The following is a 65,726-nucleotide window of genomic DNA, read 5'->3' on the forward strand; positions in this document are numbered from 1 at the left end:
CGATTATGATTGGGAAAACAGTGTGTTACGATATAACAGTTATCATAATTATGATTGGGAAAAGGCTAGTCTGGAAAACAGTGTGTGGTTATGTGCAAAGTTAAAACAGCTAGATTTGAAAGATATAGAACAGTATACAGTTTGTCAAAAGAAGGAGACTGAACTCGAGTATGTGCTGTCAGACAGAGAAAACATTTAGGCTGGGGCTAGATTGACTATATGTGGGAAGAGCATTCCAGTATCTGATGGTTCTGGGGAAGAATGAATTTGAGTGATTGAAACATACAAACAGGGTGGAAACCATACAAACAGGGTGGAAACATACAATTAGAGCTGAAACATGCAAGGTTGAAGCATTGACACAGGGCTGGAATATACAAACGGAGTTGAAACATACAAACATGATTGAAGCATACAAAATTGAAACATACAAACAGGACTGAAACATGCAAACACGGCTGAAACATTCAAACAAGGTTGATATATACAAACAGGGTTGAAACATACATGTACTAGTATACAAGACTGAAGGCTGTTAACATGATTGAAGCATACACAGTTGAAACATACAAACAGGATTGACACATGCAAACAAGGTTGAAGCATACAAACAGGATTGAAACATACAAAAAGGATTGATACATACAAACAGGGTTGAAACATACATGTATACAGGACTGGAGCCTCTTAACATGAATGAAGCATACAAACAGGATTGAAACATTCAATCAGGGTTGAAACAGTCAAACAGGAATGAAGCATTACAAACAGGATTGAAACATATAAACAGAATTGAGTCATATAAACAGAGCTGAAACATTTAAACAGAGCTGAAACATTTAAACAGAGCTGAAACATTCAAACAGAGCTGAAACATTCAAACAAGAATGGAACATTACAAACAGGTTTGAAACATATAAACAGAACTGAGTCATATAAACAGAGCTGAAACATTCAAACAGAGCTGAAACATTTAAACAGGAATGGAGCATTACAAACAGGATTGAAGTATATAAACAGGATTGAGGCATAAAAAACAGGGTTGAAACATTCAAACAAATTTGAAAAATATAACCAAAGATGGAGCACAAAACTTGCGACTCTGTTTAAATACTTCTCTCTAGGCAATTCCTTTTAATGAATATTTGATGACTTTTAAATAATTTCTATAACGATGTGAATTAATTCATGTCAAGCTATTGTTTAATCTTTTAAAACTACTATAAACTTTGGCTAGTTATTTTAGTGAAATCCTTTTAAATACACGCTAATCATTGTTTCATGCGGAAACCGTGCGGAAGCCTCAAGAGTTCACAAGAACAAGATAGTTAGAAATCATGAAATAGAGAAAAGTGGAAACTTCACAGGTCGCTCAACACGACAAAAACGAAAATGTTGCAGGCTCGGTTTGATTGAGCCTGTTCATGGACGGTAGTGGAAGTGCATGCTACCGTCCACGCCCTCTAGCCCCGGGTTGAGCAGAACTCAACATTTACACATGCTAAAAGTACAAAAAGCAATTTGGAGACATCCGCAGATGTATTCAAACGGCGGTGAACATGGAACCTTCAATGATACACGTGTTGAGGCGTGTAATTCCATGAAGAGCGGCGTTTGGTCCCCAGATAAAGTAAAGGATTTGCCCCAAACGAGAAAACAATGGGCAGAACTAAACAAACTGGAATTTAGGAAGGGGATCTGGGGTTATGGAGCCTGCGTATCACAGAAACTGTCAAAAGACAAAATTAAAAAGCAGGCACCATATCCAAGGGGTGATTAAACAATATCCAAGGCTATGAAAGCGGGAGTATTGGAAGTCTCATTGAAATCCCGAATTTAAATCCTGGTTGGGATACTACAGATAGGACGTCGCAAACAAAATTTGTGTAAATTAGCTATTGTTATATTGTTTTCTAAACTTGTGCGTTTTAAATCATAAAAAGCGCTTCGGAAATTCCTTCTTTTGTGGGCAAATTTGTGACTTTTACTTCTGAAATAAAATTTACAAGTTAATTCAAATAGCTAAAAGCAAGTAAGTACGTACAGTTTCATGCGTAAAAATGTTTTGTTTGTCTTTCTAGGAATGTTGATTGCAATCTACCACTTCTGATCAATATACAAGTTCGGTGGTATATCAAATTGGTTTTCAGCTAACATTGTTATTTCAGCTTTATTGTTAAGCTAAGCTGGACACTTAATTTGCTGTCTCTATAAAAGTAACTGCGTGATGGATACTTTTTAAATATTGAAATAAAAAACGACAACCATGTATCTTCAATTCGTGCTACTATCATTAGTTTCTGTAACTATCATAAGGAGCGAAGTTGTTGATAAACATTTTACAAAGTGCAATTCATTCTTTTACCAACGTACACCACCGCGCGGCTTTAATGATGATCTATCAGCAATATGTCAACGGTATGAGAATAGTTACCACTTTGCTACGCTGTTCAGTTCTAATTTCAGAATACCCATGTATTCAGCGTATACTCTGGACCTTTCCTCATGTCCTCAAAATCAACCAAATAGACAAGTAAATGGTTTATCGAACCTCAGGTAAGTATCAACTCATTTAGATTTGAATATTGAATACTGCTTAAGCCGGTGCTAGGGGGCGTGGGCAGTGTTGCATTTTCCATTACTGCTCATGAACAGACTCAATCAAACCGAGTCTGCAATTTTCACTGTTTGCATTGTTTTCGGAGCTTCCGAGGGATCTACTTTTCAGAATTTATTTACTTCACAACAGCGGGTGTTAAGTGCTGTGTGGCGGCCGTAAAAAGTCGCCCCGACTTCATCTCAGTGTTGTTATATTTTCTGGTCCTTCGGGATCATTGATTTCAACTCATTTAGATTTGAAGATTGAATACTGCTTAAGCCGGTGCTAGGGGGCGTGGGCAGTGTTGCATTTTCCATTACTGCTCATGAACAGACTCAATCAAACCGAGTCTGCAATTTTCACTGTTTGCCTTGTTTTCGGTGCTTCCGAGGGATCTACTTTTCAGATTTTATTTTTTTTTGATATATAAGTAGATTTGCATATTCATTGTTTTGTAAGGTATCTATGTACAATTAAAGCAACTAGAGTCGTTATTATTACTTTCGTTTCATTTCAGTCTGACGTTCCAGCTCGTGACGTTATTATCACTTTCACGGCTTTGTAGCCAGATATTACGTCCAACTTAGCCACGCCTAAAATCCGGCGTAATAATTAGTGATTCCAAGCCAGGTCAAGAATATAAAAACAGAACAAAGTCTTCCAATATGCAGTGGGTGATTTGTTTATCTTGTGAACAAATGCGTGCGTTTCAGGCTGTTTTTTAGTCAGACTACCAGCGTTTTTGACTAATATTTAAAAGTTTAAATTAGGTTATCTTAGAATCATAACCTGCGGCAATACATACAGGTCAGATTTGCTTTCCCGATCAAGAGCTTCTGTTATGAATAATCCACCCTTTGAATTGGTCGGAATCAGAGAATGCTTTGAGTTTATTTTGTTGCTGTCCGAATGCTGGATCTGAGCTAGGGGCAGTACTGAAATAGGCGCCTGTTACTTGTTTCTTCTTACGGCATGCATTTGAGTTTATTGTGTTGTCTGAATGCTGTATCTGAGATAGGGGCAGTACTGAAGTAGGCGCCTGTTACTTGTTTCTTCTTACGGCATGCATTTGAGTTTATTGTGTTGTTATCCGAATGCTGGATCTGAGCTAGGGAATATAACAGAGAGAGGGAATATAACAGAGTGAGTGTTCCTTCAATCATGTGGACAGCCGCTTGCTGTGACTCTTCAAATGCTATGCATATAAATGACAGAAACAAAAGCTTCTCGTTTGGTTACTATGGTGACAATGTACCAGATTCTTATGTCATTCCATATACAGTAGATGCTCTGGAAAGAAAACTTGCCCCGAAATATAGAATTGATACGTTAGACATTTTTGCTGACTCATGTTTTTCTAATTCAGAGACTACTAAAAGTGTACTTGCGGCGCTTGCTGTCCCAGTGGAGCGTAAAATTGCAGAAACACTCGTAAATATGGCAAAGTCCAGCGAGTCGTCCCTACCACCTGCCAAGAAGAGATTCATAGAAACTGTCAATGTAAATGTTCATGAGAATCAAGAGGTGGCAAATAAAAATTGGAGATTTGCTGATGCTGAGTTTGGATTGATTGACAAACGCAGTGACATTCAAGGGACAAGAAATTTGTTGGCCCATTCTGCAATGACAACTTTTCTTACATGCCCAGGTGTTGGAATGGTTGAAGAAACCCAGTCAAACACATTCTTTATGATACCTGATGATTCTTTAAATGACAAATCGTATGAACAGCAAATGTTGATAACAAACATTGAAAGACAACAAGAAGACGTTATAAAAGAAACACCCATCTCAGACACAGAAGCAGCAAATGAAATGAGCGACCAATACATTGTTGTTCCGTCACAGGAATCGACACTCAGTGCAACAGGTTCCCGGTCATTCGTGTGATTACCACGGTAAAAAGTATAAATGGTGTTACACCGACTGGAATGACAACTGGCATTACTGCTGCATCAATGCGTGTGACTTTTGGCAAAGTGAAAGTTACTCTTGGTGCTATACAAGCCGTGCCAAGGACTGGGCTTTTTGTTCACAAAGAAGTTCGATGATCACTATTTCCGGGAAGCCATGCAGAGCTGACCACGAATGCGGAACACATAGCAGAGACAGAAAGTCTTATTACTGGTGTTATACAGACACGGAAAAGAACTGGGACTATTGTTGTCAGCCTTGGCATGAATGTGCAAAACATGGAAGCAGCTACAAATGGTGTTATGTTGGTAACAAGAAGGAAGCAAATTCGAAAAAATGTTATTACTAAGCTAAACAATGTAAGAAATAAATGTAAACATTGTATAATAAAATTTCCAAAATTAGAAAAATAAACATGAATGGAAGTTTTGAAACATATATTTCTTTTGTGCCAATTACAAAATATGTCCTAGTTTGAATTTGAGAAGCATGGCTGAACGCAGAATGGATAATAGATATAAAATTTGAAGCACATAATCTAGAACAATTTGCCTTACCCTGGCAACAAGATATTAACCCTTTAAAACGTTTTTTAAGTATGGGCAAATACGAATGGAGTAAATGTTTTGTATTCCAAGAAGGCGGACATGTTTGAAAAATGATAAGCAAATATATCACTGAAATGGTTTGAAACATGAGACACTATATAATGATATAAACACTTGTGTAAGCAAAACATGCAGCCAATCTGAAAAAGTGGAACATATTGAAACAATGGCGACATGCTAATTGTGTAGAATGACAGGTTCTTTTATAGTTTTCATATATTGTCTCCATTTCAAAAATTACTTCAACTTTTCTCTGGCATTAAGTTGCAATTCTATTGATGCATTTTCTCTTTGAAGTGCTTTCTATACATCTCTAATTTGTCGACATATCAAAATTAAATATGTTTATAGCTCAATATTATAATGCATAAATTCTTATTTTATTTGTAATTATTTACGCCATCGTAATTCTGTTCCAGCCCATGTAGCTTATTTGACTGTACATGTACATAGGTAGGCTTTGGGTATAGCTTGCAGCTTATATTCTTCTCTTATAAATAAGCCGTTTGTCAGCTGCAGGTCATATGACTTCTTAAACGTTCAATATTAAGTACAATCTCCTGTTGGTCACGCTCAAATGAATAAATAACCGGGGATTTGATTCTTAGTAGCAAAACGACAGCCATAATAACGGATCCATTGCGCCAGGCAGTACTCGAATACATTGCAAAATAGCAAAACGATGAACGGTCCTTCTTAAAGGATGACTCCTAAAATGTTCATTGTTGGTTTAATGAAATTTTATGAAAAATTCTTTCGAAGCATAGAACATAAACAAGCAAAATAACAATTGCAGACTTTCTTTGATGAATGGTAATGAATGTCAACAACTCTAACATTCCATAGTAGCCGATTAAACGGATCTCCGTTATATTTGGATATTGGATGGACATTTTTATCCTAAATGAAGAAAACGTAACGACGCTAATCCAATAACACCTTTTAAGACCTGAAACTCTTTAAGTGGTCTTTAACTTTGCAAGTACTCCTTCATTGCAATTTCAGCTTTTGTAAAAGTACGGTCAATTCATCCTGTAGACCAGTCACATATCCATAGAATATTGACTTTCATAATTATGTTGGTAGAATTTGTTGCCACACCCATTTGCTTTTGTTTTGTTGTAATTGTATGTATTTATTTGCATGTATATGTAAGCAATAAAAATTAAAGAATTGAACTAAATACCTCTTGGTAAAAGTATTGCCCTTTTTCAATGTTTTTTTTTTTTTATTATCATTATCTACATGAGATGGCAATACGTTCTACGCCGAATTTCCACGGCGAGGAAAGGCGTAATGCAACGCCATCCAAAACCAGTACAAGTTTTTTTGTTTCTTTCGGGTTTAATGCCGTTTTCAACAGTATTTCAGTTATGTAACGGCGGGAAGTTAACCTAAGCAGTGTTCCTGGATTCTGTACCAGTACAAACCTGTTCTCCGCAAGTAACTGCCAACTTCCCCACATGAATCAGAGGTTGGAGGACGAATGATTTCAGACACAATGTCTTTTATTAAATTGACACGGAGAATATACGCCCCACAACAGGGTCAAACTCTTTATATCAGCGCTCTCACTATTGAACTAAGCGGGCGGGCTCACAAATGAGTTGGCCACACAAAAATTAATGCCGCATCAGGTACAAAATGTCTTGTCACATTTTAATACTGCAGTTTTCGACTCGGGATAAAGAGGTCCATATCCGCCCAACAGTGTTCAATTAAGCGGTAGAATTCCATGCTATAGCTTGATGGGTTTTGATAACGCGAACAGTTGACAAAGGTGCAGTACCAAACGTATGTCAAAAAACCAGTGTTTTGGACATATTTTCGCGAAATGAAGACAGATTTGTCAATAAAAAATCAGTGACTAGCATGGTACTCGCCCATTATTGTTTTCATTGCTTCTAAAGTTGTCCGACGATATTTCATGGAAAACGGAGAACTATATCAAAATGAAACATTCACACATAATTTTGTCGGATAACAACTTGTTACCGTTATTTTATGTATGCTTCATAAGAGACGTCTTTTAAGACAACAATTACACTGTTCAACGACATATATTTTTCGAGGGAGTGATTGCTGCCCGAACCCGGCCGGGCTAGAGAACCAACGTATTCAGAGGGATTCTGCAGATGAACGACACGAATTGAACATGCACTAACGTTGTTCTAACGTAAAACGTGTAAAATCTAGAAATATATATGTTGTCCATCAACGTAATTAGATATCCATGAAATGGGCGAGAGGCAGCGTCGTCTGAATACGCTGACGTCATTTCCTTTTGAATTATTCGCAACGAAGCCGTAATACATGAAACGTGCATATATATAAATAAAGATGTAAACAGCGCGTGTGAGAACATCTCTGTCAAAACACGCTTGCTCATCTGTTACCCACCCCACTGAAAACAACCAAACAATACTGTTTGATACATATTTATGTGAAAGCCGTTATACATGTTGTCGATACTTGTTTTGTATACATTTTTGTGTATTATTAAAGTTTATTCAGATAAAGGTAAGAAATAGGACTGACGTGTGCCGTGCTAACCTTCCAAGCAACTATGTACTACCTCAAGTTGCAGTAACACAGCTTTAGTAACCAATACGTTTCCGCATTATTTAAAACAGTTGCTGAAGTTTTCGCATTTCTAAACAAATATAATATTTAAATAACAAATTAAAGGAAAAAAGAAAAGAGATTTTAGCAGCTTAGTTTTTCATCACATTGGACTGTCCGATATGTTTTCTTGTCCGACTTCTGATCCTTTGGTGCGAAAACAAAGTGGCAAAGTATGGCTGCTGATTCAGCTTCGGAACAGGTTGTATAACACACAAAAACAATACTAGAACTTGTTTGTACATAAATATTGGCCAGAACCCTGTAAAGTATGCCGTAGCTCGAGCGAACTTACACGAAAAAGAATTGTGGTGAATGGAAGGAGGTGCGGGAGAGGGTGGAGAGGGCAGACGAAACATTTGACAGAATTAGTTGTGGATAAATCATACTTTCCGTAAAACCATGTGGAATTCTTTGGGAGATCAATCTCGGATTTTGAGGTTTCCACTTTTTAATATAAATATTTGTGTGAGGCGAACATTTTGTTTTTAAACTTTGTAGTTCTACACCAAATATTAGCTTCGCAGTGTAGTTGCCACTTTAGCGACATCTTTTGTGTAAACGTGAAATAATGGTAATAGAGTGTGGATGTTCACTAACAAAATTGCGTGTGTGAATACCCCATCCCCTATAGATAAAGTTCTGTTCTCCGTTTCACTATGTATCGTAAAAAGACAAAAAAATAAAATAAAAAAAAAAACAATACAACAAAACAAAAACAAGCCAACCCCCGCCCCTTCCCCTAAAACAACAACAACAAAAAACAATGGGTGATTGATATGTTAGCCGTTTATATTGATTCGGTATACATTTTTATTTTTTCATTTCACGAAAATACGTCCAAATTTTACACAGTTTCTTAGACAAACGTGCGGTACTGCTACTGTTCATGCCCTTTTTTGTCAATTGTTCGCGTTTTCTAGAAAACCCAAGCTAAGCGTACAACATAGAACACTACCGGCGAATAATATACTGTTTTGCGGGTACGGTGCTTTTTATCCAGAGTTGGACTGTGCTCCAATAATGATGTTTCCATCACATATACAGTCACCAGAAGCTCATACAACGACCACAGCTCTAAATGACTGTGTAATACATACCTATAATTTTTCAACCGGAAAAGTTATGGCTTTTCAGATGCCAGCAATATCCATTGATTACATCTGTCAGTTCCCGGGTAGATCATTACATGTCGTCGCTCAGAAATACAATTTAAACATTAACGAACAATGACAATGCCGATGTCACGACTAAACAACAATTCAAGAACTTTTACAAATAAAAAAACAACCATGTGCATGCGCATTAAAATCAAAACACCCGGTTAAATAAAAACGCAACTAACGGCGTTGTTAATCCGTCTATAGGCATTCAGATTAGTTGATCCCTCCTCCCGTACCCGAAATCTAATGAAGAAGATGACCTTTTAGATTGTAGTCACTAAAATGTATGAAAAGCCTTGTTTACACCATAAAATTGTATTTTAAACCAAAAATCAAGACACGTGGTCAGAAAATTTGTCTAAATGAATTCTGACTTAAGTATGATGCCGGGTCATGAGGGGTCAAAATCATACTATGAAGTTATGTTATACAGAATACTTTAGAACTACGCTTGGTCCAGTATTGAATATTGTTTATATTTTTGAGAAAAATCACCCTAGTCCAAGGTTGATAAAGTTGATTAAAAATAGTAGACTACTAGATCAAATAACAGCAGAACATCGTTTACAGTTACTCTGAAATGACCATGTTTTCCTTGGGCCTACTTTGCAAATACCTGGCTCTGTGGCTGTGTTTGTTGTTCTCTGTGCTTCCGAGAAATCTACCCTTACATTTCATCTTTCATATCCTTTATTCATGAAACTTATGTTACCTCTTGTTTTTTCTTTTATGATGACCTTCTGAAAGTCAAAAGCTAGGTCGCTAGACCAAAATAAAAATTGATATATTTATAAGCCACATTACATGGATTTATGAACGTTAAAACTATTATGATATTGTATAAACTTGTGTACCATTGGACGAAATACTAGGTCGCTCAGTCAGGTCATTGAATAGCTGAATACCGTAGAGACTATATTTTCGCATGATTTTTCAGTCAGAGCTGTTATATTTCGATCTTTACAGATCGTTCAGCACGACATTTATGTTTTGTTAGAGTATTGTTAAATTTTTCAGCTTGAACATTTCGGCTCGGATAGTTCCAATACTCCGGTTTTAGTAGCTTTGTGTATTGCTGAATTACTCCCAGACTATGTTGTCTGCTTTTTAATTTTGTCGTTTGGCAGTTTCCGTGACATACAGGCTCCATAACCTCAAATCCTCTCTCTAAATTCCAGTTTTTTTAAGTTAGGTCCATTGTGTTCTCGTTTTGGGCAAACCCGTTACTTTAAGTTAGCACCATACGCCGGTTATCATGGAATTGCACTCTGTATATCATTGAATGTTCCATGTTCACCGCAGTATGAATACGCCTGCGGGTGTATCTAAATTTTATTTCTGTACTATAGCGGGCAGGCTGTCCATGAACAGACTCAATCAAACCTACCCTTCAACATTTTCATTTATGTTTTGTTTTGCGACCTGTGGTTTTCCACTTTTAACAAAGCTAAGACAGTTTCAAAATTGAATTCTAATATGCTTGTTTTTGTTAAAACACGATTAAACTAAAATGACGTCACATTAACGGGCGATGGGTAGAAGAACTCTATAAGAAGTGTCTTTCGTTCTAATCCTTTCCATCTACTGTACATGTAATGTTTGTATTTCAATATACAAATTTTACATATTTTTGGGAATAAAATATGTTTCAACCAACGGGCGATGGCGTCAATGTTTTTGTTGCGATAAAAAAGAACGAACATTATGTACTATATTTCATCTTCTGTTTTAGCGTAATGGCATATAAGAACCGAAATAATGTATAGCAAAATTGTGTTTTACTTGAACTAATAAACTCAAAACCACTTAAACTTCGCCAGAATAATTTAATCAGGCTACGCCCACGGGACGCATAACCTCTCAAAAATATATTGCCTCAAACTAGTGATTGTTTTACTGGTCTCAAGTCTTAGTCAAGTATCTAACCCTTAATGCATTAAACCCAATTATTGAAAATATCTGCTTCATGCCTAGTTATATTATGGTAGTCTTAAACTGTGTGTGTGTCTTTTCCAACCAAAGTCTCAAACTAAAAGTTTCAACCAGAAGATAGCTTCGGACTTTAAAAAATAAACATGATAATAGAATAGTCCCCAAACTACTAAGCTTATGATAAATGACAAATGATAATGTAAATGTTTTGAAATGTATGGAATAAATTAATGTTTAATTATTGGTTCGAACTATTTGACTGGTTCAGAATGATTTTATCCTATCCTAGTTGAAGTCGTCTCGTACCATTCAGACCCACCAAGGCAAAAATACTCCTTTCTTGCTTTCGCTACCTGTCTCTGCCCACCCTGAAACTATTTTATTTTTGTTCCAGACGTCATATTGGCGCTGCCTTCCTCAGTTCAGCCTGACAAAATTATGTATCTACCTGACTTGTATGGAACATACGAGTCGGACGACATTTTAGTTTCAGAGAACAACTCAGCGTAGAGCATACGCCACTGTTCCGCTGAAGAAAAAATCCAAAGTCCCAGATGTTTGCATTAGAACTCTTACTTAAATAATTCAGTTATTAATTTCTCTTGTCTGCCGTCTCCTTCAGCTGTTGACGAACTGATTACGCTGAAATGCTATATAATATGACCTAGTCGGACATGCAGCATACTCGGACTGACGTAATGGTCATGCGCGCTACCTCGCGCTACGTCATCTAGACACCATATGACGTTATGTAAAACCATCAAACATTCTCTACAGCAATTTCAGCATGTATTAACCTGGTACGTATTATTACATATTATTGTATTACCGTAATGTTTATACTGTATTAGTTCACAATCAGAAACTGGAATTCAAAAATGCTAATTTCAGTGACACTGATTTGCTTTTTGCACGTCTTTATTGTTTTCTAGAAGGCAATAATCTGATATTTAATCCTCGTACTATCAGTATTTAGATATGTTTTCGAGGAAGATGAGGTTGGGGTAAATTCTTGCGTTTTATCTGACCAAAGCAGGTAAACCTGTCCTTCCGTTAGCTTCTTAATTCACCTTTATTTGGCTATGATAATTACGTTTCAAACGCATGCGCAGTGGTTTGAGGATCAGTACCTGTTTTGGCTTGGCCTAGTAGTTTGATACGAAAGTTGTATATTTATAATAAGAACAATGATTGTTCTCATTGAGAAGTTTGTTACTTGCTATGTAAATAAGCAGGATAGTGATGTAGCAATATTTCATACAATCATAAAAACTTTATGCATGAGCTAACACCCTATTTAACGATGAATATATCTTTCAAAATGTTATTAGATCTTCAAATGCAAACTCTTAACATTATTATTCAAATAATAAAAAATATTATATGAAAACGAAGAATTGATTGATTCATAAACATAATATTCTGTTTTCAAACATGCTATGAAACCTACAATGTTATTAATATTCGAATTGTATGCCCTGGCGGAAATTTCCGTTGAAATTCTAGTGAAGTACACACATCTAAAACAAAACAAGTTAAAATTAGGGCAGACGTTTTCGCAGAAACGAATTCGTGAAACGTCCAGCAGAAATTTGTGCCACGGAGAAATTTGGCAATCGGCATTCATAAAATAAAAATAAGTTTTCGGTAGAAATTGACACTGAAATAAGCTCCTGAAATGTCAAGAAAACGATTATAACGGGAAAGAAGAACAACTTTCATAATTATAAACAATTGTTTTTGGCAAATAATTCTACAAGAAAGAATTTTTTCAGCTAATGAGCTAACTGTGCTGAGTATACATTCAGTTTTGGCCCATCCTACTAAGCTAATTTAAGCGACATAGTTTGTACATTCATTGTTAGTTCATCAAACTGAGTTTACCTTGCTTACTTGCGGACTTGTTTCATGTCTGTAAAAAGATCTTTTGGAAGCATACGCAAGCAAAAGAATAGCAAAGTTAATAAAATGTGCAACCCCATAAACGACACTGAGCACAGTCTTTAGCGGAACTCGTTTATAAAAAAGATAGGATCAAAGATCCTAAAAACCTGAAAATACTAAATTTGGTTTTAAACTGGATCCGTCATTTTATATGTCTACACCTCCAGATATATGTGATTTTTTTTTCATAAGTTAGAAAGTACTTTCTGTAGTTAATAATTGCAATAGAAAAGACATTACATAGGCATTGGAACTAAAAATACAAACTTCCAGCATAGTCACCTAAGCCTAGAATAATGTTTTAGCTGAGTTGTCTCCATTTGTTTCTTAAGTAGTTTACCCAGGATCATTTTTTCAGTTCAAATAACTCATTTTTCATACTTTTCAGACTGTGTACTTTAATGCAGTTTGCTACACATATGTATAAACTATAAAATAGAAGATTTAGCTTTATTTTGTATCATCCACTTGAAAATTTCTATTGAAACAATACTGGTTTACCAATTTGCGACATCTAATTTTAAATGCTCTCTGTTTCAAAATTTTTGAAATTAGAATGTTTTTTCTGGAGGCATGTCCCTTTAAACAACGGCTGGTGTCGTTATGGTTAATTATATTTTAAGTAAGAGAACATAAAACGCAGCCAAGTGTCAGTAAAAGAGACCCGCTTTGATTGATTCTGGTCAAGACAGGTTATTGACGCAAGCCTCCCCTTGCGTAGTGCTCAAGATACACATATTTATATGAAATGTAATTTATTAATTCAAAAGGGACATATAGTTTTACAAAGTTTTTCAAAAGCTATGCATACACAAGGCTTTATTGAAGCCAATACAATATTATCCAAGTATCGTCACATATCAGTGAAACACTAAAAATACTATTCCCAAGTTTCACCCTAAAACATGTCTCAGCAATGACTTTACACTTCTTTATTGAAAGGTTTTCAAAGATATTTACAAATAATAAAAAATCAACAAAAACAGCTGTTTCTTTGTTGTTTTAGTAGGAGCATAGGTTACGTGGCATTTTTTCATGTGAGGTTCGAGCTTTAGCTGCTGACATTAAATCGCAAATGAATTCCATATTCCATATTCGTAGTTGTCTAATGATGTTCTAGTTGATTCTAGTTGATTTTACTTAGATATTTACAACCTCTACTAAGTTGGTATTATAACATAAATATTTTAACATGCACGTCTGTTCTACTAGCTTAAAATGTCCAAAATTTAGCTTTAATAATGATTGAAGCCCTCAATTACTCTAGCAAGTAAGCCAGATTAGTATTAAGTTCTGTACTTCATAGACTCGAAGCGTTATTGTTCAAATCATTTACTATTAATAATTTTTCTGTGAAACATATTTTGTTGCTATTTGATCATGTTGTGGAAATTAATTTGACTTTTTTGAAGGATTTGCATTATCATAAATGTTACGTTTTGCATTTTAAAAGTTACAGACGCATCACAAAATAACTGTATTCTTTTGTATTTCCATGATGGTAATTATACATGCTTTGCATGAAGAAAATGGGAACTAACAAGTATCTAGTTACAATTTGACAGTGACATATGTAAGGCCAAGACAATGTTTTTAATATCTAAATATATTATCAAATTTATATAATAGGAAGCACAGTAATTGATGTATAAGGTGAGTTTAGACCACACTTCTACAGTGTTTCTACAGTGTAAAATAGTTATTATTCTATGTTTATAAAACTATACTGAAAGAGAATGACTGAATAACTTTGCAGATAAAGTTGTAAAAACACATTATTTCGGGGAGGGCCTAAATTGTCAAGCTGTCATCTTGTTGAATAGTTGTATTATACCAGTATTATCAGAATGATTTGCACAAAGTTAATGTGGGAGGAAAAAGTAGATTACTAGGTCGTGGTGGGTATTTAAAGCCCTGCTCTCGTCCTACCTTTTAACCTTGAATTGTCACTGAAAAAGCATGAAAATCCTGACTATGAACAGTGGCACCTGTCAAAATAGAGTCTATTCTATATCAAATTCTATATGAAATACCTGTGGTTATGCATGCTAAAGTGTGGCACGTGGCCGTTAACTGTTTCCTATTGTAATCATGGGTTGCATACACACAAAAGAATTTGAATAGCAGCGGAGCAGGGCTTTAAAGAGGCACCACAAAGTAACTGTATTCTTTTGTGTTTCCAGGATGGTAATTATACATGCTTTGCATGGAGAAAATGAGAAATAACAAGTATCTAGTTAGAAATTGACAGTGACATATATTAGGCCAAGACATTGTGTGTAATATCTTAACATTTTATTGAAAAACTGTAGCAATAAGTACAGAAATCAGTGTATTTAGTGAAATTTCAATTATATTTTGTTTCTACAGTGTAAGATAATTATCCATCTATGTTTTTGAAACTATGCTGAGAAGAGATTAACTGAACTGAAGTTTGCATATGAAGTTGTCAAAACACATTTATTCAGGAATGGCCTAAATTGTCCACCTGAAAACTCGTAGTATAACTGTATATTACCTGTATTTCAAGAATGGTTTTCATGAAGTTTTTGTGAATGAAAAAAAGTAGGTCACTAGGTCGTGGTGGGTATTTAAAGACGCACCACAAAATAACTGTATTTTTTTGTATTTTCACGATGGTAATTATACATGCTTTGCATGAAAAGAAAGAGAAATAACAAGTATCTAATTACAAATTGTCAGTAACATATATAAGGCCAAGACAATGTGTTTAACATGTCTATATAAATATATTATTAACATAATGTAGAAGTATGCCCAGTACTTTATGTATTAAGGTGAATTTAGATCACACTTTGTTTCTACAGTGTGAGATGTTTATTAAACTAAACTGAAAAGAGAATGACTGAATTAGTTTGCAAATGAAAATAATAATAATAATAACAGCCTTATTGTAACAAACAATCATGACCGTACCCCTCCCCTTGAGATCATTTTACCCCTATTGCGAATACCAGTGCTTAAAGCATCTGGTACGCCCAGACGAGCTGCATATAGAGGTTCAATCCCCCGGTTAATAGTGCCATCATATACTAAATATAAGGTTGCATCAAACAAACAGGACGAAAGCATATAAACGCGATTGAAACACAAAAACAGGGGTTAAATCAAGCTAACTGGGTTTTAGCATACAGGGATGACTAAAACATACAAAAGAAATTTAAATCTACAAAAAGGGTTGAAACATACAAAAAGGGTTAAAACATACGAACAGAATTGAAGCGTACAAGTAGGATTTAAACATACAAACAGGATTGAAGCATTCAATACTAGATTGATCCATACAAACGGGGTTAAAACGTAAGGACATGTCTTAAGCCTGTTAACAGGACAGAAGCTTACAAACAGGCATGAAACATACAAACAGGGTGGATTCATTCAGTGTTGAAACATTCAAACAGGATTGAAACACATTAACAGGATTGCAACAAACAAACAGGGTTTAAACATACAAGCAGGAGAGTGTTGGTGAAATATATACAACCAGGAATAAAAGATTCAAACAGAGTTGAAGCATACTATCAGAGTTTAAGCATACATACAGTACGAACACGGCTGAAACATGCAAATAGGACTGACACGTATAAACAGAGTCGACGCATACAAACAAGTTGAAGCAAAACAGAATTGAAACATACAAAGAGGATCAAAACGTACACACATGACTGAAACAAACAAACATGGCTGAAACATAAAATAGGAGCTGAAAATAGAAACAAGGTTGAAGCAATGAAACATGCAAACAAAGTTGAAACATACAGCCAGGGTTGAAGCATTCAAACAAGCCTAAAGCATATAAACAGGATTGAAACATACAAACAAGATGAAGCATACAGATAGGGTTGAAACATTACAAAAATGATTGAAACATGCAAACAGGGTTGTAACATAAAATTAAAGCCGACACATAGAAACAATATTGAAGCAATGTAACAGGACTGACACATATAAACAGGATTGAAACATACAGACCGGACTGAAGTCTGTTAACAGAACTGAAGCATACAAACAGGGTTGAAACATACAAGCAGGATTGAAGCATGCAATCATGGTTGAAACATTCATACAGATTTGAAACATTCAAACAGTGTTGAAACATACAGTATAAACAAGGCTGAAACGGGATTGGCACATATAAATAGGGTCGAACCATGAAAAACAGGATCGAAGTTTACAAACAGGATTGAAGCATACAAATGGGATTCAAACATAAAAAGAGGATCAAAACATATAAACATGACTGAAACAGACGAACAAAGTTAAAACATACAATTAGACCTGAAAAATAGAAACAAGGTTGAAGCAATGAAACAGGCCTGAAGTGATCAAACAACGTTGAAGCATACAAAAAGGACTGAAACATATAAACATGGTTGAAACATGCAGACAGGACTGAAGCAAGCATATAAACAAGACTTAAACTTCTTTTCAGGCAATTGCTTTTAATGAGTATTTCATGATTTTTAAATTATTTCTATAACGATGTGAATAAATTTATGTCGAAGAGTTGTTAAACATTTTAAAATTATGATATACATTGGTCAGTGATTTCAGTGAAATCACTTAGAAATACAATCTAATCATTGTTTCATCCGGAAATCGTGCGGAAGTCACGACATTTCACAATCTCATTTAAATCCTGGTTTGGACACTATAGCTAGGACAAACAAAATTTGTGCAAATTACCTATTGTAGTATTGTTATCTAAAGATAAACGCATACATCAAAATGGATTTTACAAGTAAAACTTTCCATTTCATACGTAGAAATATTTTGTTTGCCTTTATGAAAATGCTGATTGCAATCTTCCGACCACTTCTGATCAATATACAAGTCCGGTTGTATATCAAATCGGTTTTCAGCTAACATTGTCATTTCAGCTTTATTGTTAAGCTAAGCTGGACACTTAATTTGTTGTCTCTTCAGGATAAAAGTAACTGCGCAAAGGATTCATTAAGATATTGAAATATAGAAACGACAATCATGTATCTTCAATTGTTGTTACTATCATTGGTGTCTGTAACTATCATAAGGAGCGAAGTTGTTGATAAACATTTCACAAAGTGCAATTCATTCTTTTACCAACGTACACCACCGCGCGGCTTTGATGATGATCTATCGGCAATATGTCAACGGTATGAGAACAGTTACCACTTTGCTACGCTGTACAGTTCTAATTTCAGAATACCCATGTATTCAGCGTATACTCTGGACCTTTCTTCTTGTCCTCCAAATCAACCAAAAAGACGAAGTAAATGGTTTATTGAACCTCAGGTGAGATGTTTTCATCATAAAAGTAGATTCCAATGACCTTGAGACCATAGGTGGTCACAAATTGAAAATAAAACAATTTAAAACTTGCATATACATGTAGGTTGCTTATTATGGTATATGTCTATTGAACCTGCAGCGATGTATCATCCATACTTTAAACTGATTCCTTTGAGAACTGTTGTTGTTAGTTGTCGAGCCCGGGGTATTTGTTTCTTATTAAGCCATGTTATCTTTAATATTTGAATAGGGAAGGATTCGCCCAAAATTACATGAGTTTGATATGCACAAAGTATTCACATATATGTTTATAAATTCTAAATAAAAATAGTTAGTTTGTAATTCATTTCATTCATAACTTTTAAGCAACTGATAAGGCACTTTGTCCGGAATTATTTATTGGCTTTGTCAACAAAACAAAACCGCACTTAGTACGTTACAGAACATTACTTCTGGGCAGTGCAAATGTATGGGACATAACCCATTCCTGGACTAAATATCTAATCAATAAGATATATATTTGCTTTGAGCATTTTTTTTTAAAGTACCACCTGTTAAATGGATTTATGATATTTTTCTTTTAGCTTTCTGGAAGTGGGCGTCAGAAGGATATGACAACAGAAGGGTCATTGGCTGCCACATATATGCGAGCACAGGCGATAAATATTGATTATCCTAACACCAATTATGATAGAGGTCATCTTAATCCAAACTTCTACCAATGTAATGCTGGACGTACAGCTACATTCACACTCACAAATGCTGTTCCGCAAGACCCTTGCTTTAATCAACAAATATGGAAAGACATGGAAAAGATGTCAAAAGATATTATGACAGCGCGTTGCAATTTTGCTGGAGCTAAAAGGTTATAATATGTTTAAGTACTAGAATATAACATTTATGTAAAATATTAAGATAAAAATAAAAGATATGATGACTCATAAAACATATGGTTTATAGATTCACGACATCTCCTGCATACAGCATGCCAGTTGAGTCGGTTTAAATGGCCATCGTAGCTCTGTTACAAAGAGTACTTTATTTGCAATGAACGAAAAAGAGATAATGCTACAATTATTTGTATTGTGTGCTGGTACCGTTGTCAGTGGAAAGGGTTGGCCATCTTTGCAAATTTTCTTGCATATGTAAGCAGAAACAAGAACATTTGAGATGACTTTGTCTTGCCACAGTTTGTATCACTTCGAATAACTTTTCCTCTGAGATAATTTTAAATTCTCCTTTTAGTTGTAACTCGAAAACTTTGAAATTCACAATCGTATTATTTTGTCTTTGTCTTGCAGATATTTTGTAACAGGCGCTGTCCCATCAAGAAAGAGAATTCCGTCTGAGTTGGATGACAAAGAAGGTGATGAAGTAAGAATTTATAACAGAGTGAGTGTTCCTTCAATCATGTGGACAGCCGCCTGCTGCGACTCTTCAAATGCTGTGCATGTCCAAGACAAAAACAAAGGCTTTTCGTTTGGATATTATGGTGAAAATGTACCAGATTCTTATGTCATTCCGTATACAGTAGATACTCTGGAAAGAACACTTGCCTCAAAATATGGAATTCATACGTTAGACATTTTTGCTGACTCATGTTTTTCTAATTCAGAGACTACTAAAAGTGTACTTGCGGCGCTTGCTGTCCCAGTGGAACGTAAAATTGCAGAAACACTCGTAAATATGGCAAAGTCAAGCGAGTCGTCCCTACCACCTGCCAAGAGGAAATTCATAGAAACTGTCAATGTAAATGTTCATAAGAATGACGCGATGGCATTAAAAAATTGGAGATTTGTTGATGCTGATTTTGGATTGATTGACAAACGCAGTGACATTCAAGGGACAAGAAATTTGTTGGCCCATTCTGCAATGACAACTATTCTTACTTGCCCAGCTGTTGGAAAAGTAAAGGAAATCCAGTCAAATACACTCTTTTGGATACCTGGTGATTCTATACATGGCACGTCGTATGAACAACAAATGTTGAAAACTACTGTTGAAAGACAACAAGTTAACAAAACAGAAGACGTTATAAAAGAAACATCTCTCTCAGACACAGAACTAGCAAATGAGATGAGCGACCAGTACATTGTTGTTCCATCACAGGAATCCACACTCACTGCCACAGGTTCCCGATGCAGGCACGGCCACTCATGTGATTACCATGGTTACAAGTACAAATGGTGTTACACCGACTGGAGTAAGAACTGGGATTACTGCTGTATCGACGCGTGTGGGTTTGGGCAAAGCACAAGTTACTCTTGGTGCTATACAAGCCGTGCCAAACACTGGGCTTATTGTTCACAAAGAAGTTCGATGATCACTATTTCCGGAAAACCATGCAGAGCTGACCACGAATGCGGAACACATAGCAGAGACAGCAGTTCGTATTACTGGTGTTATACAGACACGAACCAGAACTGGGACTACTGCTGTCAGCCTTGGCATGAATGCGCAAAACATGGAAGCAGCTACAAATGGTGTTACGTTGGTAACAAGAAAAAAGCAAACTGGCATAAATGTTATTACTAAGCAAACAATGTAAGAACTAAATGAGGGTATTGTACCAAATATTTCCCAAATAAAAAAACTATGACAGTTTGAAATACATCTCTTTTTTTTCCTTTTACTAGAAATATCTTCTTTGACTTCACTGAAAGTAACGTGTATATTGATAAAATTATATCTGTGATCGCGGCGGTTCTTGAGCAAATGGGCAGTAACTATTATAGGGCTTGGCACATTTTGTTTTTGAGAAGCATGGCTGACTGCAGAATGGATATGTATAAAATTTGACGCACATAACCTAGAACAATTTGCCCCTACCCTGTAAACAAGATATTAACACTTATAAAAGTTAAAGAAAAGAAAACAAGTATGGCCACAATGCGTTTGGAGTAAATAGATTATTTGTATTCCAACAAGGCGGACACGTTTGACAATAATTTGCAATGTAATATTGAAAAGGTTTTTAATTATGAGAGACTGTATACATATAAACACTTATCTGAAATAGAGTTAAATATATTGTCTCCGTTTCAAACATACATCGTTAACTGTTCTGAAGTATTATGTTACATTTTTAGCTAAACTGAACTGAAGGTTCAGAGTGAGCTGTTAGTATAGGTGGATGGTCCGGCGTCCACCGACCGTCGTCCTTTCTTCGTCGTCCATCGTCTACATTTTCACTTAAACATCTTCATCTCTGACACTACTCGTCAGAATAACACCAAATTTGGTCTGTAGCATCCTGGCGAGGTCCTCTATCATGTTTGTATAATGGAGGCACTTCCGCTAGAGCTGAAAATAGCAAAAACTTAAAGGACTTTTTCTCATGAACTGCTTGATGGATTTTCATCAAACTTGGTCTGTAGCATCATTATAAGGTCTTGTCCCATGTTTGTTCAATTGATAATCCCAAATTTGTAGACAAATTTGGCTGTAATTGAAGTATGGTTAATTCGCCCTGTAGAGCAGCCGCATATTAAAAAATTGAACTCATGACCTCTTGGACAAAGTATTGCTCGTTTCAACCGTCTTTTTTTATCCACAGGAGATAGCAACACGCCTTGAGCAGCACTAATCTCTACTGTCGCAGCTGATTGTCAAATTTCTTTTCTTTTCTGGATTAAATGAATGCAAAAAATTATACCAATGACCTTCAGCTTAAAATCAGGGTTACAAATACAATTGCTTTGTCGTATTAGATCTAGTGGACACCATTTACATGGTGGGGAAACGTCTTCGAAAACAAATACAAAAACAACAGATCTAGCATTTAAGTAATATCAAGTGCTACATGTACTGGTCGGGGGCCACCAAATGGACACTTTTAGAAAGTTTTCGCCATTTTCCCTTTCATTTCTTTCATTACAACTGTGAAATTTCACATGAACATAGTTAGGTGCACCCTCAAGAAGAAGACTTAATTTGTTTACCCCTAACGAATGATTAATGCCCTTTCCAGGGCCGAATGTAGGGTCAACTAAACTACTTACTTTCACTGCTTGGCAGTACCATATATCTGGACAGTTTTTTTACAACTTATGGGAACCTCTGTACTGATGACATTTTGCTATGTAATGTGAAAACGAGTCAAAGTATTCATTATTGGTCTGAAAGATATAAATTTTATACAGGTATTTTTGCGTGGAAAACTGCTATATGATAGTAAGAAATGCAGTGCGGATTTCCAAATCCCCCCATGATAGTTTCATGCTTCAGTATGAATGATGAAATCAAAAAATGAAATTTCCTCCTCAATAAGTTATTTTTGTCAGATACAATTCCACATCATTGTTAAAAAAATCAAATGTGTGTTTGACTTATAAAAGATTGCTAAAAATACAGCAAAATTTAGCAGCTACGAAACTGTCCGGTTTGGTGGTCGTCCGGATTTGGTGGTCCTCAACCAGTAGTACTTTATGGAAAATCGCGTACTTTCGAGATAAAAAGCTATTTCTTTTTTACTCAAACGTAACATCATGACGTTCATAACGTAATTTTAAAGCAGCATTGATGTGTGGCGTTTCTGTGGTTATTTATTTATTAGTTCGGCATTGTTAAGCCAATAAGAATAATATATGAGATAGGTTTATGTAACTGTCTATACAAACACGTTTAGTTTAGGTTTGTCGTAAGGTAGCAGGGTACACTTAGAATTTTGGCCCCCGTCAATATTTGTTATAATTAGAACTTCATGAATTTGGATGTCTGTAAATTAAAGTGAGAGATAATGATTGTTAATTCTTAAGAAAATTTAAACAGCTGATTCATGTAAAATTCTGATGTCAGTTGTAAAACTAACTAATGATAGTTTTGTATGAATCGATGAGTCTCCTTGGCTCGGGAAATTCAAATCATTGAAGGATTCCATGCTTGTTGATTGATACTCAGGAACATTTTTGCTATTTTGTGAAAAAACGAGATGGATGGAATAAATTGGACATTGTTCCTGCAACGGGATCATTGCAGGCTGTTAAAAAAGTGCAAAATTGATGATTTAGCATGTTATTTTTAATAGATGGTGTAAAACTTTCGTTTTGATAACTCTGTATTATTGTATGAGAGTCCTGATCTTGTCATTAATTAAAAGCACAAAACATGCACACAATTTATAAAATGGCCACCCTGATTCTGTTCATTAGGGAAGTGCAATATTACGACTCTCTACATGTAAGCCTGGCCTTGCCCAAAATTTTCGAATCTAAGTGTACCCTGCTACCTAAACGCTGTTGTAAATTTTCATATTTCGATTCCGGTTGGACATGCGCAATGCATACTTTATGGTATACTACTTCCTTAAGCCCTGACTGTGGGACAAATGTCTGTTTCAAACCAAAGTCTCAAATCAGACGTTTCACTCTAAAAATTATTTCGGACTATGAAATAATTATGACAATATAATTTTTTTTTTCAAATTACTAAGCTTACGATAAGTGACAAATACTACTGAATGAGTCGAAACGTATGAAATAAATCAATGTTTAATTGATGCTTCGCACTGTTCAATTTGTTCAGAATGACACTATCCAATTCGAGTTCGTTTAATATCACCCTTTGTCTCCTTCTTTGTTTTCATGGTGCCTACCCGTCTCCGCCCACCCTGGAACAATCAAGTAGCCAATGTCCAAGGTATTTCCATTAGAACCTCTAGAATTTCTCTGGTCTGCCATCAACAGTTGATGAACTTACGATGGAAATGATTGTTTTGTTGGTATGTAAGGTTATTTATAGTCGCCTACAGTTACCCATATGAGCGACTCCTCCAGAAGACTGTTAGTAATGTTAGTGTGAGGATAGTGCAAGATACAGAAAACGCTCTAATTCAAGAAACTTGCCATACATGGGACCCTTATCCCAGTGTAGTAAATTTTATTTTATGCTAACTGATGAAATACTGTGTTTTATCAGTGATATATAATTCATATCACTCACTGCATATCACTCACTATAAATGATATAGCTTTGCCGATCGACTTGTAAATTGTGTATAAATTTTAAATCATTTGCTTAAAATAGGATGAAAATTATGGTCGCACTTTGTTCTTTATAGTATATTTCTGGATTCAAATTATTTTACTTTATGAGAATTTCATAACGTTATGCAGCAAGAAATAGAATAATATGGAACTTTATGTTGTGTGCGCCTTTCTAACGCGCTCGTGAAAATATTTTAAACTTTCTCACTTCTCAGTGACATATATTCCATATTCACAAACAAACCAATATCCTCTATTTAGTTGTAGGACTGCGGGCTCGAACTGACGACCCCTGGTGTCGCAGTCAAACAGTGTTACCAATGGATCACTGGGTCCGCTCATTGTATTTTTCAACGCATAAAGGCTGTAGTATATGACCAAGCCGGTCATCATTGGACCTGAGTAATGGTCATGCGTGGACATAGGCACCTAATCATGCTATGTAAAAGCCGTCCGCATAATTATTCCTATCACACATATTAACCTAGTATATATTTTCTGGTAAAATTTAACATGAACTCAAAATATTCGTGATTTTTATAAGGACGTTCTTAATTTCGTCTTAAACATTTTGATGAATAAGCTCATGCCTGAAACGTTCTAAGAATTGACCTTACGACAGAGAATGATTGACAGTTCTGATTAGCCAATCAGATATCTAAACTGATAAGCCTTGTTAAAGCCTTGGAGATAGTAACTTGCATGTAAAACTTTAACCAGAATTTTCTAAGTCCAAAGGGGGCATAATTTGGCTAAAATGCAGGTCAGACTTATGAGACTTGATGCTATCAACTAGTTTTATAACCTCAAAGACACATGTGAAGTTTCAATTCAATATCTGCATTAGTTTTGGAGATAGTAACTTGCATGTAAATTTTTAACCAGAATTTTCTAAGTCCAAAAAGGGACATAATTTGCCCAAAATACATGTCAAAGTTATGGGACTTGACCCAGTGAGGTTGGTAATTGATCTGGAAAAAGAAAAAAATAAGTTTCAAGTCTATATGCCTTTTGGTAATAGCTGTATGTACTTGCACGCAAAACTTTAACCAGAATTTTCTAAGACCAAAAAGGGGCATAATTTGGCCAAAATGCAGGTCAGACTTATGAGACTTGATGCTATCAACTAGTTTTATAACCTCAAAGACACATGTGAAGTTTCAATTCAATATCTGCATTAGTTTTGGAGATAGTAACTTGCATGTAAATGTTTAACCAGTATTTTCTAAGTCCAAAAAGGGACATAATTTGCCCAAAATACATGTCAAAGTTATGGGACTTGACCCAGTGAGGTTGGTAATTGATCTGGAAAAAGAAAAAAATAAGTTTCAAGTCTATATGCCTTTTGGTAATAGCTGTATGTACTTGCACGCAAAACTTTAACCAGAATTTTCTAAGACCAAAAAGGGGCATAATTTGGCCAAAATGCAGGTCAGACTTATGAGACTTGATGCTATCAACTAGTTTTATAACCTCAAAGACACATGTGAAGTTTCAATTCAATATCTGCATTAGTTTTGGAGATAGTAACTTGCATGTAAAACTTTAACCAGAATTTTCTAAGTCCAAAAGGGGGCATAATTTGCTCAAAATACATATGAGTTATGGAACTTGACCCAGTGAGGTTGGTAATTGACCTAGAAAAAGAAAAAATAAGTTTCAAAGCTATATGCCTTTAAATGATAGCTATATGTACTTTCATGCAAAAACTTAACCAAGGTGTGACGCCGACGCCGACGCCAGGGTGAGTAGAATAGCTAGACTATTCTTTAGTCGAGCTAAAAAAGGATGAATTTGGTTATTACACAGGACTTAATAAAGAGCAATTTGCTACCCTGTTTCAATTTCTTGTGCCTATGAAGAAGCCTTTCAAAATGACAAAAAATATAACAAGTTTTGAGCAAGTGTCTATGGAAGACCAGCTGCTGATGGTACTAATGAAATTAAGACAAAACTTTGACTTCAATCACCTCGTAAAACTGTTTGGAATTTCGCAACAGGATGCCAGAACTCTCTTTACAAACTGGATCCAGTTTATGTTTTACAGGTGTGGATGGCCACATCGTGAGCCTGCAACATTTTCGTTTTTGTTGTGTTGAGCGACCTGTGGAGTTTCCATCTTTTCTATTTTATTATTGCTATGATGCCAGATAAATTCCGCCAAGAATTTCCAAACACACTGATAATAATTGATGGAACTAAACTTAAAAAATTCAAAGACCAAGCTCTATGACAAGGCAAAGTCAGTGTTATTCTGATTATAAATCTTGTAACACTTTGAAGGGTCTAGTTGGCATTGACCCACGAGGGTCTATCATTTTTGCATCTATGTTGTTTTCTGGGTCCATCTCAGATAAGGAATTAACACATCAAAGTGGTTTCCTTACCTTGCTGGAAAATCTTAAGGAGTGTGGCAAAATTCAAGAAGGTGATGCTGTTATGGTTGACAAAGGATTTCGAATTAGAGAGGAAATAGAAAATATTGGGCTTTAATCTTAATATCTCACCCTTTGCTTGCACTGGTACACAGATGACCTCGTCAGACATTAGCCTTACCGAAAAATTGATAGGCACAGGGTGCATGTTGAACGTGCAATCGCTCGGGTCAAAAGTTTCAAAATTCTTTCTAATAGAATTGACTTGAGTCTTTTTAGTTGCATAAGCCAGATATTGTTTGTGTGTTGTTTTGTCACAAATTGTATGGGCTTTTTAATTAAATGAAAAAAAAAACTTACATGGTAAGAAAGTGCGCTTCTAATAACTTGCTCACCAATTGATGTTTCAACATGTAATGTATCAGGGGTTGTCTCCTCTGTCAAATAGGAAATTGGACTTGCTGTTAGAGATTTCAGACGAGAAATCTGGTCATTTGTTACCTGTACTTTTCTGCAAACAAGAAAAGTAATGTATATATAACAAAATATTAAAAAGACACGTCTGAAAATGCTTTGTGGATACAGAGCTTTGATCCATACTGGCTGATTTTCTCATGAAGCAGCTCAAATATATTTTTCTACTGATTACGCTACTGTTTATGGAATCAGTCTAGTGCTAAATGGAAATCATTTATAGCAATAATTTAAGAGTATATTTCTAGTAAAATTAACCTGTATATGATCACACAGTTGTTGATACTGTATGATGCAGTAACAAATAAAATATTAAAATATTATGAGACATTGATCTTGCTTATGTGTTTGACACTACCACTATCTATAGCACAACAATGAAATTGAATAATTATTCAAATATCTCCAATTTTTATCACTCAATATATTTGCTTAATTAAGTCTAATTTCTAGTAAAAGAATTACCGGTTGTCTGTGTAATTTGCCATCACAGGTTTCCTTTTCCGGCTTACATTTCCAGGTCTGGAAAAAATCATGTGTTAAACTGGTTCGGACCTAATTCGTGGTCCCCTAGGTTTATCCCACAGTTGGGACAGGCTTTGTAGATGATAATAATGCAGGGACCTCCTTGTATCCGGCTATCTTCCACTGTTCAAATAGGTAGAGCACAGCCAACATATGTGAGCAATTTCCACTATTCCTAAAAAATAAAATGACAGGAGTTGTAAGAAAATATTCATGGTAAAAGAATGAACACTCTGTATATCCAAATAAATTAAATAAATGGGACGCGCCATGAGAAAACCAACATAGTGGCTTTGCGACCAGCATCCGCGCAGTCTGGTCAGGATCCATGCTGTTCGCTTTCAAAGCCTATTGTTATTAGAGAAACCGTTAGCGAACAGCATGGATCCTGACCAGACTGCGCGGATGCTTTTCGCGAAGCCACTGTGTTGGTTTTCTCATGGCGCAGCTCAAATACTAAATAGAGTATGTAGTGTTATGGGCAGATGGTCTCGGTAGCTCACTGATAAGAGCACTTGCCTCGTAAGCAAAAGGTTCAATGCTCGAATACTTGTTTCATCGCTGGCAAGTACAAATCGGATTACAGAGAAAATTGAATGTACTATTCGGACAGTCCAAGACAGCCCTAGCATTCGGTCACTTGCGGAACTGCAATCCGCCCATAAGCCTGTATTTGGTGAAAACCCACATTTTTTTTGCTAGTCACAGGCTTTACAATGAAATAATTTTTGCAAAATCAAAATAAAAAAAAAATAAAAAAAAAAAAGAAAGAAAGGAAAAGCAGAAAAATTGGCATATAAAGATGATGCTCTTGTTTATACTTTTTATGTCGGTATATTACATGAATATTATCTAAGGTGCTGACTATTTGCCTGTGTACATGGCGTGTAGGAGTCACGATATTTATTAAAATGTGAATGTTAAATGCGCCAAACTTTCAAAATATGTTTTAAAACAAAGTTTATATTATTTACCCTTGTTTACATCTACAGAAAGCGTCCGTTACGCACTTTTCCTTTACGTTGATATCTATGTCGACAACATGGCGGCTGTCGGACTTCTTTACACTTTGGTAGATTTCCCCCCGTAATCTCACAATATTACCGTCCTCTAACGTTATGTTGAGTTTTTTCTACATAGCAAGCAGGTACAAAAGCTTGTGCTTTCTGTTTTCTGCGTGATGAAACGCTGCATTCTAAGTAAATTAACCCAATATCGTCGGGTATATCAGCGAGTGATCCGTTTTACGACTCTATTTTGTTTTCTTTGTTTGACGGACCTAAGCAGAGTAGTCCCCCTTGAAAATCGGTGGGCGTGGCTACGTAGCCTGTGTCGTAAGGTCAATTATAAAGGCAATTTCTTCACAGTAAGTCATTGTATCTTGTAATGTAATTCCTGGTAAATAGTGCAAGTTTCCATTACTGAGCTCTATTTTACTTCTACTGTCAATTTTGTGATCGTTGTAAAGCCGTATGACACTTAATTTTTCCCAATTCATGTACAACAACTGTTGCACATGTTAGGCTTATTTGTATCTGCATTTTAATGTGGGTTCAGTAATGGTAATGCAGAATCAAACAGCGTTCATTTCCTCAAGATACACAAGTGATTACGAGTTTTAGAAATGTAAGGTGTGGTATTTTGGGTCACTATGGACATTGGATAAAATCTTATATGATTTCGTATTGCCTCAATTAAAGCGACGTTTCACATTGTAAATATAAACATTATTTTATTTGTAATCGCAGAACTTTAAAGTTGAAAAAGGAGTGGATGATAAAGATGCACGGCAGTTCTTGTAACAAATGAAATGGAGAGATATATTTGGTTAAAATCTTTATGAATTTGATGGATTCATCTAAGATAATGTTGTTACTTATATTTGTAATCGTGACGTATTTTGAACTTTTAATATTGCAATTCTTGACACATTCGTTCATTTCTTTGACTGTAACACATATTAAAAGAAACGTTATCTGCCAGTGCAATAAACCCTTGTTTATTTGTTCGCTGGAAGAAATGCCGGTTTACTCTAAAATAGAATGGTAGTAATATATTCATATTAATTGTATAACGCAACAACAAATAAAAAGAAACTCGGCTATCTTATACATTTATCTTGTGTTCATTCTATTGAGCTTACTTTACGGCTTAAGGTCTTGTGCTCATTCTACGGCACATACCGTGGTCAAAAGTGAGTTTATAAATTTATTTTGTGCTCATCAAACTGGGTTTACCTTGCGGATCAGTGAACTTGTATACCATGCGCATACGTGGGCTGTGTTCATTCTACCGACATCATGCTGAGTTACATTTGAGAACAAGTGAGCTTATTAATTAATCTTGTTCTTATCAAAGTGAGCTAACTTTGCGGACTGGGAACTTGTACATTCATTGCGTGCTCATCAAAATAAGCCGATCAGGAGGGCTGCGAGCTTATATATTCATATTATGCCTTCAATGAATCTTCAGATTTATTTGATTGATTATCATTTTTCTAACACATGCTTTACTACGCAACCATTCAAAATAATATAAAATCGTGTCTGCACTTAAAAAGTAATAAAATATGCGGACTTCTCATGCCCCCAATCCCCTAACACCGGCGTAAGCGGAACCTTATGCGAGTTGAGCTCACGTACTAGGGTTATTCTAGTAACTACACATGATACCTTCTTCGTAGGAGAGCTTAACTCTACTAAACTCTGCCATGAGGCAGGGTTGACTGGTTCCCGGCTTATAATGGTCGTGCAGAATGTGCAGGGCTAAAGCAGTATTACTTATTGCTATGGCCGAGACTGTGATTGGTCAGTTACTTTATAGGCGTGATTGATTATATCAGGGTGACATATTTTCCTGTCCCTGAGTTGTTATTATTTTTTTTTTTGTTAAACAAGTCTGTCATACAAATATATCATTGGAAGCTTTAAGGACACTCAATTTCAATACTAAGTCCATGATTCATATCCAATAAATATATTTTAGTTTCTCTTCCATGCATAATGTTTCATACGTTTGAAGTTATAATTCTATGAAATCAACGGCAGTTGTTTGAAGACAAATGTTTTACGTCACAACTGCACCGTACGAAAAATGTACGTATGATAACGTTAATGTCTGCTTACAAACGTGTCTAATCAAGCGCTTCTTTTGATGTTATAGATAGGTATAGTTTATAATTTCCTCGAAGGAGATACAGGAATGGTCATTACTGGAATTTGAAACGACAGCAGGCCTGCTCTATTAGTTGTTAATCCGTGTCCCCTCCCCCAAAAATGTAACCAGAAAAAAAGAAACGGGAGGCTATTATTACATATTTGTTTGTTATGCCATTCCAAAGAAAATTGTAGTCTTATACGGCTGTAAAATTTTGTTTTGCTTCACAGATTGAGGGATGAGGCAACACTACCTTAACAGTAGCTTGATCAGAAATGCAACGGACTCTTGTGGATATATCCAGGTCAAATCACACGCGGTGTTTGTGCGTCTCGTTGGCTCTAGACCTGTCAAACTCTTCTCGAGCTAAATAAAACATCCAAAATCAAGTTTCATTTATACAACGTACTTAACATAGAAGAAGAGAAGTTTATTCAATATACAATCATGATAATACACATACACAATATATTTAATGCAGGTCAAGGTGACCCATGGTCAAACTTAACATTAATAACACATCCTGAAAAGGATTTTCTATGGTAGAAATATGCTTAAAGAGTTTAAGTACATGCATAAAATACACCTCTCTGTGACAAAAAAATGAAGTTTCCCTAACAATTCAAAAGTTGTGACAGGAGACTATGTATTTCAGTTCCAGAACGATAGAAGTAAAATAAAAAAGAAAAATAAATATTACGTTTAAATACTGTTTGGGTATTTATAGTTACTCACTGCGGGTTAAACGATTACACATAAGAGTTTCTGTTTTCAAAGTCGCTATGTATGAAAGTTGCTAAAAATTTTATGACATGTTAATAATCCGTTTGCTTTGCGCATGCTCGGTCTTTTATAAAAAATATGACCTTATATATTTCAATCTTAAATCATTATACAAACATTTTAGCAAAACATGTTATTTGTCTTGTAGTTTATTACAGATAAGACACATTCTTTTTTCAAATGGTGTATTATTCTGCCTTCCCGTTTCTACTTTAAGCCTATGGGATGAAACTCTAAATCTAGTAAGTGCAATCCTATATTTCAGAATATTTCCTTGATTTAGGTATATCTGATAATAAAACGTCGAAAAATCTATAAAATAATGTTTTGCTTGATTCTCCTACCATTAATCCACTCTTGTAACAGTATGTCTTTCATTCTTTGTTTAAAAAGATAGTTACATTACCAAAATTTTGTTAGAGCCATACTTCGTAAAAGCCCATAATTAAAAGCGCATATCTAACCAGTGAAGCCCAATTTGTCTACACTGGTTGAACATAAGATCTTAACATTAGTTTATATATATATATATCATTGAAATACATTTTCTTTCAAATGTGTTTACAGCTTTTAGACAATATTGTATAATTTCAAGTAATCATATGATACATGTAATCGGTCTCTATATATAAAACACACGCCTAACACGGAGACTTACGTTTTCAAGTTTTATACATGCATTTTTCTTTGTCTTGTGCTTTCCTTTTCTATCTTTAACAAATTTATGTCTGCATATTTTGATGTACATAGTGAATGCGTGTGACAGGGAAGCCACTAGTCATAATGTTTGCTATAAAAATGCAGGCAGAACAAACTAAGGCTTTTCCACTAGCAGCTGTTTGTCGAGTTGTTTTCAAAGTTAACACCTAAATCCTAGTTACTTTTTCCAGTCGTCCACCAGAAAGTGTTTGCACGTGTGACATCAACAATTCTGAGATGACTGAACATTTGTTGACAAGAATGATTTGCAATGGAGTTACATTCTTTTTGTATTTTCTCCAATTTTCAAAGATTGCTTCCACCAGTATCTTGCAACACACGTCTACAGGGCCTTTGTTTTGCACTTCAGCTAGAAACAAACAGAAACGAACTGAGCTTTTACGATAAATTCAACACAGACTGTCAACAAACGTCTGATCTTGTATACAAAAACAACATGATAGTCTTCAGACTCAAGAATGACTGAGTTTTACGAAAAAAAACTAGTATATTAAATGTAATCCAAACGCATTCTCTGTGTTTTTCATACATAAGAGTTTTAGGGCTTTGGTGCGCAGATTACAAATAACAATTTTCTTTAACAACTTGAACATGATTTTATTTTCTGATAATGCCTAGATTTTAAACTCTTTCTGTTACGTAACCAATAATTTATATTTCAATCCATGCTAAGGATGATTTTTTACATTATTTTGTTAGATGGCTATATGTTAGACTGCCTGTAGCCGAATACAAAAATGTATGTTATTCCCTTTAAATAAAATTATCATTATTACCATCATTATAATTACTATTATTTAAGTTATCGCAAATTACTTCAAAGAGTCTTATAAGCGTAATGTATAATTACAAATCGTACCTACTCCCAATAAGGGAAATGCTACGCTTTTTATCTCTGATTTGCTCTTCAGCTCTTTGAAAACAGTGTGGATACTTTCTTTCAATTTGTTTGTATCATCTTCTGTCTTGTACAGAGGAGTGTTCACTTGAAATATGTATTTCACATTTTTGCCAGACTGTCCTGATCTATGACAAGAATTTGTAACTATTTTCTTTACTTTCTTGTCCATTTGTCGAAGTGAAGGGAATGCGTGTCTATACGCACATTTGATTGATACCGACAGAAGGCCTCCATATGGTTCTCCTTGTAGCTCTGGACATACTATTGCGTCTACTGAACAATCACGTATGTCGCCTTTCTTAACTGTTATGTCTATAGTGTTAGCTATTAAATGTTCCTCACCTTTGTTAAAACTAACATCAGTGGAAAAAGATGGAGGAAGTCCACTTAAATCTTTATTTCCATCAGCATTGTCTATTTCACTATCTATGTGTTTTGGTATTTCCAGAAGTTGATTACATGATTTTGGCAAAATATCATCAAATATCTTAATAAGTTCTGCGGTCTTTCTCTCATTTACTTCAACGAAAATTACATCCTGTACAACAAATGTGTTCATTCGCTTCCTGCTAAACTCCATCACTGCAAATGCATACTGCTCGCCACACCTATTTACTGGAATCGCGGCATTACCTTGTATAGAGATTGAGATAGGAAATATAAGTATAATATCGAACAAAGAAAAACAATTAATTCCAACACATGTACACAGTTTTAAACATACTTTTACTCTAGCCTTACTAGTTAACTGTTTAACAACATCAATTTTTAATACACATTTTTAAGTGATATCGTCATATTTAACAATTGTCTAAACAGAAGTAAAATGGAACGAGATTTGCGGTATTTAGATTTCTTAGTGTAACCAAATGGTTTTGAAATTTAAATAATGCCACTGTACCTGTAAACAGCAATGGAATAGCTACAGACTCAAGAGATTTCTTCCCAGCCATTTCCAAGCAGGAATGGACACAATTAAACAAAGCATCTTGTATCTCCTTTTCGTTTTTATCTTGCAATTGGGGACATTTCACATGCAAGACTGTCTTGGTTTTCATACACCCACCACCTGTGACAAAAATAGTTGACTTTCTGTTTGCTGGAAACACGGCTTTCTTAAAATTCTGGATATATGTTTCACCTCCAAGACGTTCTAATACCTTGGAGACTTGTCCAGTTGCGTCTAACTTTTCATTTGTCGGATTAACAATTCCATCTACTTGGCCATCAATATTTTCTAACGTGTCATTAACAACAGTTACGTTAATTTTCTCAAAAGTGAGAAAACTTCGTGATTTTTTACTTATGCCACTAGCCTTTGGTCTAACCGTTAGTTCCGTTCGTTTCATTTCGGGCCGTTTAGATACTTTCTTCCTTCCGATTTTTACGTCGAACATGTGTTTCACTGTTAGGAACTTATCATTATTTTCTGCAGTTGACATTATAACAAATATTTTTTGCTCAGCCTCTCTTACACCGGCATCTATAAGTACTTCTGGATATTGTTTGACTCTTTTGTCATCTTTTATGAACTCCTTTGCCTTTGATATTTCGCTATCTGTTAATTGATAAGACTCTCTTGATCGAGTGTTGAAGGCGTCATTTAATTGCTGAAGCGCGTCATGTATTGTTTTGCTCTCCATTTCATTACTTGTTTCTGTCAGATTTATTTTCATTTGTTCCGAGTCGCAGTTCCACTTGCAGTCAAAATGATGTTTCATTCCATCACAAAGAAATAAAAAGAACGTGAAATCGAAAATGTCCATGTCTGTTATAGTTAAAAGATCCTCAAAAGTTGAATAACGGTCTGAAAAGGGAAATATATTATTGTACATTTATTTCAGAAGTACATGCATTGTCTGGAATTCTACAAAGCTGTAGTTTCTTTTCATAACAATATGAAGTTATATTGCTAACTTATATAAAAAGATCACTTATATTTTTTTTGTTGGTTTAACGCCGTTTTTCAGCAGTATTTTAGTAATGTAACGGCGGACAGTTAGCCTAACCAGTATCCCTAGATTCTGTACCTGTACAAACAATCCGCAAGTAACTGTCAACTTCCCCACATGAATCAGAGGTGGAGAACGAATGATTTCAGACACAATGTCTTTTATAAAATCGTCACGGGGAACATACGCCCCGCCCGGGGATCGAACTCACGACCCCGCGATCCGTAAATCTGCACTCTCCCTATTGAGCTAAGCGGACAAATACTTAGGCTGCAATATAGCAGCAGTGTGTCATAAATGAATGGAAACAGTCTGAAAAATGAATACTCGGTTTGATAAACTTGTTTATGTTTATCTATTTAACAAAGAGCATAATAACACGCTTAACGACCGAAACATTTATCTGATAGACTACATTTAACAAACTTTCTAACACAACACTCGTTTTTTCCAATATTTAATACATTTATAAATTTCGCCTACGGTTTGTAATCATATTGTGATAATCTTTTTTACAACGTAACTTTTTTAGCATTAGTTTAAGATGAGAAATCATCTAAACATTTGTGCCCATGGCATGTCCGTTCCCTCATTTAAATCTACTTAATCATATCTTATTGCTGATATAATATATACTATAAAGTACATGAGTACATATAACACATTACAATAAACACAAATATGACGACGCTGATTTAAGTGAAAAACAAAGGGGCTGGACCACAAGTCTTTCCATTACAACATTAATGACGGTCCTCTCCTGAACTGAGTAAGGTAGCAAATGGCCTGGGTTTTGTTCATAATCCAAAATGTTTTATATGCATTATGTTATATTTACTTTTGTGAGGAAAACAAACAAACAAAACAAAACAACAACAAAGATAATCTATGATATATACTATCAAATTATATTAAACTAAAAAAAAAGGAAAAATGTTTTGTTCGCCCGCTACGCCCCCAATGAAACAATAATGTTGGTATCTCCTCTAAATACTTGTTAACGACAGCTACAAATAACTTTAAATATTAGTTAACAAAGTGACAAATGTCCCTGAAACGTGCCCAGGAATGCTACATTTGTCTGCGCAAAATATGCTAGAATAGTTTAGGAATGAATCAATTTGTGACCTTGCCCTTGACTTGAGAGACCCGGGTCATAAGCGCGATAAACCTTCTCGATATGGTTAACATCTGTACCAGCTAATTTTAAAGTCCCTTGATAAATGGCAAAGTTATGGACCAGACAAGAAAGAGACCATACTAACCTTTGACTTCTTAGTGTGACCTGGACCTTGGAGTTAGGGGTTTGAGTCTTGCGCATGACACGTCAACTTATTATAGGGAACATTTATGCCAAGTAATTTTAAAATCCCTTCATCGATGGCAAAGTTATGACCGTACAAGAAACAGACGATGTTAACTTTTAACCTCCAAGTGTGACCTTGACCTTAGAGCTAGGGGTCTGGATCTTGCGCATGACATGTTTTCTTATAACTGGAAATATTTATGCCAAGTACTTTTAAAATCTCTTGATGAATGGCAGAGTTATGGACCGGGCACAAAACAGACATTGTTAACCTTTGACCTTTATGTGTGACCTTTACCTTGGAGTTAGAGGTATGGGTCTGGCAGCCACATTTTAATCAAAGGCCTTATGAGCCTTTAAACAACTGCAAAAACGTACATTTTGACCGACGATACAAACGGACAAGTTATCACACACGATGACTTTACTTTGATGTTTAAATTGTTTTCCCCATAAGTGAAGACAAACAACTACAGATAACATCTCTAAAGCCCTATGTGTAACTGTTTCTGTAAAAAGAAATTTTCTTTAGAACTGTATTTAAAGGAGAGCCCATTAAAGTATTGCAAAAAAGGATTTGATTTAAAAGGACCAATCATAACCTTTTCACCTACAAATCCAAAACTAATAAATCGCTTTTACCAAAACGTTTTTCTCATGTAGCCGCGTTTATTTTATAATCAACTTTGATCTTACAGCCCTAAAAATTGAATTCAAAAGTTCGTGTAGTTCTATCTTTACATTAAATGTGTACACAGCCGAATCTGATGACAAAACTACAGCAAATACGGTAAGAAGAACTGTGATTACAGATAGCTTCAATTTTTGAAATTTCTTACTTGATTTTTATACCAAAATTTTAGTAAGAACGAATCGTATGTCTTCCCTTCATCTTTGAACACATCGATACTATTTCTCAGTCAAGCAGACATGTGTGGGCAATACGACAAGCCTTCCGGATGCTGATGCTTTACTTTGTCTTGATTTTGTGTTACACGTCGCACCGACACAATTATAGGCCATATTGCGACTTTCCAGACTGTGATGATGTAGATGCACCTCCTTGCATTATTTCATCACGCGCGGGCACCTGGGTAGAACCACCGATCTTCCATAAGCCAGCTGGATGGCTTCTTAACATAAAGAATTCAACGCCCTGAGTGATGCTCGAACCAACAGCGACGAGGGGCAAGTTATTCGAAGTCAGCGACCTTAACAACTCGGCCACGGTGGCCCAATAATTCTTGTTTTGAATCCAACAGGTAGCGCAAATATGATGTGCATACCTTAGTTTACCTTTAACTATTACTGTATGATTTTTTATGATCACACTTATTACGTCAGTAGAAGGAGCAAAACGAAATGGCCTATTCATCTTCAGGTACATGCGGTAAAAAAGGAGAGTAACCTGAGATCCTGATGCATCGTAGATTTGTTACTGTTTTTATTCATCAAATTTGTTTTGAATATGTAAAATCATCTGACTACTCTTTTTGTACCTAGCTCGATCTTCCACAAGCCTGCTGCATAAAAGCATTTGAGAGTTTTATGTTTTGTTTGTTTTGTTGGGTTTAACGTCGTACCGACACAATTATTATAGGTTATTAGCTTTATATCGGGAAATATGCATGAGTTCTCAGCGGCAATATTGCACGACTTTAGGAGAGTAATATTCTTCCGCTGAAGAACGAGTGCATATTTCCCGATGCAAAGATAATAACCTTTTTATTACATACACATCTACAGGTATAAATATAATGTAAATATCATACATTTGTATAATAGCCTGAATAGGATTGACAATACTGAACTAAATAGAAAAAAATAGTGCAAGAACAAACACTGAATTACTTCACGCATCCGATATGAAATTCAGGCGTCAGTGTATGGAAAAATATTGACGTTTCCGGTACCAGTGTAACTTAACGGGGAATAGAAACGTGTATGTAATAATAGGTAATATGGCAACTTTCCAGCTTTGATGGTGAGGGAAGACTTCAATTGCCCCTCCGTGAATTATTTCAATATGAGCGGGCACCTGGGTAGAACCACCGACCTTCCGTAAGCCAGCTGGATGGCTTCCTCACATGATGAATTCAACGCCCCGAATGAAGCTCGAACCCATATCTGTAAGGAGCAAGTGATTTGAAGTCAGTGACCTTCACCAATCGGTCCCCTTGAGAGTTTTAGAGTACTGTGAAGAATTTAAGTACATAGTACGTTTGCTCCATTTCATTCTACTGTTATTATTAAGGGTTACAAATCATTTAAAGGCCTAGGTCTTGGCAGTGGGCCAAGGGATTGATGTCTTCAGTAGCATAGTTGGGGGCTGTGACTATCACAGTATGGTTCCAATAAACAAAGGTCAAAGTCTACCTTAAAAGTGTATCAATAAGTGAGAAGGGGAAATTGTGTATTTTGTTTAATAAATATGTTATAACTTTAAAACTTAAGAAATATATTATTTTGTTGATCAAACATTATAATTAAATAATAAGAAACTTATTTAGGAATATGCTACAAACTTCATTATGTTTTAGGGGAACAAAAGCAAGTTTTTTTTCAAGGTCTGTCAGGTGATGTGCACACATTCAATTTGTTATTTTAGAAACATATGACATTCGCTCATCTAAAAGTTTTGTTTTAATGCGTGCAGAATATTGTAAATAACATTTTTTAAGATTGAACACTGCATGTAAATTTCAGTGTTATAAAGCATGAAAAGTACACTTCACTTTAGGCAACTCTTGAATTTGATAATTTAGTATAGATGGAATTTGATTTCATCCAGTAATTATATATCCCAATAATGGTGATGTAAATATGCATGTATATCACATAATCATTTTCCCATTCTTTTTGTATATTTAAATATATAGAATGGAAGGTTCGCCTTCATCATTATGATCTTTTTTTCATTATAATTATGATACTAAGTATTGTAGATATTGTTTGTCAACACAAAGAAATCATTGAGTTTTTACTAAATCTGTGTTTTATTATCATTATTATTTTTAACATTATTGCTATATCTTTCATCAGTTTTATCTGTAATATATAATAATAATAATTATTAATAAATAATAATAATGATAATGATAAGGTAATAATTATTATCTATGTTATGATAAAAAAAAAATAATTCGGTGCAGGAAAATTATTTCCTTTCAGCTCCACTGCACACACTTGATGGTCTAGGTGGGACCCCTGCTGTGCTAATTGCCCTATGAAATCGCTGATAAGCAGCAGATAAGATGGAAGTTGTTTATTGGATTGGGGTGGGGCAATATTGTAATGGATCTAGGCCTTTCAGTTCTAAACTGTGAAAAAAAATACAGTACTCCATCTCTACAACAACATCCTTTGGGAGACGGAAAATTTGGTTGTTGTTCGGATGGAGATGCTGTAGAGAGGTAAAATAATAAACAATAAGCATATTTTGGAGCCAGTAGCAGAGGTAATTGTTGTTCAGACGGCCGCTGTATGCTGGTTTACGAATTCATATCTCAACGGAGCATGAGGGTAGTTTTGCTTGTACTTTACTTTATCTGGAGACTTAATGTTAATACCCGATTGTTTACTGGTATGTTTATGTTCTTTTTTGAGTTTCTTAAGTCTAGATTTTGACACTTTACAATATTGATAACCTTGAGCTTTTGAGTTTTCATCATAGAAATATCAGAATCAGAGACACTATCCAAACTAGAGCTACCGAACTGGAATCAGCCCTCAACCTTTGATTTGCATTGTAGCCTTTTTTTCTAAAAGATGTTGATTGTCTTAAAGTTGCTATTTTCAAAACCACTTTTCTTAAGTGATATTTTCAATGCTATATGAACCTTTTTGCATTTTACCTGAATCTGGTCATAATCTTTGTTTTAAGAAATGTTAGAAGAAAAAATCAAACCTCTTAACGATTTCACTTCATTCCGTTTGCTAACCACTTTCTGGCGTAATTCATCTTTCTGTTTAATTTTGCGTAGTTTTACTTCATCCTTTTCCAACGCATGCAACTCTTGTTGTAACGCCTCAATTTCCTGGTCATCAGAATCAACCTCCGTGGAAAATAGTGCGTTTAAATTTGACCCTGTATCTTCTTTTACTGGTGAGAAAGCCGAATTCCTTCTTGTGGCGTCTGAACTGTGTTCATCGTTCAGCTCTCTGATTTCCCCAACTCTGTTATCTGTAGGAGAAAGGCCTTGCTAGTTCATTACATTGTAATTGATGTTCGGGCATTTTCTTCCACTGGTAGACCTAATCAGATTACGAATAAATAGTGAAACTTCAATACAACTTTTGAACTTAGCCGACCTTCACACGGAGGTCAAAATGCCGTCGTTAAAAAATCTACTACAAATTATGAGAACACACGGAAATAAAATTTCACATTTTTTTACTCAAAAGTTACTGTTTTATATTATTTTTAAGCTCAAAGGGCACTTTTGCAATAGACCAGAAAGGGCCTATTAAATTTAATATTCAACTTAAAAGTCACACCATTTAGTTTAAATTTCTTCAAATTCCATATAAAATACTTCCTTTGTTATAGTTCTATATTCAAACTACTATTTAAAATGTCTGTGTTACACGTTCAACAACTAAGAACTAAGTGACGCTAAATTTGCGGTTCTTAGTTTTAGTATAGTTACCCAATTAAATTACTTGAAACATAACAATACGAGCACCAATGAAAACGCAAGTGAGAAACAGTGGTTACCGGCTACGAACCAGGAAATGAAGTGCTGGCCGGGCTAAAGTTGGGGGTGCTGTTATCAAATATTTTAATCGAATTAAAATAAACTTTGTATTTAGTTTTCACTGCAGTATAACATATTTTCACTGATTTTTCGATAGTTATGATTTATTAGAATTTGGCAGTGAGTTCTCTTATCTAGGGTTACAATGTACTGCAATTTTCTCCTATTTTATTGCATTTTAAAAGTAGAGTTCTTTACTGATGGTGTATATTACTAAATAGTTAAAATGAAAAAAAAAAAAATAATAACATTTAATAGGAATATGTATTCAATGTTTGAGAGAAAAAAAAAGTTAAGTATCCTTGGATATGTTTTCTTTTAAATAGACAGTATTGGTTTTCCAATCACCGGTTACATCAGACGGTTGGTTGTTCTCTTAACGGCAAGAATGTTTGAATTACCTTATTTTAGGTCTGACGTAGTGTTTGAACAGTATCTTAATATATTACCATAATGTTTAGCCACTCTTAAAACCGCAAACTACCAGTTGAATAAGGTAGATTTAACACAGATAGAAGTTTACGTGCCAGTTATTTTTTAAGCCTTATTTTGTAAAGGAATTATTTCAACGTGTAATAAGTCACTTTTGTACATCAGACTGATTAATTTTCCTTTTATTCTAGTATCAATACCAAAGTTTTAAATATTTCTTAAGTTGTTAGCTACTTAAATATATATTTAAGTAAGTTTAGTCAATATTATATTCTAACGTCAAAGTTTACATTCTAACATAGTTAAATACGTTCTGCTACTGTGATAATTGTTTTCTATTTGTTCACTAAGTTTAATCTATATGCCACGTGCTCTCAATGAGCCATGATTTTGAAATAAAATTTTGAAATCTTCTGAGTGTTAAGACTATACGAGCGGAACCGGACAAATAGGGATTTTCGTCTTACTCCGACGTGTACTGCGAACCTAGGACTGCAGACTTACTATAGGGGTTTTCTCAAACTGTATATGTATTTTTGTTTTGTTTAGGATTTAACGCCGTTTTTCAACAGTATTTCAGTTATGCAACGGCGGGCAGTTAACCTACACCGTTTGCCTGGATCCTGTACCAGTACAAACCCGTTCTCCGCAAGTAACTGCTAACTTCCCCAATGAATCAGAGATGGAGGACGAATTATTTCAGACACAATGTCTTTTATCAAATCGTCACGAAGAACGTACGCCTCGCCCGGGGATCGAACTCACGACCCCCCGATCCGTAGATCTGCGCTCTCCCTATTGAGCGGGCGGACTCAAACTGTATATGAGGAAGTTATGCATAACTGAACAGTGGCATATATATCATCCGATTCTAATGCCGTAATACTGTTTCCATTTAAAATATTTGAGAATAGACAATTATAAGATTTTTGATATCGGTTTTTTGTTTTTGAATTACCGATGTATTCTGTCTTACAAGTATTCTTAACAGCGTGGGCGCATGTTTTTTTTTTTATTTACCCGTTTACCTTTTATATCGCTTTTTGGTTAATGTATCTATTCAAATCTTTCGACTACCGTTTTTATGAACAAGAAGCTAGAGGATCTGTATAGAAAAGTTGTTGTGCTGCAACTTATTTATAAGCTTGCTGTCAATTTCGCGAGGTTCTAGCCAGTATTCGCTAGCACCGAAAACTGCTGTTAATTCAACGATCAACATACCCTATAAATCCAGGATTTGAACCAATGACCTCCTGGTGAGGAGACAGACACTCTTCCCTTGTGCCGTAAGAGGTTCACCTATTGTAGACCAGGCGACCCCTATGCATAGGGGATCATAACAACATATGTTACAAGTTATTACTTAATTGAATATTTGGTATCAAAGAATGTATATAGTGTATATGGAAACATGGAATTTCGTTTTATTGCACTCACGACGCTGAACTGCTACTGTACGACGTACAATTTTGAATATGCACGATATGATGCGTGACATCTTAATGTACCGCGGAAAAAATGGCGCTCGTGGTATTATATATTCTTAACCATTTCAAACCTTGCAAATTCATGTTTATACGGTACTGAATTCATTCAGGTTTCCTGGTCACCCTATCATGATATACATTACGAACTTTTAAACCAATATAAGACTTTGCGTTTTCATGAGTTTAAATCTTTGTTCAAGTTCCCTGAAGCCTAGTATCTACACATATTATATGCATGTGTTTGAAAAGGTACTCGACTAAAAAGGCTTTGTCAATAATGATAAAATGCTAGTCTCGACTACTAAGCTGGTTGTATCAAATGACCACACATAATTTCTCAAATGGTGTCATTGGTGTTCTCTAAGTAAAAACTATAATTTTGTTGACAATTCTATGCATGTACTGGATATAAAATAGAAAAATTAGAAGCTTCACAGGTCGCTCAACACGACAAAAACGAAAATGTTGCAGAAATAAAACATTTTGAAAATGCTGCGAAAATAAAACATTTTTTGAATATGACCGGAATTTTGATCTTGGGCGCTTCCCTTGTCACAAAACAATTTTCGATCACGCTGGGTTTTAGATGGAAATTTTGACAACACGTTTTAATGGTACTTAAAGATTTAATTCCAGTTGAGACTGAAAATCCGTACTGGATAGTCACTTGAAAATAGTCTTGAATTTAAAACTTAAATTCTAACATGAAATTTTGATATCAATGACAAAGTTTCATTATCAAACTCAGCTGAGACTCAAAATGTTTTGAAAACAGAAGTCCAGGAATTCTATCTGTCTCGATGATTTTTCAAAACCTGATATCAAATTATGTTAATACAATGTGGCTATTCTTTTTTTAATTTTCGAACATGCTGATACATAACTAATTCAGGATGTTGTTCTAAATTATGGTAATGTATCGGATCTCGTTCCGACGGGGATGCAAGATACATGTATGGGAACTTCCTATATGTTTAGACAAAGTGTTAATCTAAATCATTCAAGATATTTCATTAAAACTACTATTGTATGGAACATTCTACAACTACCAAAATTGATGAAAAACAATGACTTTTTCCATACAGAGGTCTACGAAAACACAGTATTTATATTTTGCAACAAAAAGTAACGGACGTTTTTTTTTTTATTATTCAGAATGTTTATTTTTTTTTTTCATACAAATATCTTATACTGACTTTTTTTTATCTTGTTGCTAGGAAACACACACACACACACACACACTCTCTCTCTCTCTCTCTCTCTCTCTCTCTCTCTCGATGCTATTTTATCTTCAAACTGAAACTAACATCTTACAGCGTGCTTTAAGACAGGTGAGTGTTTAAATTACTTATCTTTTTATGTCATTGTAACAGACTGAAAATACTTCAGGCCTGACCGGGAATCAAATCCGAGACGCCGGCGCTCTACCACGACGCTAAAAAAGCTAGTTCATATAGCAGCGCAGTGTACCATTATACTTCTGGAAACATTAATGTTTTTGACTTCAATGCAAGTGCCAAAAAAAACCAAAAAAAAAACAAAAAACATCAACAGTTGTCTGTTGACAGCGCGCCCGACTATTCGAAGAATTTATGTAAATATGGACTGGTACAAAAACGTGCTTGCATTGAATTATATTTGCTATCACTAAACTGATCATGAATACTTATTATTCTTGTCTTCACAATGAATGAAGTGTATTATATTTGTTCATAGACAACTTTAATATATCAACCACTCGTTGACCTTGAATATATATATCACACAAAGATATAAACTATTAATTTTAAAGCATGTTAGGTTCAGCATTTATGTTCGTACTTATCTTGTATACAAATTATATCTTGCATATGCTTGTAACAATGTTCGTATTATTACATGCTACTCTTCTTATGAAGGAATAAAAAAATTATCGATCTATCTATCTGTCAAAATTTGAGACGTACATTGTTGTAATTGTATCGTGCAGAACTATGTTGAATTTCGCATAGTGACCAGGTAATGTTTGTGTACTTGTATGTCTTTAGCTTTGGGGATATACAGCATAGTTGCTTGCAGAAGTAACGCTGTAGGTTTACAACCAGGGAAAGCATCCAGTGTAGTATGGACCGAATGCTAGATGAACATAGTACACTAACGTACCCAAATGAATCTTATACAGAGGCAAGAGCAAGACTGTGAAATACACTTTCAGTTGCAAAAAAATATTATCTCATTTCATTCGTGATCTGTCCTATATATAATTTAAGCATGATAGGATTTATGGCTAATGCTAACCTGTTTTCAAAATATGATTTACTGTGATAAGATTTTACGCCCACTTTCCATTACAATACGTCCCCTTTGAAAAAGACGTACGTATAAGGGAATGATGTCCGTCCTTCTGTCCCTCATTTTTTCGTTTCAAAACTCTAAGTCAGATAATATAGAAACTAGAGTTTTCAAACTTTTTTCTTTTGAGGGGAATCCCTGTTGTTACTTGGGGTCAATCGGTTTTAGATCAAAGTTAGTCACAGTAACCAGGAGACTGAAAATGGTTTCCGAACTGTAACTTATAAAATATAGAAGCTAAATATGAATGTTATAAAGGATTTTATTAAATCAGTTTAAAGTAATAGAAACATGTTCATCTTATCCCTCATATTTCATTTCAGGAAGGCTTACATGATTATCTAACATTTATCTTATATGTAAATGTAACTGTTTTTTGTTTCTGTTATCGTGCAGATTGAGATTTTAATAAATGCGTCTTAGCTTACCCTCGTTTGTGACATACTGTATGCTGCTAGGAAGAAAAAAGAAAATGTGCAAACCTTGGCAAGTGTTATAAATCATGGAATGTAGAGATAAAAGCACTAATATTTGCATTTCTTTTGTGTATGAATAGTGTTAAAACAAGATTTTGCTATAGATTATTTCTTGAATAATCTGACATATTGGTTTGATGTTATCTTGATCGTTTAAATTACGTTTACTGCTGTTTAACACACTTAACGAAACTTCTAACACCCCTCGATATCTTTGTTAACCATTACCCTGCTAAATTTTTAAAATTGACCGGTCCATTATTCAGTTCGAGCAGTACCACTAGTTATTCAAAGGGGTGTTAACTGAAAATTTACTGTCAGAATCAATTGCCGCCAGCAGGCTAAAGGTTATAAGATTCATTCACTGGTTGTAGGTGCAGATGGGAATTTCAGACCTCGAGGAAATTCAAGAAATAATAATAATAATAGAATCAATCGAACGGCTTTTTTTTTTTAAAACTACATGTATTTCTTATAGTCGCGTATTTAAACAAAGCGCGGACGTCCGTAAACAGGAAAGACGTCATGACGTTAGAAAGACAAATAACAATGTGTTTTATCATTTGCAGCATAACGTTATGAGTTTTTGATAAAATAACGGTCATATGCAATCCAAGCCTGATTTTTTTTCTATAAGGTACTCAATTTCAGTTTAAAACTTACTTAATTTATTGAGCGGAAACTGTTTTCATTTCCTGTTTTTTAGTAACAGTGACCTTGACCTTAATTCCACTGACCCGTAATTCAGTACCAGCCTTGGTCGTACTATTAGCTACAAACAGACCTAGTTTCATTTCAAAATCTCAACCCAAACTGAAGCTATTGAACGGAAAACAAATCTTGACGCCACCAATCCATCTATCCAACCATCCAGCGATCCATCCATCCATCCGCACATCTATCCACCCATCCATCCGTCCATCCATCTAACCCATCCATTCAACCATCCAACCATCCAACCATCTATCTGCGTATAAATCCATCAACCCATCTGCCCAACAACATCGCCAATTTAATTTCCAGGTTTTGAAGGAAAAGTTTTATAAAAAAACAATAACTTCTTTATCCGTGGAAATAAATCAAAATGGTTTAACGTTTGACCGTAGTACGAGGAAAGTGTTAGTATTTACACCTATGCATCATTTGTTAATTAACAAATAATCAAGGCCTTCGAGTGGTTTATCGTCTAATTTACCACGGAATAATAAATATTCGGAATTTTGATCAAAGAATCTCATTATTCTAGAAAGGAAAAATAATATCACAGGTAATGATACTGCAATAAACACAAGCAATATACAGTTGGCAATTGAAAAAATAAACCAAACATAAATTGGTTTACGAGTGCAATGTTATTTACTTAAACAATTACACATTTAAATTCAAGATACGTGACCCTTACTGCTATAAGATATTAATTGTTATATCAAACGGGCTTAAATTTTGTTATTCAACCCTGTATAAAAATCTGTTTTTGAATTTTACTTCCGCATACTTGTGGTGTCACCTGATTTTGTGTAATAAATTTCTACTTGTTCAAATTGCTACATCATCGTTACATCAATTTATCAACAATTCTTTTCTATATTTGATCATTATTACGTATCGCAATTTAACGATTTTGTTAAACAAGGTTTTGCAAATATTTAAACATGGTTTCCCTTCCTTTCCCATTCTCAAAGTCAATTAACACTATAAGTGAAAAGATAAATTCGGCTTCAAAATTTCAGCAAAGCTGACTGGGGGTATGGTATCACTTTATTTTTTTTTCTACGGATTAAACCAAATTTCAAAAGTAAAAGGATGTACATAAGCTGAATGATTTTAACGCTTGAGAGTTCTATTTGCAACCTCGTCTGTCGGTTAGGGAATTCGCACCTCGTATGGAAGCCCCAGTAACAATGACAAATCCAAGCATTAGAGACAACTATTGCGCATTTTATTTGCACGTGTATACAAGACATTGTGCATTCCATAAACTGTCATGAACAAATACTTGAAAAAAAAAAAAATACACCAAAGACTTTCATATCATATCTCTCACACCAATGATGAATGCACAGAACACTACGTTCGGGAAGAAAACACTATAAACATACTTCGACGCGGTCGGATATCGAACCCATGGCGCACCCGCAAAATTTAGATATTACGTTTACATGTATTATCACTGCTATATAGGAAAACAATTTTGTGATATCGACATTATTCATTATCCTTGGAATCATACTAATTTGTATACATTAGATCTACGCAAATAACAGGATCTTCATTATTAAAAATACAAAACCATAGGTGACCTCGAACCCAAACGTTAGCAAGTAGCCAAAATCTGACTAAATCTTCATAAATATAACGAAGCGTTAATAGGAAATGATTTTAATCAGACTGCAAGTAGCCTATTTTTTACTGGTTAAATCAGGTTATATTAAATCATGCTTTATGCAATGACTTGTGATTGTGCGACTTTGTTCAATACTTCCTAGGCGTAAAACTGTTATCAATTCATCACATAATATAATTGTAAGAGAAAAAACACAGTGTACAATTGTTGAAGAAAAAACAAAAAAGACAGTATACAATTATAAGAGAAAAGAAACAGCACAGTGTACCATCGAATGTAATTACAATCTACACTACACTTTTTTTAATTAACTGTTGAAACTGGACATCTTTGCAGTATTCCTAGAGCAGCTGTCCGTTTGATTTCAGAGTAAAACCTTGAGATCACAGTTAACTGCTTAAAACTGTTCTATGTCAGTTGTCTAAATTTGGCAAATATGTTTTACATATTATATGATGATACCCTTTATGATGGGCATAAAGTTTTTGATCTATCTATGCAACATTGACCTTGAATCGATATCATACCAAGCCAAGCGATTCTTAAGAACATTTGTGCAATTCAAAAAAAGGACAAAGATTTTTGGTAAAAGTAAAATGTTCATTACCGATTGTGTCCATATCCCTAATGAATTATAGCAACGATTCTTGACCGCATCATCGACTGGACGTAAAGTCGAATGACGTTATTTTGAATGACATTCTATTTAGGCCAAGAGCACATGTAAGGTCACGTGTAAAATGACACTAATGTTTTCTTGTCTCAAAAGCTCTCATGTGTTCAATTTGGTTCATGTCCATTGAGCATGCAAATCATTGAATCATGTTAAAAATTTGCCTGGCGAGGTGACTTTGCGTCACCCGAGCAGGTCACTGGGATTCTGATAAGAAACAGCACCACCACTGGACAATACAACGCTGACCATTTAGATGATAAGGAATGACAACCAGATCTGTTTGTCGATGATCCCCTATTACCCCGCCATAAACCATAACAGTGTCCCGATCAAATCAATCCTGCTTCAGCAAGCAAATATCAGCAGAAACGTTCATTTCGACAGCTAAAAAACGCGGAACACGAGTCCAATGTCAATAACCCTAAGCCATAAGTCGCCGAATGGTATAATTACGATTATCAATAACAATAACCTGGCTTTGCATTCGTGCTACTAAATATTTGGCTAAGTGTTGGCAGGGGCGAAGGAGGTTGGGGTCTGACCACAAGTGTCTGCAGCTGTGACAATAGATACAAGTAAAATCATTCATTGTACATATTTGTATTTCACGAGTCTGTATTCTTATCCGATATGTTTTATATATTATTCTTTCTTTAACAGCGTTATTCTAAGTCATATCTTTTATGAGAGACTTAGATGAAATGGAATGTTATGGAAATATGTTGCATAATTTCTTTGCAAATAAGTAAAAAATACAATAAAGAATACACAATTAATGTGTTGTATACATGCGCATAATTTTATTCTAATGCTTGCTTAGCTAGAAACATGTGTTTGTCATTGATACTGTAGACTCTGACTCCAGGATTGCCGTAACTCAATACTTCGGGTGAAGCATTGTATTTGATATTGAAATTGAATTTACTTCAAATTTACACAACAGTAAAACTGCAAAGTGACAATTATGGAATTACATTAGATACCTGAAATGAAAAATGTTATTACAGATAGCGGTTCAAATCTAAACAAGGTAAAACAAATATTGGTGACTGTCTTAATCAGCAGACGATATCAAAATATGATGAAAGTCTTAGAATAATAGAATATACAGAAAAAAATAGAACTACGGTTTGAACATTAAATCTGGAGAATAACCTGCAATGAAATCCATAACATTATACGTATACTTACAAAATGAATACTTAAACAAATTTACTTACCAAAATCACCATTTTCCGCCGCCATGATAACACATATATTGAAAAAATCACTGTTTATTTGTTTTCATGGACGTTGCTCGTAAAAAAATCCCACAAAATATATGTAATCCTATACAAGTTTAAAGTTTTGGGATACCTGTAAATTAATCAGGTAGCTATATATATCACGTGTTATTTTGAATTATGTATACACTAGAATTAAATCTAGTTTCATATGATATTACAAACTTCCTTCTATGTCATTCAGTATAAATATTTGTGATACGATACGGCAGTTTAAAACTTTACCAATGGAATAAATCACCAAATATTTCAGTGTGTGTTCGAGTTTGGCGTCTTTTTCAACAAAGATTTGTTTGTAATATAATCAACGATGTCTTCTTTCTAGCAGTGAGCACAAATCGTCGAAGCCGTAGACACGTGACATGATACACTACTCAGTCATATTATACTGACACCGGGCTGACCATTCCTAGTTCTAGCCCCTTAATGCTGAGCACCAGTTACTAGTACCATTTTCACGTCTTTGGTATGACGAGGATAGGGATCGAACCCACGACATCCCGTACTCGAAGCTGGTGCTCTTGGATAAAATTCCGTTCAGAAGAACAGGTTAAATGCCACTTTTTCTTTATAACTTCCAGTCGTTTTTATCACAAATAATAAAAGAATTCTATACTAACCATACGTTTTGCGTATGATTTAAGATATCAAAATATTTTGGAAGTGACACACGTACATGACAGAGGTATGGTAGCTTCATTGTATTTTGTTATATTAATATATTAAATTTTAGAATGTGGATATCAAGCAAAATCTGATAATCAAAGTATGAAATAACCAAGGTCGTTTTATTTAAATCTAACGCATAGTTTTATCGTGGAATCAGCAATATACAAAATTGTAGATATCAATCAAAAGGTTTTTAAAGAGAAAATTGAAATATACTTAATCAAGTACATGTAGCTATTGAATTCTCTTGAGCGTACGTGCGTTTGTAGAAAATATGTGCAAGCTAACAAATAGCATCTAACTCAAAACGCCTCGACAGCCTGGTGATAGTGCGTCCGCTTCGAGTGTCGGAGGTCACGGGTTCGATCCCCGGCCGTGAAAAATAGTAACTGTATGTCTTGCTTGGTGCTCAGCATTAAAAGATAAACTGATTTCTCTCATACCCTCGTGGCGTTGGATTCTATCAGGAATGAGGTGTCGAGAGTATTTACTATAAGTTGTATAAGCTTCATAATCGACCTAAACAAATTGGTATTCACTAAACTCAAAACAAGTCAACCATACCTGTGAGAATGATTACCAAGATCCATTAGGTCAAATCACAAATGATTTTAGAAATTAAATCCATCCAAACATCCGCTGGCTTACATGTAGTTTGTAAAGTTTCTGCTTGAGAGGTTATGAAATATACTAACCCTCTCAAACCATTTATGCACCTGAAAGGAGCACTGGATGCCTTCCATATATGCATCGACTTGCAATAGATTTTCCATTTATCAATCTTTGTTAAGAAAATAAAACCTTTTTTTGTTTGTTTGTTTGTTTGGTGCTGCAGTGACTGCAGTACGGTGCTGGGAGATCACTGAATGGAAATCATTTTTTGATGAAACTTCTGTGTGTTTCTTTCAATTTTGGTACAGCTTTCTCATAATTTTGTCTATATGCATGAGTTTAGACTGCTCAGTATAAAAATGTCTGTGAAAATTCCTACATAAACTGTTAAAGCTTTCCAATGGGACAACAAGTTTCGGTTTTATTAACATCAGAATTTTACTGATTAAAATAATTCCTTAAATAAAATAAACATATTATTGTAAATAAATATATTTGCAAGAGGACCCATCAAGATTTCAAAAATAGTAAAATGATTTATTCTAAATGAGACTGGTTCTTCAGTTATCACCATTAAAAACAGTTAGGTAAACAGATTTATGATCAGCAGCGTAACACTTGACCACTAGCATAATGTACCAAATTATCCATGGGTAATGTGATAGCCATAGGTGCCAGTCATCTCTCTAAGAGCATTTCGGATTGTAATAGAGTGATAATTTTAACATCATTCCTCTGTGAAAATCTCTAAAATAGACTGGCTTTTGTCTGTATGAAATTGAATTCGACAAAAAGGGGGAAAAATGTAATAATATATTTATTATCAGTCTTGTGGCTAGTCTAGGTTATACAAACAAGAAAGATGAATAACTGTGTTTTGATTAGCTTATTATGCATGTAGGAATTATTTCCCTTTATTTAGCTCAATAGTACTTATTATACTATGGTATTGCTTTGACCCTTGTGTTGTTTAACACAATTGGTTTCTGCCATTGAGACCAGTGTAGATCTTGATTAGCCTGCACAGCAGTGCAGTTTGATCAAGATCTGCGCTGTTTTTATGCCTATTGGTCAGTATTTTTTGCTAAACATCTTTTAATCTCTCCATAGTACTGTTCGAATTGAAGGACAGACAATTCCATCATGGCAAGGGTCAGGGCTTTATACAAGTTTTATATATATTTAAAACTGTTATATTTGTTATATTTCGATCTTCTCAGATCGTTCAGCACGACTTTTATGTCGTGTAATTGGTACTGTTTAGTTTCTCAACATGACCATTTTGGCCTGGGCGGTTCCAATACTCCCGCTTTCATAGCCTTGGGTATTGTTTAATCACCCCTTGGATATGGTGCCTGCTTTTTAATTTTGTCTTTTGACAGTTTCTGTGATACGCAGGCTCCATAACCTCAGATCCCCTTCCTAAATTCAAGTTTGTTTAGTTCTGCCAATTGTTTTCTCATATTTGAGTTACACATTTTATACACGACTGCAATGAGAAAAAGGTTCAAAAACATAGGATAGAAAAATAGCTAGAAAGGTACAACTGAGAGTGTTTTGGACACAGTTTCTTGTACGTTGTTCTTCCTGAAGTTCCAGTAAACAAATCATCATAAAACGCTTTGTTTAAGATATGTATTTAACTCCTTAAGAAAATACAAATGTAAAAATCTTTTAAGGATTAATCTATTGTACTAGAAACTTTCAACGGTGTTAGATCAAATATACATTTCTTGCCGTGACCTCATTTTTTTTCGGATGAGCAAATCAATTATTCATATATAATTCTAACATGACTTGATTTGATTTCCAGTTAAACAAAGAAGGAAACAAGCTCTGTATATTCTGCGATAAACAACGGTTGACGCGCGGACCGGTAAGAGAGCATTATGACGTCAAATTGCCGCATGACGTCCGATACATTACTCCTCGAGTCAATGAATCCAGCATAATATTTATTATAATATGTCAATGAGCATGTCAGAATGAAAACAATCAAGCCCTTCTTGTGATTTATCGTCTAATTTACCACGGTTCAGAGTTCAGATGCTTCAGTATTTAACCACTCGGGCTAACGCCCTCGTGGTTCAATTCCTACGCATCTGAACTCTGAACCGTGGTAAATTAGACGATAAACAACGCGAAGGCCTTGATTATTTGTTAAATAAAACATTTGCAAGGAACAAAAAACGTCGAAATATAAGACTTTAAACGACTAAGTTGAAAATGAAAAAAAAAAAGAGTAATATCTTGTTATAATACTGTGGCCTGAAGTGTCATTGTAAGGTCCTATCACAAACTTGTTCACATTGTTCTGCTTAGTTCCATTTAGAACAAAGTGAATAAATTCTTAACTTGAAGTATGTTCTAATGGTAACGCAGTTTTGGTCAAAATTTAAGAGAAATTTTTTAATAACCTTATTTTAATGAAAATCTTAAAGGGTGTTCACCAACTTTGATCAGAAGTATGGTCAGATGGTCAAAGTCATATTCTTGTGGGCGACATAGGCCCATTTTAGACGTTTGCTTTTTAAATGCTGTGTCAATGCCGAATATTTAATTCTGCGTAGATAGACATCTGGTATCTGCATCATATTTTTTCCACTGTAACCTCTATTTGTAGAATAAAACATGCAATGTAATCCATAGTATGTTTTGCTGTATCTGTTACAAACCTTAAAAACATTGCCATCTCCCCTACAGAGCAGTGAATGTGCTTACTCGCTACTCCCTTTGTTTGCTTACGTTTACACTCAGCGTCGCTTAAATTTTTGTCGATAATCGAAAATGTAACTTGTGCGATTGTTTGTTTATTAAGGTGGCAGGGGAGCGGTTTCGTAGTTTGGCCCCGGTCGATTTTCTGTATAAACAGGACAGGGTAGATATAAAGGCATATCTATCTTACTGGTTATTTATCATTATTAATTCTTTAATATATCTAGGGAATGAGGAACGGTTAATGATTCTACATGACGGGTGTTTTAAAATTCCTAGCTCCGTACTTCCGGTTGAGGCTAAAACATAAACATCAGAACAAAAAGTCGGCCAGACGCTCGGCTGTCATCCATCCACTTTTTTTCAAGTGAAAATTAGGGAAATAAAGTGGTGGTTGGGAGCCACATTCCACACCACCTGGGTATGCATCTGTGTTCGCACTATACATATATGCTACGAAATTGGATTTAAAAATATAAAATGGATGAATGGCAGAGTTCAAAGTGAGGCCCGGTTAGGCTAATTTTGGTCTATAAAATTTGGGTGATTTGGTCAATTTTCACTACATCTGGCATGGAAAGCGACAGGTGCATAGGACCGGAGAGTCGTCTTTATGTAGTCTATAGTATCTGCAATGGTCCATAGTAGTTTCAAAGAAAAATAAGCGAAAACGAGATTTTTATGGATATTTCAACACTGGTACCCACACGTCAATGTGGAATTCGCAAATCTGCACTCCCCTGCCACCTTAAGGAAAATAGACAAATTTTCAAACCACTCAAATATTGACTTTTTGCATTTATTTAAACCCATTACGGAATTAACTGTAACCTATAGTGGTTTTTACTCATTTCTGAGTACTAAATTCGGCCTAGCGAGTCCCAAAATGGCAGTAGGTGGCCATATAATAATGAAGCTAAGGACCCCCAGCCAGTAGGATTCGTATCATAAAACGGCCAAAAGAAGAAAATAGTGCCTAGATAATGACTATTCATGTTATTTTGTTTAAAAGCAGCACATGTGTCTATATCTAGCAATGCCATTAAGCTATATAGTGGCTGGGGTGGACCCAAAGGATGGATGGGTGGCCTTTAAGGGGTGTCCCAATAGGATAAGTACGGTAATCTGCATTTTGTATACCAAAATTATGTTAAAAGTGCATGGTTTTAACATTTGAAAGGCTTTAAAATGTAAATATCATGTTAAATTAACTTTAAAGGCAGTAAATAGTTTTTCGGGGTTACTTTGATTCAGAATGCAAATTTTGGCTGATTTTTGCGTGGAGGGGTGGGCACTTTTGTTGGCTTATTCACCGGTTATCTTGTAAGGTACGGCAACACTTTTTGTTCAGTTGATATCACTATAAGTGTCTTAGGCTTCAGGACAGGTTACATTTTATTTTATTTAAACATCTTAAAAACTTAAGGTGGCAGGGGAGCGGTTTCGTAGTTTGGCCCCGGTCGATTTTCTGTATAAACAGGACAGGGTAGATATAAAGGCATATCTATCTTACTGGTTATTTATCATTATTAATTCTTTAATATATCTAGGGAATGAGGAACGGTTAATGATTCTACATGACGGGTGTTTTAAAATTCCTAGCTCCGTACTTCCGGTTGAGGCTAAAACATAAACATCAGAACAAAAAGTCGGCCAGACGCTCGGCTGTCATCCATCCACTTTTTTTCAAGTGAAAATTAGGGAAATAAAGTGGTGGTTGGGAGCCACATTCCACACCACCTGGGTATGCATCTGTGTTCGCACTATACATATATGCTACGAAATTGGATTTAAAAATATAAAATGGATGAATGGCAGAGTTCAAAGTGAGGCCGTGTTAGGCTAATTTTGGTCTATAAAATTTGGGTGATTTGGTCAATTTTCACTACATCTGGCATGGAAAGCGACAGGTGCATAGGACCGGAGAGTCGTCTTTATGTAGTCTATAGTATCTGCAATGGTCCATAGTAGTTTCAAAGAAAAATAAGCAAAAACGAGATTTCTATGGATATTTCAACACTGGTACCCACACGTCAATGTGGAATTCGCAAATCTGCACTCCCCTGCCACCTAAGGAATCAAGTCAACGATTTTGGGAAGTATCAGTCAAATAACTTTTCGTACTCAAAATACCTCGTATGTAAAATCATCAATTTTAAAATTTTAAGTGATACGCAAAATATATTTAATATCATGTTTGTAATTAAGGGAAATAAAAGTGATCGTTTAAAACATTGAATTCATTTTGGTAGCGTTATTGATTTGTGCGCTCCATAAAGGATTTTTAAAATACAATGACCGTTTCCAAGAACAACAGACTTTTTGTTTAAAAAAATGCTACCAAAATCGTTTTAGTCATTATCTATTAAAAACGTGCATCTAGTCTTTGTATCATGTTTTTACGCAATAGTGACAATGCATATTTGTGTTTGTATTTATATCTGCAGAAGCCCTTCGATCTCGGTCACCAACAAATCTTACGGGCTTCTGCAAAAAGTGACGCCCAAGAAAACGTACATTATACCTCTATTCTATTAGAGAGTTATTCAAAGAATAAAGAGACAGGTAGTTACAAAACGTCAATAGCTTCCAAAACCGCTATAGGCTAGGAAAGACTTAAAGAGAACAGGGCCCAGTTGTTCGAAGCTTTAACAGACTGTTAAACTAATCGCCTGTTTAATTTTGATTCAAAATACTAGTCATGATGGGAAACACTAGTATGGTGTTTTAATTTTACTGTAAAGACGTTTTAGTGCTCATAATCCTTGAATCATACATTTGTTTTTCTAAATTTTCTAAAATGTTGAAATATCACTTTAAAAGTTAATCGACTGTTAGCTTAATCAGCTGTTAAAGTTTCGAACAACTGGGCCCAGATTGCTGCAGATACTATAATCATATACTCAGACAAGTATTTCACTTTCACAATACAGGTTTTTATACCGAAGTATTGTACGCGATGGCAATCTGGCGGCTGTAAGGGATTGCATCTTTACCCACATTATTTGCCATTCATAGAGAAATGCTGTAAACTTGCTTCACAGAGATAAACATGACATTAGATTATATTCTAACACGATCCGCAGCAGTTGCTATATAAACATATAGCGAAATCGCCTATACATGAATCTACGATAAAATATAGCTGTAAAACAGTTCCATTCCACCATTGTAACACGACTGTGAGCTTCTACTCTGCTTCTGTTATATACCGACTAAATACTCGACTTTTACAGTGATATGTAGTAGTAATAAAAAGTACATCAAATTTTCTGAAACAAACAATTTCTAACTGATGAATTTATTTGTTTATAATTTTACCATAAGAAAATTTTTCAGCCCGGTAAGTTTCAACTTCAACACCAGTACATCTATGTCTGGTCGTGTGTCTAGTTTACAATTTCTGCGCTGTACGCACCACAAATGTCAACTAGATTCTACTTTGACAGTAAATAAATTGTAATTCATGTTCCAATCTTCCAGACTCGAGTGTTTACGTGTTTATATGCCGCCGCAATGTTCTGGCGTGTATGTTTCAGTGCCATCATGTAGGTGACGTGCACTAGTTTTAGAAACTGCATATATAAGCTTTGAACGAAGTATTTACTTCTGATTTCTATATCCGACCTTAGATGTTATTAGTACTTTAATTAAAATTTGTTGAATATCGGAAAATTCCGTTTTATGTAACGCTTTCCATTCGTGGGAGGTTTTTATAATAGCTACGCACTCGTGATTTAATTATTACGCATCCGAACTCCTGCCCATATTTTATTAACTGATAAAATATAGGCACATATTTATTATTTCTTAAGTAATACTGTATGTTTCGGAAATTATTAGCCTGTGGTAATATTTTTAAAAAATGGATGTGCAGTGGAACAATAACCTAACGAAAATGTAAACTCATAGTTAAACAGTAAAGCGTTGCAATGAAATATTCCGCGGTTTCGCACGGCTAATCAAGCTAAGTGAGTTTTTAAGAAACACAGACGTAGTAAGTAAATATTTGCTGTTGTTTGACGGAACTTGCTAGACATATTTCTTATGAGTATATGTCCTAAAACGAAATTTGTACGAGTACGTTTTATAAATTAATCGGAACAATTGACAAGTGTAAGCTGGAATGGTCGTGTACACACATTTGTCTGCATAAATTCGGTACGAGTTACGTTTTTATCAAGAATATAAGTACCAACAGTCTGTCAAGTAGACATACTTAACTTGTAAAAATTATATACGGCCTGTGCAGTCATTGAAACAGCTAAAGCAAAACGCAAATTTAATCCTGAATCCGATGTTTCCCTGTGTTTTCATAATGAAATGACCAGTGTTTATTTAGAAACGCGAATGGCGTCAAAAACATTGCATATCTAAGCAGTGCATGCATGATATCGAAGGCTCATGTTAGCTGCAGTTACCATTTGTTTGGCATAAGGTGTCCAGTGCTAGATATTTTGAACAATTTGCACTACCGTGGTAATGAAAATCATAGATGCCATCAAAATACTTTTATTTTGTTTTATGGAACAAGTTTCCTAATGGCCGTATCAGTCTGTGCGTTGAACTGTTTCTTCTGTATAAAACAACAAGCATAATTTCTCCAGTTACATAGTACGCAATGATTTTCAATTCAATTCATTTTCAATACAAAATGCATATCGAAATATATCGGAGATCGTCTAAATAAATCGTATCTGTCCTTTTACCCTTGTTTATACACACTTTTCCAGTGGGCTCCATGATTTCAATTTGTACTGGGCGTGAGGCTTCCGTGCTCTATCCTTGGAGGTACTTGACACGGTAAAATGCGCTACGAGGTGTTCTTGTTTGTATCTAGGGTGCCTCCATTCCTACATACGAGTTGCATCACGTATCATGCAAACATTTGTCACAGAATCTTATTTCTGTCTCCAAGGCCACTGACGTATTCGTATTATCCGTTAAAAACATTTCGGGGTTGGTGGCATATATTTGTGGCATTTTTCTTCCTTCCGTCCGTCCGTCTGTCCCGGAATCTTTGTCAGTTTCGCGGGATTTGGTCCAAACTTACAGAAAAGCATCACAATGACTTGAATGTGCCCGATTACAAAGATATGGCTGTTTCAAATTGTACATAATACCGATTATGTATAGTTCTAAAAGGATCTGCTTCAAATTTACAGAAAATCAACTTGCGGATATTTTCAGGAGATGTGTGAACCTTGCCCGGTTTTACAAAGTCCTGTAATTTAATATACGGATGGTATCGAAGGACCAAGTCCAAACAACAGAAATGCAATCCTGTATACACGTTCCGCATCCCGACCTTTCATTTGCCAAAACAGTATTTTCATCATGATATTGGCTATATATGCATTTACAATCCTAGTATGCATCCTAGTATCCTAGTTCTATCTTAGTATATATTGTCATATATATGTGCTACTGTATGCCTCAGAATAAATACTCCCCTAAAAAGGATATACATGTACTACCGTAAATCCCAGCATAAACGCGACACTCTTATGAACGCACCCCTTCAATTTGCCAAAATGATGTTTTCTCATTTTGCCTATACACACGTAGTACCGTATACCTCCGTATAACCCCCCCCCCCCCCCCCCCCCCCCCCCCCCACACACACATTCATACTTAATGTCCTACCCCGCCCACTGCTAACCATCTGTGTTTTATGATGTGTTTAGGAAGCCTAAACTAGTTAAGTTATAACTCTTGATTTTCTAGAAAAAAAAAACAACAACATTAGAACCTTTGGGATAGCGATAACATTTTTGTTCCTCTAGATTCAATAATTTTAGAACCTAAGAGATAATGGTAAGCTTTTAAATCGATTATTGGTGTGTGTCATGGCGATTGCAATAAAAAGTAAGCACAATAAAAAACAAAATGGAATCGACATCTTCATTGTTCAGCAGTTGTATAATCAATCGGAAAAAGCAAATACTTTTAGTGTCTCTTTCGTAACACAAAAGAAACATTTGTTTAAAGTGATCCGTGTGTCAGTTTGTTTACAGATAAAAAGCGTTATTAATGTTGGATTTGTAAAATGGTACAAAAACACTCCGCGGGAGACAAGGACATAGAAACACAATCAAATAAAAGCGATACTTAGCCCGCGATTCGATCATGTTTCGCATTATTCTACTGGTGTTCACTGCGGCTTTTAAAATCATTTTCTACTTAAAATAAAACTACATGCTGTAATGGCTTTAATTAAGTTTCATAGGATGGGGATAGTTATTTTTCAATTACAAGTTCTATCATTTTCGATTGTTTGTTGCAAGATTCCTTATACTACTTTTGTAATGAATACATCAGTGGCTCAAAATGTTACCCCGTGTTTTAGCGGTTCAATATACATCGACTCTATATTCAACGAATCATCAACATGGTCTGAAGCAGAATATAGTTGCAAACAGATGAATTATACTGGACTTATAACGACACCTGTAGGTTGGAAACAGTGGTACCATGTTCGGGATGTTTTACAAAATGCTGGCTTTCCAGAAAACGTGACGTTATGGGAAGGGCATTTTCGACCATACTTTCATGTAGCTGAATGGTACAAATTGTCAGGCGATAATTGCGAAGAGGACAGTACTAACGTAGTCTCTGGTGAAAACCAGTTTCAGCAATGTGTTGCGGTACAATGGGAGACATACTCTCAACCCCATCGACTTATAGCAAAAAACTGCTCCGAAATGTTACCATACGTATGCCATAAAAACGAAGGACTTGCATACTTTCTGTTGTATAACGGTTTCGTGTTTGGACCACACAACATTTCTCAAATTGAGTATAGAGATAATGAAACAATTAATATATTTGATGACTGTGCTGAAACGTGCCGAGACGAAGTATCTTGTATATCTTTTACTTTTAACCATACATCTTCAAATTGTACGATGACATTCATACTTTACGGATTTGGACCTGTTACTTACGAAATTATACCGGGTTATAACAACATAACACACGGTGTAAAAACTGGCTGCAGTGTTTCTGTTGGTAATACGCCTAGGAATTTTTCAGTAACCGGTGTTGACCCTACTCTTCCCAGTTGTGGATTATCCCCGATCCCTGCTAATTACTGTCAGATCGTGCCCTCAAACATCAGAAATGTTACGCTGAATGGAACAGAACTAGAACAAGTCGTGAAAGAACTGATAGATAATCTAACAATAGATGCAGACTCGACATCCTCTCAGCAACGGAAACACAAAAGCGTGTCCGACCCACGACCATCTGCAACCTTCTTTGGTGCCGTGGCAGCAATCGTGTTGACAGTTGTGATCTCACTTCCGGTACTTTTGGACATATTGACCTTTTACTGGCAATTCAAAAATCAGGGAAAGAATGGACGATCGAAAAAAGGCAAGAAACGGAACGACCCGAGAAAACAAAATTTAGATACATAACTAGGGATCTTCATTGAATTTATTTTTCACTTGTGAACTTGTCGTGTAAAAGTAAAGAAAGTTTGTTTTATCCTAGATGATGAAATAGATCTACTGTGTTATATCAGTTTAATAGAGATCTGTTATCTATATCAACCCTAGTATATCACTCACTGTGCATACTATTAGGTAAAAACAAGACTGTTTGTTTTGAGTTAATATGGAATACATTTCACCTAGACGTGAGAAGATTTCAACACATTCATTCGCGAAACAAAGAAATGTATCCTGTTATTAACATAATTCATACCAGTTATACTGTGAGTCATATAAAGCCCTCTACAGACGGTAAGTTTTTGTTGTACAACACCAATTAAATTCAAGATGTACAGCCAAATATTACCGTGTGTACGATGCTATTCCTTGATTTCGTAAATCTTAAGTCTTGACTTACAGATTAGGACATGTTCTATTTCGTAAGTTTTGCCTTACGTACCACCCACGTTGACAAGCAACAAATTGGTAAATAATTAGCTGATAAGAGGCAAGTGAATGAAATTCCAGAAACAATTGGCCAAAAAATAAACACAAATCTGAATATAAAATGGCTTTTAATGCATAATGGAAGGATGACACTGAAAAGTTAAATGATTTGAGCTGCGCCATGAGAAAACCAACATAGTGCGTTTACAACCAGCATCCGCGCAGTCTGATCCATGCTGTTCGCTAACAGTTTCTCTAAATATATTAGACTTTGAAAGCAACCGTCACTGATCCTGACCAGACTGCGCGGATGCACAGGCTGGTCTGCATCCACGTTGGTCGCAAAGCCACTATGTTGGTTTTCTAATGGCGTGGCTCATTTGTGTCATGCGTAATCAAATTCATGGGACATAAAAAGGTGCATATTATTTTTTATAATATTAATAGTTACATTCTTTTCAGTACCTGATGCACTATGTTTACTTGGTAAATCTCTGTGATTTATATAGGAATGGAATACTGTCTGTATGTGCAAAATGTACAATATCAAAATTGTACATCTTTGAGATAATTAGTGTTGTACAACAAAAACCTACCGTCTGTAGAGGGCTTAAGTTGCCGATCTACTTGTGTAATTTGTATTAAATTTGTATTTTTTATTTGCGGGAATCAGGATGAAACTTGTTGTCGCCTTGGACTCGGAAATCAAAAATGAAAATCATCCTAAGAATTTATGATAACTCGCGTGTTAATTTACTTTCTAATGTATAATTATAAAGATGAATTTCCTAAACAAAAGATTGAAAAAAATACCAAAAAACCCTCAGAATCAGCTTGTATGTATTATAAACAATCAGTTTGTGGATCTCTGTGAAACGTAAGCAAATGTCTCAAAAATAAACACATTACCCTATATTTTGTTTCATTATATTTGTCTATTGATTTGTTTATCATTGAATAGATCTAGTGTTTAGAATATAAATGTTATACTGGCTGAAATGATATATCCTTAAGAGTACCAGTACATTTTTATACAGTCTCGCCAGGCATATGTATGTTTTGACACCAACTTTCGTATTTTAGACCAGTTCAAACTGATATCTGCATATCGTGCATTTAAATGTTAAATGTGTGGCTACAAGCATTAAGACAGATTGCAGAACATCAACAGAAATGTAACAGGTTGATTTTTACAAGAACAGGTATGGTATTTATAAAATGCTCAAGGACGACTCGTCACAACATCAAGTTTTCATGTTTTCCGAAAGCTCAGGGGCAACACTATGATTTTGATAAAAGATGTATGAGTTTTTACATGTTTCCCGCAATCTCACTTATACGCAAAACAAAATTTCAAACTGGTCACTGACGTACAGAAAGTTATTTTGAACATATGTAAATACAAATCAATTCGAAAACAAAATAATTTAATCGCGGTGTGAAGCAGGTATTCATGAATGCTGTTTATGGACTTCGCAAAGTGTCACTGTCCAAATGCTCTCGAGAGATGGTTAAACCGTTTTACTTGGAGACAGCATATAGAGAGGCCATCAGATGTAACTTGGTATCTGATATTTGCTAGACACTGTCATTTCGATATTAGATTACTGTATGTAGTAAACACCAAACAATAAAAGGAAAAAGTAAACTCACTGGAAACATTGAGCACAGGAAACACAGTCAGAGCCAGCGAGCAACAAATAGAAACTGTTGCAGACTCGGTTCAGTTGAGTCTGATTATGAGAGATAATGAAATGTGCAACATGCCATGCTGATGCTTTTGAAAATCATGACTTAAATAATACTAAAAGGTGTGTAAAAATTTCGTTCCTATTTTCAGGATAGACTTCTTTTTCAAATTAGTTTTCAAGTGCCGCTGTAATTTAAACATTCAAACAAGAACGCATATCAGTGTTAGATAATTGAATAAAAATATTATAATTTCCAGACAAACTGGATTCTTTGTCAATAAAGCATATATATTTTTAAATCACTAAATTTCGAAAAGGCAAATATTTTCACCGCTCCAATCCACTTAATTATACAGTTTACATGTACTGGTCACTTAAATAAATTCATGGTTCTGGCTAAAGTAGCTTATAGGTATGTTCATCAAAATCAATATTAGTTAGGAATTGGAAAGGCGAGCCTGTAAAATATTCAATAGCTAGATTTTATCCGAAATGGCATTATCCAAACTTGGCACACTTTTTAAATGTGAAATCTTGCTTACGGTCTACATGCTAAATTGCATTTGATGACATTCAAAATCCATTTAACACTATTTAGTTTATTAGGGTTACAAAAGGAATAGGAACGAATTTACTACACCCCCTTTAAATTAACTGCCATATGGCAACTTAAAGATTTTAGCTTATATTAAAATGTTAAATAATAAACAATATTTGTCCTCAGTTTAGTCGTGTATGTTCTTGATTAATAACGTTGTAGTTTCAAGTAAAACATATTAACAGGCTCATCAGGGGTATCAGTACATCAGTGAAACCCCAAGAGCATGCCGTATATAAGGGTATTACTAGGTAATTTGCATTTCTTGTAGTATTGGCAGTCGCATACTTAATTATCACCACGCCATCAAACAGGAAAGCGTATTGGCCGACTGTAAAGTGGTAAATCTCTAAACCTGCATTGCGCTTTGAATTGTTCTTTTTGATACATTTCTGACATATTTACAATTGCCCTGAGCTTATAAAGTAGACTCCCATAGTACATGGAAAATCAAAACCAAGTGTAAGACGTTTAAGTGTGGTGTCAACGATATGTGGTAAATTTTAGTGACAGGGTTTCGTAGTTTGTGATAGCGTTACGCTGGTGTAACAGTCTTTCTTCTTAAATATTTTCAATGTAAAGATTTCTACAAGTTAAAGCATAGCAAAAGTTCCTTCAAGGGCACATCTATATAAATATATATTGATCATCTTGTAAACTTTTGGTTGCAATATCTGTTTTAAATATTGGTCATCAGTGTGTGGAACCCAAGGGTCGGACACAAGGACAAGAACATTCTACTTTATTGATATTCCGTATCCCTACCCCTATCACCACCACCGTTTAATCAGGGAGTCGATGGCGCAGTGGTTAGCAGGTTGGACTACAACGTCAGCGATCCGAGTTCGATTCCCGGACCAATCCGAGTTCGATTCCCGAACCCGGATTGATTCCCGGTTGCGTCTGATATCCGAACTAGTGTTCAGTGCTGGGTGATGTACTTTAATTGGTACTCTTTCTAACAGTATCGGTCTAGACTAGATGCTGGGGAGGTAAATATGACGCCTGCAGTGGGCTCGGCTGGAAAAAAAGTTGTCGACTACCCACGTTAAACAAGAAACTTTACTTATTTTTAAGCGCCCCTGGGGGGCGTTACATTTTGCATCAAGGGTGCTTTAAATACAAAAACCTAAAATTCTGGAAAAGAGCTATGTTGTTTTATACTGCCGAAAGATGTCAAGTAAGTATTTACGCTAACATAAATTGTTAAATCCAACAACAAAGTAAATCCGTTACCATTTTCAGTTGAGTAAATACGGCAATAAGAATACACTGGCTATACACGTTAACCCGGTCAACCATTCGATGCGTGAATTCGTTGCGCATAATTAGAGGGTCGCAATGGGGTTTATTCTCACATATTGGCCATGCATTCGAAGGTAACGATAATATTCAGTTATTTACATGTAAATTTGCTGATATATGTCTACCTGTTTGTACACATGTTATGCTCTTCAAGAATAAAGGAAGTATTATCGTGAAATCGGAGCCAGTACTGTCAAACTGGATATCAGTGGGCAAA

General features: G+C 35.2%; 2 protein-coding genes across 4 annotated transcripts; one reads left to right on the forward strand and one right to left on the reverse strand.

Moving 5' to 3' along the window:
- Positions 1-17,547: 17,547 nt before the first annotated feature.
- On the forward strand, positions 17,548-21,399 carry LOC123546414 (uncharacterized). The gene is made up of 3 exons (XM_053550755.1): positions 17,548-18,077; positions 18,659-18,939; positions 19,376-21,399. Exons 1-3 carry the CDS (start codon positions 17,787-17,789, stop codon positions 20,607-20,609), a joined length of 1,806 nt encoding a protein of 601 aa, XP_053406730.1. The 5' UTR covers positions 17,548-17,786; the 3' UTR covers positions 20,610-21,399.
- A 9,604-nt stretch (positions 21,400-31,003) lies between these two features.
- Positions 31,004-50,388, reverse strand: LOC123547707 (uncharacterized). 3 transcript variants are annotated; one of them, XM_053550758.1, is made up of 5 exons: positions 49,974-50,388; positions 40,158-40,433; positions 33,894-34,799; positions 33,335-33,625; positions 31,004-32,440 (listed from the first exon to the last, which is right to left on the reverse strand). In XM_053550758.1, the coding sequence occupies exons 1-5, from the start codon at positions 49,996-49,998 to the stop codon at positions 32,238-32,240; spliced, it is 1,701 nt and encodes a 566-aa protein (XP_053406733.1). In that variant the 5' UTR covers positions 49,999-50,388; the 3' UTR covers positions 31,004-32,237. The 3 variants fall into 3 exon arrangements, with proteins under 3 accessions (XP_053406733.1, XP_053406731.1, XP_053406732.1); XM_053550756.1 differs by having other exon boundaries at positions 32,951-33,625; positions 49,974-50,384; XM_053550757.1 differs by having other exon boundaries at positions 32,281-32,440; positions 32,955-33,625; positions 49,974-50,387.
- Positions 50,389-65,726: the final 15,338 nt, after the last annotated feature.

Source organism: Mercenaria mercenaria, chromosome 9 (assembly GCF_021730395.1).
Source record: "Mercenaria mercenaria strain notata chromosome 9, MADL_Memer_1, whole genome shotgun sequence".
In the NCBI taxonomy this organism is placed as follows: Eukaryota; Metazoa; Mollusca; class Bivalvia; order Venerida; family Veneridae; genus Mercenaria; species Mercenaria mercenaria.

Excerpts from the sequence above, each read along its gene's own strand:
- LOC123547707 (XM_053550756.1), bottom strand. The coding sequence starts at position 49,998 with ATGGCGGCGGAAAATGGTGATTTTG. Across the intron at positions 40,434-49,973 it reads GGCGGAAAATGGTGATTTTG|ATAACAGAGTTGGGGAAATC; the intron begins GTAAGTAAATTT and ends TTTCTCCTACAG. Across the intron at positions 33,626-33,893 it reads TATTCCATTGCTGTTTACAG|GTAATGCCGCGATTCCAGTA; the intron begins GTACAGTGGCAT and ends TCTCTATACAAG.
- LOC123546414 (XM_053550755.1), top strand. The coding sequence starts at position 17,787 with ATGTATCTTCAATTGTTGTTACTATCATTGGTGTCTGTAACTATCATA. Across the intron at positions 18,078-18,658 it reads AATGGTTTATTGAACCTCAG|CTTTCTGGAAGTGGGCGTCA; the intron begins GTGAGATGTTTT and ends TTTTTCTTTTAG. Across the intron at positions 18,940-19,375 it reads AATTTTGCTGGAGCTAAAAG|ATATTTTGTAACAGGCGCTG; the intron begins GTTATAATATGT and ends TTTGTCTTGCAG.